Genomic DNA, 72,089 nt, shown 5'->3' with positions numbered 1-72,089 from the left:
CCGATGGTGGATCGCAATGTGACCATCTCACATTGCTTCACGTGTCTGTGCCCGACACTGTACAGGGTTTCGGACGTTGTCGTCCTTCCTCAAGGGCAAAGATTCAGTTCAGGCTCATCATGGCTCTCAGCCATGAGAGAAGCACAAAAAAACGCTGAGAGCCATGATGAGCCTGAACTGAATCTTTGCCCTTGAGGAAGGACGACAACGTCCGAAACCCTGTACAGTGTCGGGCACAGACACGTGAAGCAATGTGAGATGGTCACATTGCGATCCACCATCGGTGAGGAGAGTCTCGGGCTAACAATACGCAAAGAAAGTTATGTCATTCCAAGATAAGTATTAAAAAACTTTAATATTGAAGCAATTCTGAAGAAATGTTTTAACACACGGAGCACTTGCACAAGAAAAATTTAAAAAAACGGACTGACCAATGATTAAGCATAAGGCAGAGTGACAGAATGGTATGGATTACCACATTATGACGCCTATTATGAAGGTCATATAATCTATGCGCTATTGAATATTACTAATCGAGGTGTGGGGATTATTTGATTATATTTGAGTTCACACACTGATCCCTATCTCATTAGAAAATTCAGCGGTCGATGACAGGGGGTAATTGGTTGCTCTGAAACCAAGCCAGGGAGAGGCAGCAAGGAGAGGGAGTGGTAGCACATTAGCCGACGGAGGAGGATAGAGCAACACCTCCCACTCCCCCATCCCCAGCACTACAGGCCATGGGTTGTGGATGGGACTTTTTTCACAGCCTAAAGTTAACAGTGGCAGGGCCCTCACCGGCGCATGGGGGGGGGGAATGCTCTGGTGTTCGGGGGAGGGGGAGGATCCCGGCACCAAAGATTACGCCTAGGGGGGAAGCTTGTGACGGGGGGGGGGGGGGAGGGCATGAAGCAGGGGGGTGCTGTTAGCCTATTAATTGGCAGAGGGGGGGATGCATCTACGCAATGCATGGCACAGACTGAGATGGTGGCCGGTCTTGGGGGGGTGGCCGAATGGAGGCCTGGCATAAATAGATAGGAGTGGCCTGCAAGGGCGGCCAGGGGGTGGGTGAGGCGGCAGCGCACTGCACGGAGCGGCAGTGGCCACGGCGGCATTCATGGAGCGGGATGCCAGTGGGTAGCGCCTTCACCGAGCGGAAGGTTGGAGGGCTACCGTCTCCCTGGGACAGCGCCAGCAAGTGGGGGGAGGACGGTAACAGCACGAAGCTTTTGCCGGTGGGGGGGCCAGTCTTATAAAAGGTTAAAGTTAAGTTTGCATAAGTATCACTGTTAGTTGATGTTTAAGTTCATGCTTGTACGACTGTGGCCGTTTCATCCACTTAATAAAAGAGCGTTATGGACCTTGTATTGCATCACTGTTGGCAAGAGGGCAGGGTCGGGGTGGGGGTGAGGGGTGGATGCCAGGAAGCTGCGGCATGCCCAAGTTAAGCTCCAGGTATCGAAGACGTCGCTCCGTAGCATCATAGTTCTCATTTTCTACTTCTAATCCTAAAATAAGTAATTGGACTGCCAAAAAGACTGATTTTTCCATAATCTTTTCCAAACTAGCCTATATTCCCCTGCCAAAAAGGGCTCAGTTTCGCACCCCAAACGAACATATGCAAATAGGTACCAACATCCCATTGACATTTAGGGCTTAGATCTGTATCTAAAAATCTGAGCTTAAACTCTCTCTAGTTCTATCAAGAAAAGCCCTAAGGAGTAGCTTAAACTGCATTTCCCTGGCATAAATGTAGGAAGTTAGTTGATACAGACAAGAGAAATAACCAGATAAATCATCATCTGTTAATTCAATTCCCAAGTCCCCAGACCGCTTGTCAGCTAAATCTCTCAAGTAGGAAACTTCAACATTATCTTGCAAAAGTTTATACCAGCAGGCAGGTTATCTTATTAAATTTGATAGGCGTGCCTTTTATACAGAGAGAGAGAGAGCATGGTTAATAAAATGCCCAAAAGGTGACACACAAGGCGGGGATAGATTAAAAACACTCCATATCCACCTTCAAGCTTTAAGTAAAAAGAGAAACAAGTGGAAATCATGAACAGGATATCGATTCAACTCCTGCATTCCAAAAGAGTAGGTGATTAATGAAACAGCTTCAGTTTCGGGTTGCAGTAAAGGAGTGACAGCATATTGCAACAGATCTGTGAGTAATCCCGCCTGGCATGCCACGTTATACCAGTGCAGACCAGGTAAACGCATACCTCCCATCCGCCTGTCATTCAGCAACTTGGCATAGCTTCCCCTTGCAGGTTTCTCCCTGCCAGATAAAATGTACAACAGCAGATTTAGAAATATTAATATCACTACTTCTGACCCAGCAGGGAACCATCTGCAAGAGATAGAGCAGTTCCGGCAACGCTGCCATTTTTACCCGTGCATAGCGTCCAAATAAAGATAGCGGTAAATCTTGCCATGTAACAAAGAGCTTCTTTACATTATCAAGGGTCTCCCTAATATTCAAGTAATAAATACTCTAATATGTTCTAACTAATTGCATGCCTAGATGCATAAACTTTGTCTGCCATAAAAAAGGAAAAGTGTCAGGCCACCAGCCAGGTAAATTTTTGTCAAGTGAAAATTCAGAATAATTAATGCATAATCCCAAAAGCAGACCAAAACGTGTTCTCGTATCTCTATCACGCTAGGAATCACCATTTGAGGATTATTTATAAATAACAACATATCTGCAAACAGACTGATCTTAAATTCATGACCCTCTTGCAAAATACCTTGAACACTGTTCAACTCCCTCAATTTCATAGCCAAAGGCTCTAAAAAAAAAAAAAAAAGTAAAAACAACCAAGGTGTCCCTGCAGAGAGAAAAGGAGTCAGATGGATGTCTGTTTACCAGCATCTGTGATCTTGGGTGAATCATATAGCGCCTGAACACCATGCAAAAAAAAAAAAAAAGTCAGAAAACCCATACTCGGAAAGCAAGCAAAAAAGATACAACCAGGAGGAGGCCTCCAGTGCCAAAAGAACCCTAACCACATTTACTTTCAAGAATCTGTTGCGCACAAATCCTGCTTGATCTGAGCCCATTACGGTGGGAATTACACCTCCCATCCTGTCAGCTAAAATAGAGGCAAACGGTTTCACATCAGGATTAAGGATTTTCTAAATGACTCGAGCAGTAGCGGGTCTTTCCCTTCTTTATACAAAATATTTATCGACGCTTTATTCATGTGACTAGAAAACCGCTTGCAATCTGTGGCTTCCGTGAGCATAGCTTGTAATCTGGGCACCACCAAGTGTCCCAACGTTCTATAAAATTCATTTCTTGGACCTTCTGCTCCCGCCACCTTGGACAATTTCAATGCTTTTATTTGTGCAACAGTCTCCAACTCAGAGACTGCTCTACTTAGTAAGGATGTTGGGTCTCCTGTGAGTCGGGGAAAGATGCAAATCATGAAAAAAAGACACAAGAGACAAATGTGACCCAGGCTGCAGAGCATAGAACTTCTGAAATAATCTGACAAATATCTTCAGAATCTCAGAGAATCTAGTGGTTTTATGTCCCTCCTTTGTCCTAGGGGCAGAGATGTAGTAATCGATTGCCTCTATGCGCTACAAGCCATCCAAGCTTTTTTTTTTTTTTAATATCCTTTATTTATCATTTTCCAGGTTTTACAAGAACATCAATTGTTAATTACAAAGGAACATCAACCTTGTCCTCCCCCCCCCCCAAAACAAAATATCTGGACTAGGTTCATCTGGAGTTTTTACTCGCTGTCCAACATACAGCTTGCATCATGGTCGGGATACAGTCCTTCTCCCCTAGTTGTTTGGGGACCAGTGATTATAAAGTCCATAGTCAACGCAATGCTAACAAGTTGTTCCTGGCTTTATTATTGAGAGACATCAAGTATGGCTGCCAGACTCTCATAAACTGAGCATAGTTCTTGGATGAGGTGCGATGGGCTGTTAGGATCTCATATGTGGCCATTCTGTGAAGACGAATCCTCCAATACGTAAGGGATGGGATGTCTGCTACGGTCCAATGCTCTAGAATGGATTTCTTGGTCAACAGAAAAGATTTTCGCAGGAACATCCACTGAGCATCCGTTATTGGGTGGGAGAGTTCCTCTTGTTGGTCAAAGAGGCATAGCAATGGGTTCAGCGGGACCTTATTGTTCAACAAACAACTAATATAAGAGAGGGTATCTCCCCAATACCCTAAAAGTCGTGAACAATCCCAGAATAAATGGTATAAAGAACCCGGTACCAGATCACATTTTGTACATTTGTCGGAAGACAGCAATTTAACCCTGAAAGCCCAGGTTGTAGGTTTGTACAATCTATCGTAAAATTTGAACAGTGTTTCTTGATATAACATATGTTCAGAAACCTCTTTGAGATCTTGAAAACAGTTATGTAACACATGAGGTGTGATAGGCCGGCCTGACTCTAATGACCAGCTCTCGGCAAGCTGTGGGAATACCTGTAACATCTGCCCTTCATGCATGCAATAACAGCACAAGAGAGTGATTTCCCTACCAGAGGTTCAAAAAACGTTTTCAATCTATCTCATAGCAGGGGTGTAAGTTGGGGTACTATGTTTTTATAAAAAAAAGTGCCTAACTTGGAGGTATGCAAAGAAATCCCTATAGGGTATATTATAAACTGTGTGGAGATCCTTGAATGTCCTCATCGTTACCCCTTCGTCTTGTAGTAACTGTCTAATATATTGTATCCCTTTGATGGCCCACTCTAAGAATACTGAGTTATGCATCCCAGGAAGGAACCTCGGGTGACCTACTATGGATGTATATGGGGAGATTGCCCAGGATATCTGTAGCCTGCGGCATAGACATTTCCAGGCATATCTGCAGGCTGACACTACTGGGTTGATTTGAATAAATCAGGGGAGTTGATTATTTGAGACATGCAACAGATTCCCCACCTGAAATGCTGCACACCAGCTTTGCAGGAAATTTACAGGTGACTCTGTTATCCTTCTTAGTAGAGGGTCAATCGAAAGAATATAGAGGAGCAGGGACAGGAGGCAGCCTTGCCGCGTACCCCTTTGTAATTCAAAATCTTCTGATACACCTCCATTTGCCACTATGGCAGAGCAAGGTTGTTGATATAACAAGGAAATTCCCTGGATATAGGTCTCATCAAAGCCTAGTGGTTAGAGAAGCAGGCTATGAACCAGGAGATCAGGGTTCAAGTTCCACTGTCACTCCTCGTGACCCTGGGCAAGTCACTTTACCCTCCATTGCCTCAGGTACAAACTTAGATTGTACGCCCTCTGGGGATAGAGAAATACCTGAATGTAATCTGCTTTGAAATGCTGAAAAAAGTGTAAAAAGCAGAATATAAAAAATGTAAATTAAATAAATGTAACTAATGATGTAGGTCAGAAAACAGGTATTGCCAGGAGACCCTATCAAAGGCTTTTTCTGCATCAAATCCCACTACTAAAGCTTGTGTCTGGGTAAATTTACAGTGTGCCATGGCCGTCCACAGCCGTGGAATACATTTACTTGCTGTGCGTCCAGGTACAAAGCCTACTTAGTTATGCAAAATTAGACTAGGCAAGACTGTGTTCAACCTGGTGGCTAAGATTTTAGCATATAATTTGAGATCGTAATTTAACAATGAGATGGGGCAGTATGACGCTGGTGAGGTGGGATCTTTGCCTCCTATAGGTAGAACTGTAATAAATGCTCGCTTGGTAGCTTGGGGGAACGCACCTCGCTGTTTTGCTGCCTGATAAAAGCCCTGTAAAGGTCGAGAGAGCTTTACCTTGAGTATTTTATAAAAATTAGCATTAAATCCATCAGGCCCTGGTGTCTTATGTAGTTGACTAGATTTTATGCCTTCTAAGATTTCCGAACCAGTTATAGGCCTATTTAGCCTCTCCACCTGTTCTGGAGTCACTTTAGGTAGACTAAGATTTTGAAAGAAGGACTCTTCCGCGGCTTTGGCCCCCTCCACTCCCTCGGCAGCATACAGTTTAACATAGAAGGCACCAGAATACGGCAAATTTCCTCAGTAGAGGTCTGTCATTTCCCATCCTCAGCAGTCAAAGCTTCAATGTAATTATGCCCGCGTTTAATTCTCACTAAGTTGGCCAGCAGTTTTCCCACCTTGTTTCCAAATCTATATAATTTATGGGAAGCATTAAGTAAAGCTGTAGTGGTTTTTTGATGCAGATAACTATTTAGGGTACTCAGTGCTTCTCCGTATGTTTTCGGATTGGCTACATTCGGGGCTGCTACATAACGCACTTTCACCTTTTGAAATTCCCTCTCTAGTTCAAGTATCCTCCTATTGAGGAGCTTGTTCCTTCTTATTTGAAATGCGATAATATCACCTCGCAATACGGCTTTCCCTGCCTCCCAATAAAGCAGAGGTTTATCTTTTGCTGTCTTGTTATGTTCGTCATACTCTTTCCATTTACCCTTGAGGGATTGCTGAAATTCAATATCCCCTGTGAGATGACCGGGGAACCTCCATCGCTTAACCACCCTACCCCCGATTTTCTTTTTAATATCAATTCATATCATGGCATGCTTGGAACCACTCCACAGGACCAATCTCTGCCCCACTAATGCAAGAAAGGTTTATGGCACTTGTGAGTAGATAATCGATCCGGGACATGGAGTCATGTGCTCTAGCTATATGCATATAAGATCTGTCTTCGGGATGCAAAACCCTCCATACATCAAGGAGCCATAAATGGTTACATAAGTAAGAAATGGCCTTTTTGGGTCCCAGAGTTACATTGGGTATTTGGGGCTTTCTATCTACAGTTGGGTCCACTACACAGTTAAAGTCTCCTGCTAAGTACAGGGTTCCTATGGAATGTTCAGCCAAAACATGCATGAGAGTTTCAAAGAAAATATGAGAATAAACATTGGGTGCATATATACTGCCAATAGTGACTGTTTCTCCGAATAACTGTCCAGTGATGATGACGTAACTCCTTCGATAGGCTTTGTCAGTGTGTGTAGAGATATGCTCAAAAGCCACCCCTTTTACCTACCAAGATGGCGACCCCCCCCCCCCCCCTTTCTGCGTCGGCGGAGGAGTAGTAAACATGGTCTACCCAGTCTCTTGCTAATTTGCTATGCTCTTTGTCATTTAAATGGGTTTCCTGCAAGCATGCGATTTTAGCTTTGTGTCTTCTAAGGGATGCCAGTACTTTGGATCTCTTAATAGGTGAGCCCAAACCCGCCACATTCCATGAGAGCATGCGTGTCACCTCAGCCATACTTTACCCAAAACCTTAGATGTTGTAAACTAATGATGAATAGCCAAGGTGTTAAACTCCGGACTCCCCCCCCAGCCTAGGGAATCCGGGTATCCTTCTTTGTTGTGTCCATTCGTAAGTTCCCAAAGTCGGTATCCTACTCCCTTCTGCATTAGTCTCCAGACTTTCCCAGTATGCAAAAGCTGACTCTGCCCCCTCCCCCTCTGGCTACCCGGCTTCTCATGCCAGGTTGCTTCCCAGTATTTCCACACACCTCCAACAAAAATAGGTGGATGAGAAACCACAATGTGATCCGTTCCAGAGTCCCCCCTCATTTCTGCATAGATTGGACAACAAGTAGTAACCCTACGCACAGAACTGGGTAATCAAAGAGATAACCATATATATGCCACACACAGTACTAAAGATAGTATGCAGCAAACCATCCCTGAGTCCAGGCACTTCGTAGGTCTCACCAGCCCTACAGGCTTTTCATGAAGTCTTGGGCAGCGGACACCGTATCAAAGGTCTGCCAGGACCCCCGGTGTTCCACTCGTAGTCTGGCAGGGTATTGCGAATTGAACCCCACTTGTCTGTTGTGGAGTTCTGCGCAGATGGAGGAATAGGCCTTCCTCTTTTGAGATACTAGAGTTGAGTAGTCCTGGAATACCAAAATTCTTTTCCCGTCGTATGTGAGTGAGGATGTTTTCCTGTAGGCTTGCAGAATCGCAGCCTTGTGGGCAAAATTGAGGTATTTAGCTATGACCACTCGTGGTCTGGACATATTTGCAGCTTGGGGCCCCCAGGCGGTGCGCTCTCTCAACATAGCACTGTCCCAGTAGTTGATGTAAATCCAAATCTTTGAGGAGCCATCCTTCCAGCAGCTGCTTTAATTCTTGATCATTTTCGGCTGCAATTTGTTGGGAGAGCTCGGCGAATTTCCCTTCCAGCGCTGCAGGAACAGCTCAGGACACCTCCTCTACCAACGTGCCATGGTTGTCCGCCGTTGCACGGGGGCTCGGAGGCCCGTCCGCCATTTTGCTCTCGGCCGATTTGCTCCCCGTTTTCTTAGTGCGCTGCGGTTTGCTGGCCATACCGTCCCCGCTGCGATCGAGGAAATCCTCGATACTAGTTTGGGTAGCCACGAGTGAATTTTCCAGCGCCAGGGATAGTGGGTTTTTGCAAAGGTTTTCTGAGCGGGCCCCAGGAGCGAGTCTGACTTGCGTGTCACTCGCTCATCGGGTCACGTGGTCTCTCAATCCAAGCTTTATTACCAGATCTATGTAGTTTACTGAACTTTAGCACTCTGCTCAAGCAAACTGTACAATTGTTTCCTGAAATTCTGCAATTTTATTTTTTTATTATTCCTGCACACACGGCTGCTTTCATGAGTGAATATTGTGGGTCGATTGCGAAATCCAAGCATCACTTTTTCACCTCTTTCCCACAACAAATGCAATCATTTGACCCCTGAGTACAGCTTTACCAGCCTCCCAGAAAGTTACTCCAGAATTTATATTTTCCACATCACAATAAGCTGACCAGGCCCAGGCCAAATTTGAATTCGGTTTCAAGATAAAAATTAGGGTTCATCCTCCATGGGTGGGGTGTGCCCTTCTCCCCTCAGCACAATTTCAGAGAAATAACAGAAAGATCAGAGAACACTGTCAAGTATATTTGCAGATGCAACATTCAGGAAAAGAGCAGAAGAAGTGAGAAAAGCATGTAGACGAGAATAAACACCATGTGGTATAGAAAGAAATGTAAAGACTCTCTCATCCGGGTGAAGGACACGCCAAACATCCAGTAGCTATAGTTCAGATGATAAAAAATACACACCCAAGTGTTCCCAGTCCTTTCTGAGGGACTTAGAGAGGGTGTACAATCTATTCTGCTATCTGTTATATTAAAATCCCCTGCCACAGTTGTACAATAGTCAAAATATTGAGACAGCTTTGACAAAACAGTGGGAAAAAAATGAATGACAGTAAACATTAGGGGCTAGATTTTAGTATCTACGCCCGATTTTATAACATGCGCACATGTTATAAAATCCGGGGTCGGCGCGTGCAAGGGGGTGCACACTTGTGCACCTTGTGCACGCCTAGCCCTAGGGGAGCCCCGATGGCTTTCCCCGTTCCCTCCGAGGCTGCTCCAAAATCAAAGCGGCCTCGGAGGGAACTTTCCTTCCGCTCTCCCCCTACCTTTGTCTTATTTACGCCTGCTTTTGGCAGGCGTAACATGCATGCGCCGGCCAGCTGCCGGCGCCCGATCCCCCGGCATGGCTGCCATGCCGGAGGCCTCAGTCCCACCCCGGGACATACGCGCGTCCCAGGGCTTGTGCATGTCACCAAGCCTATGCAAAATAGGCTCGGCACGCATAACCCTCCTGTGTGGGTAAATCCAGCCAGATTTACGTGTGCAGGCCTTTAAAAATCTGCCCCTAGGTGTATATACATTGCATAGCCTATATTGCTTATCAACAATAGTAACCATTGAAATAACTTACCTATCCCGTGGGTCTTCAACACATTTTTTCAGCTTGAAAAGGAAATTTTTACGGAGTAAAATGGCAACTCCGCAATATCTAGAGGGGAAAAGACTCCGCCTAGAAATGCCCCATCCAATCTGCGCACAATCTAGAACGTTCTTTCCTATAAGAAACAACATCCGCTTTGTGCCTCTTCAAAGCATTCAAAATCCTCTTCCCCTTGGCAGGAGAAGGAATTCCATCTACATTCAGGGAAAAGACATTAAACTAACCAAATTAGCCGGAAAGCCCTGTGGGGAGAGGGAAATAGCTACAGTCCCTGAATGTAATCCACTCTGAAGTGTCAAAAAGCAGACTAGAAATAAACAAAAAACAAACCAAAGGCTGCTAATCAACAGAGCAAATGTCTGTATCTGCGATAGCTTCCAGGCAGTAGAGAATCTTCAGAGTGTCCAGGAACATGGGCCCTCGAGGAGCGAGTACCGGTTCCTATCTGAAAGTAAAGAGCGAGGCCTCCGAGGAGCGGGCACCTCTGGTTAAGTCCGAGGAGGCAGAGTAGCTTGGAGGAAACGTATCCGTATACGTCCTTCCGTCCTTGCTAACTCAATCTGATAGTGAAAATAGAGACCTTTAAGTATTGGAAGCGGATGACTTCATCTCAGGGGAACGCCCCAGAGGTTCGCGCCCTTGCTGGTACTTCAGTCAGAGCGCACGTGTGCACCCTAGGTCATCAGGCAAACATGGTGGATCTGCAACGTCGAGCCGGTCCGGGGGACGCCGGAGGGAGATGGCATGGAGCCGCCGCGGCAGCCAGTTGTCCATCAGACCCGGAGGGAGTCGCCACAGAGGTAAAGAGGGTGGAGTGAGGGCGTTGAGCAGCAACGGATGCAACACAGATAATCTACAAACTCTCTCTCTCTCTCTCCTCTTTTCCCCTCCAGGGATGATTCAATACTACTTTCCCTTCCCACTCCCTGACCCCAGAACTTTTCTCCTTCCTCCCCAATAAATCACTTATAGCCTCTTGACTTGTGCTTTTGAGTGTCTCCTTCCTCCTTCCCCCTTCCCCACGTTCACCTCAGCTGAGTCCCAGGTTCTTGAATCACAGAATGCTGCAGGCTGTGTCTGGTCCAATCCCTCCCCTCCTTTTCCTCCCCACTTGCTGCCTGCTGTGTTTGCTCCAGCCTCTTCCTGTCCCCTCCACATATTGCTTGTTGTTTTGGGGACAGAAGGGGAAGGCTAAGGCTGGAGAAGACACTGCAGATCAAAAAACAATTGTTTAAGGCTCTTGTCTTCCACGAGACCTTTGGATAATTCTTATTGGATTAGCAGTTAGGAAAAATATAATGTTCTATTTTATTTTGTCTATTTTTATTATTGCTGTTATTGTGCATTTTTATGTTTTATGGCCTGTGATTCACCTAGCACGATTACATTGATATAGGCAGATGCTAAATATGTTAATAAATAATAAATACAGAAATCGTTCTGCTTCCTTCTTTCTCCTCCCTTTCCCTGCATGCTGCCTGAACGGGAGAGGGCTGGAGCAATAAACAAGGCCTGTGCCTAGAGCTTTCCTCTTCCAGTGTTTACCTAGCAGCTTCTACAAATTCTCTGTCTCTGGATATAATCCGGAGCATTGCCAGGGTAGGCCTGTAGGGAAAGGCAGCTCCTCTGATCCCTAAACTCAGCTCCTTCCCCAGCTCAGCTGCACTTAACCTCTTGAGTTCTCCCTCTTCTCCCCTTTTTCTACGTACAGTCTGGAGGTTGCTAAGCTTCCTTCAGGGCTGTTTTCTTCCATGGTTGTATTCTGCATTTTTTTAGCAGTGCTAATGCATTCAAAGAGTAGATCCTTGTATGTCTTTAGGTCAGGACTGGAGCAAGAGTATTTGGCATACTAGGTGAAGCTTTGGTCAATCACCACCCCAGCTTACCAATTGGCGGCAGCTCCAGCACAGCACCCCCTTCTTTGAAAGTATTGCCCCCCCCCCCCCCTATGGGCGTCGTGCTGGTGTGAGTTTGCTGCCTCCAAAATGTTGGCGCGCCGGGCAGCTGCCTAATTTACTTAAAGGAAGCACCAGCTCTGCTTCAGGTGCCATGGCAATGTGGAAGCTGAAGTGGTCGGGTTGTCCATGCTGAATTTTGTCTGCCATGTGCGGTTACTGATTAGGAAGGATGTACTTGGTGTGCTTGTTTTTTTTTATCCAGACTGTGTTTCGTGATGCTTTTAGGCTTGTGTACATGGGTATTCACTGTAGATAAAAGGTTGTCCTTTGTGTGCAGCTGTAAGTGGGTGCTTCAGATGTGATGGCTGACTTTTGCATTTTTCAGACGACTGCTTGCACAACGAGTCTGGAAAGTGCAGACCCTCCATACTTGGCTGTTGCCATTGGAAGAAGCCCAGTTAGTTTCTGGTGCAACAGAGTCCAAGCCAGACAATTAGCGAGGAAGACGATGATGAATATATTGTCAAGAGAACAGGATGCTGTAGATTTCTACCACTCACAAACAAGAGCGACAAAAGAGAACCTTGCCAAGAATATAGACACATGAGGGGGGACGATCTTCTAAATGTATTTCATTGGATTTTTTGCACAATAATCCCAGCACAAACTCAGAGCAAGCTACAACAAAAATATAAAACAATATAAGTTAGGACAATAATAGAAAAATCTACAAACAATCTCAACAAAGGATTTAGGGGGTTATTTATCAAACTGCTATATGGCGTTTTCACAGCCTTTAATGCAATGCAAATGAGAAAAAGGGAGGCTCCTACAACGAGAGAGAGAGAGCACCTAATCATAATGCCCTCACACTAGATAGGTATTTATATCTCTATGGGAGGCCCACCTAGAAACTCGAGGTGAGGTTTAGGTATTAGTGTAGGGGGTTAGGGGCCACTTTGACATTCAAAGTGAGACGTACGAACAGAACAGTGCTCTCTTGTGAAGATTTGATGATCTTCGGAGTGAGGAATTTCACCCAAAGATGAGATTTGTGCAATGTTCTCTCAACCTAGATTGATGGACTCTCTACCTGGGCATTGATGTGTGCGCGCCAGGTAGCGTGCGTACATGTACGCTTGCACGTACATCTGAAAATCTACCCCTTTGTGTGTCTCGTGTCACGCGCTGCAGCTGTATCCATATGGACAGCATCTGCAGTAGAGGGCGTGAAGGAGTTTGATGCAGGTCCTGGTTGTTCTCTGCTGCCCTGGGCTGTATTGCCTCTTTACGCACTGCCAGCATCCCTGGTGTTCTGCAGCAGGGATCGGAAAATTGTCTTGCACATCCGTGTAGATTTACATACAGTTGTGCAATTTTGAAGGTGTTTAACCATGTTGGTGGTGGGGAACCCATTGAAAGTTGCCCTGGAGAGCTTCCTGCGCTATGGACAGTTTGCTTGCTCTGCCCCACCTTGTCTGAAAAAAGGGCTGGTGCCAGGGGACGTGGTTAGCACAGACCTGGTAAAGTATATGAAAGGATTTCACTTTGAAATCCCCGTGCATATCATATACCTGTGCAGTACCAGGGGTAAAGAATCCCCATACATTGGCCCACCGTGCAATCTTCAAAGCAAACGTTTCTGGGAGCTTTCCTTTGAAAATCGGCTTGCAGAGCCAGGCCTGCAAGTACTAAATTCTCAGTGAACATGCAAGACCACAGGGAGCAGGAAGATTGCCCTCAGCATGCCACAAAAAAAAGCGCTCAATTTATCAAAATTCTTTCCAGTTTTAAATGTTCCTTAAGAAATAAAATAGTTTTCAAACCTTAGTTGAGGAACACTGCATATCTTCTTAATGACGGTATAGAAAAGATTTAAATAAATAAAATAAAATAAATAATAATAAATAAATCTTCTTTGATTTTTCTCTCATTTATATCCTTCCTTTCTCTGTTCCCCCTATTTTTTTAAATGTTCATGCCTTTTATTTATTTACGGTTATTCCATGTAAAAGATCGCAACGCTTTACAAAAGTAACATTCATATCCATAAATCAACAAATAATGATGGGTTACGGAGGTAGTATTCATGAACAAGCATTAACATTTAGCGATTGAACTGTTCTAATACATTTGACTCAAGGTCTAAGACATTGTTGAAGTATAGAACATTAAAATTAGAAATAATATAACAAATTTCATGTTTTAGTCATTACGTTGAATGACTTTTCTCCCACACTGGTACTATTCTCTCCTTCTCTGTCTTTTCTCTCCTTCCTGTCTGGTCTCTCATGCTCTCCTTCAGTTCCTGTTTATTCTTCCTCCTTCATGCAGTCTCCTCTCGCTTTCCCAGGCTTCGAGTATCTTCCCTCCCACTTTCTCCTTGCTACACGGTCTTCCAATTGTGCTGATACCAGGTAACTCTGCCTTCAAGCTCTTAATGCTGGCAGCCATTTTGCATCACCTGGTAAACACGGCCAGGCAGCAGAGGAAATGGCAATAGGGAGCAGAATAACTGGGATGTCCATGAAGTTAGCAAGTAGCACATTTAAGACTAATCGGAGAAAATTCTTTTTTACTCAACGCACAATTAAGCTCTGGAATTTGTTGCCAGAGGATGTGGTTAGTGCAGTTAGTGTAGCTGGATTTAAAGGTTTGGATAAGTTCTTGGAGGAGAAGTCCATTAACGGCTATTAATCAAGCTTACTTAGGGAATAGCCCCTGCTATTAATTGCATCAGTAGCATGGGATCTTCTTACTGTTTGGGTAATTGCCAGGTTCTTGTGGCCTGGTTTGGCCTCTGTTGGAAACAGGATGCTGGGCTTGATGGACCCTTGGTCTGATCCAGCATGGCAATTTCTTATGATCTTAAGCAGGAGAGGGCGACTGCAGGCATAGTGAGGGATGGGCAGCAGGGTGTGCCTCAGTTCTATGGCAATGGGCAAATTCTACAGCTCTCACTGTGGCAGTGGAATCGCCTGCACAGTGTATGGGGGAGGGGGGGGGAACCTTTGATCAGAGTTCGATGGTCCACGCATTAGATAGTATTGCCCTCCCAGGGTAGGCAGGATGAGGGCAAACGCTTTGGAGCAAGAGGGAAGAGGGGTTATGGATGTGTTGGGTTGTGGGTGGACATTTTCTGCTCAACATTGCTGCCGCCACCACCACCACCCCACTTGCCGAAAGTCAGAGACTGGCAAGCCTGGATGCCATGAGCATGTTTTCCCCACAGTTCGCTGATATCGAGCAATCTCTGTGATGGGAGCTGTATAAATTAAGCAGATTATGAAACCCAGTGCACGAACATGTATTTCTTCTGTTTGGATTACACGCTCTCTTGAAATTAAAAAAAAAAAAAAAATCCCATTTCATTTGAATTTGCGGGGTCATTAGTTGTAATATGATTTCTCCTGACTTGCTGCCCAGCATCTGCAAGTCTTTTACCTTTTCCTAATTAGTTTGAATAGCTCATCTGCGCGCACCGGAGCCTTTCCTGTCGGGAACGGTGCTTAAAATATCAGCACACATTTCCACGAAATGAATGTCTTCCCTTTCTCACATGTCATCGGAAATTATTTAAGAACATTTTAATGAAATGCATCTGTCACTTTGAAAGATAAAACGCCAGGCTGCCAGAATGGCTATTATAGGAAATAGCGGAATTAAATTAGAAAATGACAATCCTCAGCATCTCCTGCTGTAATTTTGGTATAATGCATTACATAAGAGATGCTCACATCTGCAGAAGAGGACGAGAACGCTGCTGGGAAATCGGTTTCTTAGACTTGTCTTATTAGTTTTCGATGAGGGAGGGGTGGCGCAGCTAAAAAAAAAAAAAGTTTTGGTTTGCTTCGTTTCGAAGGGGGTTTTTTTGTCGTTTTTTTTATTGTTTTCACATGGTTTGTTTTTTTTTCTTTTAGTGCACCTATTTCACAATGCTGCATGCAGAAAAGGCACGCTACCGCCCGAGTCGAATGTGCGGTCCGGACCCTACTCTGAAAACGGAAAAAAAACCAAAACGGTGGAAGGAGAAATGCAGAAAACTGGCAGGCAACCATCGACCGGCGCGCGCACCAACCTTTTCAGGCTCAAATCAAAGCAGCGGTACAGGGCGCTGGCCTCCTGCTGCAGAAGACTGGAACCCCCCAGCTACCGGGTCCCGCTCTCTCCTGAACCTTTCCTCCGGCACGTCTGAAGGGACTGCATGAGAGCTCCCAGCTTGGCGACACAGGTGGAGGTGGACAGGGGGGGGGGGGGGGGGGCCGCCAGGCAAGTCTCACCACGGAGTCGGCGGCGTACTCCAAAATGGGCTACCTATGCCAAGCCTTCTGTCCCTCAGCTCAACCGTGACTTGAAAAGGTGCTGAACCCGAGCTGCCTAATCAGAAAATACTGACTGAGCACCTGATTTTAGGGGCTTAATTTAGTTTCCTATTTTACGGCTGATTTAATTGCCTAAATTTCAGGCTGATTGATCCACTAGGTTCCTGCGTTTTTTTAGGAGCCTAAATCTGAGACTTTTGAAAATTAGGCCACTCACCGCTTTCTGAACATGGCCGACTAATGCAGCCGGCACGCTGGCATCTCCCCCTCTACTGTGATAAACACACAACTGTGCCTGGAGGATCTGCCAGCCTGTCCCCCAGCCTTCCTGTGTTAAAAAGCCTGTGTCAAGGGGATCTGCCAGCCCTCCCTGGCATTCCACCTGTCTCAGAGGGGGTGGGGGGCTTGGAAAATGTAAACGAGGGAGCCGCTAAGCCCCCCCCCCCCCCCCTGCATCTCCATTCCTCCTGAATCTTCACTGGAGCCCTGGTCATTCCCTCCTCTTTCCTCAAGCTGAGCTGGGAGGAAGAGAAGGGGCTTACCTCCTCCTAGCTGGGCTGAATACTTTGATGGCTCCCAGCACTTAGGTATTTCTTGTATTCGCTTCACTCACAAAGGAGCCAGGCTCTGTGCAGAGCTCGGTTCTGAACGAGGATGCATCGCTGTACAGACAGGCGCTTGACCTCTTCATCCCACCCTGTCCCTAAATATCTAAGCAGGTGCTTAGATATTTAGGTGCTCAGAGCCAGCAAATGTTTAAATTCAAACGTCTAGGCACCTACTTCTTAAACTTAGGAGCCTAAGGTCTTTTGAATATCCGCCTCTTAGTGCACAGAGCAGGGGCACTCAGCCATGGCCGTCGTCACATTTAGCTTTCAGGATATCCCTCGGTGAACCTTCATCGGATGTGTTTTTATGCACGTAAACTATGAACAAGGATAGTTTGCACAGGTATCCAGAGAAACCGTACCTCTTTGTGGTCTTCAAGGACTGGAGTTGATATTTAACCCCTTTGTTTAGGAGGTCTATGTGCAAGCAACAACTACAAATACAATGGGGAATGGGCCCATGGCTTATGCATAGCTGCCTCAACAACATAAGAAATGGCACACTGGGTCAGACCAAGGGTCCATCAAGCCCAGCATCCTGTTTCCAGCAGAGGCCAATCCAGGCCATAAGAACCTGGCAAGTACTCAAACATTAGATAAATCACAAGCTACTATTGCTTATTAATTACCGTCATAGCAGTTTATGGATTTATCCCCTAGTAACTTATCCAAACCTTTTTTAAACCCAGTTACACTAACTGCTGTAACCACATCCTCAGGCAATGAATTCCAGAAAAAGAATAGCGCTTATTTCTGACCCCCAGTGATTCAGGGATGAGGGTGAACCCCTTCCCTGAACCTTTCACCACAGCCAGGGTCCATATGGAGCGGGAGTGACCTGCAGGAAAGAGTTTAAAGCTTGACTTAAATGACTGTCCAAGTACTAGAGGAAAGAGATTCAATAGCATTTTTGTTGTTGTTGAAAGGTAAAGGTCGTGAGCCTGGTCTCCCCTTCCTGTTTTGTGCTCTTATTTCTTTTGTACTTTTTCTGTTGGGTTTCACTCTTTTTCTTCTCTGCCACCACCCTCTCTGTCAGCGTCCCTGAAAGTGCCACATTCATTTCTCCTTCTCTTTTATCTACGGCCTTTGCCGCTCCCCAGGTGCATTGCCCCGTTAGGACCGGCTCTAACCTGGGTCTCTACAGCGAGACAAAAAGGAGGGTGAGAGAGCAGGCACCTCAGCCCCTGCATCCTACACTTCTCTTGTTCTGCCCTGTAGGAAGGTTTCCCTTCTCAGCCCTGGGCCGCTGCTCAGGTAGCTTCAGGCCAGGAACCGGGATCCAAAAAACCAGAAGCCTCTCTCAAGCAGCCCTGTCTCCCGGCAGAAAGCCCACAGTGCTCTTTTTTTTTCCACCGGTTCCTTTCCCCAGGTTGTGAGAAGAAAGCCAAACGCTGCTGCTCCCGGACAGCAGAATGTAAACCTCTACGCTAGGACTGCGGGGATTTACTTCTGTAGGGGCTCTTCTCAGTCCTAAAAGACCTGCAGAGTGGGACTCAGCTTGGGCTCTCAGACCAGGCCCCCCTGCAAGACCACCACAAAAATTATCTTTTTTTTTTTTTTTTTGGAAAGTGAAAAATCCGTTCTGTCACTCTTCATTCTAGGAAGTGTCTGTTTCACAGGATTCAGAGCCCTTGGCCAAGTCCCTGGCAGGAGCCCTACTTACAGGCAGAACCGACTGGTGGTGGTGAATCCCCAGACCCCCAGTGCGTTAGGAAGGCTATTGCTTTCCTCTGTCTGTATTGATCCTTTTTTTTTTTTTTTTTTCAATAAGAGAAAAACATTTCAGCCCCTGGAGTAAACTGTGAAGAAAGCAAATGGTAATTACTGCTGGCTGCGTTCCTAAGAGGTTGCATTGTCCATGGTACAGAGACCTGGCTCTCCTGCAGCTGATTCATCAGCAATTCAAGTCAGAATTTTACATTTATGAAGTGAAAAACCCCCAACAAGATGAATATATAGATCTGCAGCTTCTGAACATGTTGCATACTGCAAGGTAAATGCATTTGAACAGTTTCTCTCAAAAAACAATTATACAAATAAATGTGTAGATCTTGCACAATAGAGCCGGTTGCTCCAGGATATTCTGGAGGGCCCTAGTGTGGGGCGTAGCAATAAGGAGAGGTGTGCACAGACTTTTTTTTTTGTTTGTTTCATTTTGTTTATTTAAAATTTAAAAAAATGAAACAAAAGAATGAGATTTAAAAAACAAAGAAACTCCAAAAGGAAAGGAAAAACACCACAAAAATATTGGGCCCATCAGAGAAAAAAACCCCCTTCCTGGTCCCACTCCCCACCGAACCTCCCTCTTGTGTAACCTCTTACCATATTTTTTTTTCTCCTGATGGGATACGAGTGGCCCCCATTCGCTCCTGCCGCGCCAGTGGTTTGCTTAGAGCACGGGCAGAGCCAGGATGTCCCTATTTTTAATTTTTTTTCCACACAAAATGGCACCAAATAGGTCCTGGTCATGGGCAGTTCCATTTCGTAATCCTCAGTCTGCCTGCGCCATTTCTAAGCAAAACATCAAAGGGAAAGGAGCCACTGGGGATCGCTCCTACCTCACGATGAAAGGAAAATACGGTTAAAGGGATTATCTTTTTTTTTTTCTTTTTGTGGTGGTGGCACTGGATACATTTTTTAAATGAAACGAATGAAAACAAAATTTTGTTTGTTTTAAAAAAAAAGAATTGAAACAAAGGGGGAAAGTTTCTTAACATTTCCTGTTTCGTTTCAAATAAATGCCCAGCCTCAATAATAAGGGGTCCTGAGCACTCAGCATCTGGATGTCTGTGTGCCATCAGCCCTTACATAATATCTTGATTTAAATAAATTTCTATTTATTATTTTATAACAATACACCAAGAATAAACTTGTACTATAAAGCATTATCCTGTCATACCAAAATTATATAATTAATGCCACCCCCATCTGTTATCTTTGGGGTTGGGAGTCCACACTATAAGGACAAGAAAACTAATTCCTACGAAAGCAAATCTAGGATGCCAGAGCTAAGAAAAATACAGAATGAGAACTTCAAGGAGAAATTGGTGAAGAAACCGCGAGAGGACTTAGATCCATCTTATTACTGGGGAAGGCAGACAGGTCTGAAGGGGCAGTAGAATATATATCTAACAGATTTACATTTCACATCACACGTACATGGACAATTTAACCCCCAAAAAAGTGCCCCAATTTGCAAGGCTCTAGGTCTCAGTAAAAGAGACGTCCCACGTCTCTGCTGAATAACTTTGGAGACGACAGGAAAGCTTGCACTTTGCAATTTAGGGAAAGGGGTCCTACGGTGCACAAAAAAAAAAAGAAATGTGAAGGACCCAATCCCTACCTGGATGGAGAACAAGAGCCACAATGAGGGCCACTAACTCACGATTTCTCCTCTTTCCCCTGCAAAGTCTGAGGCAAATCAAGGGAATCAAATGAAGGCGAGGACGCCAGTTCAACAACAGCCTCACCTTTCTTTTTAATAAGATGGCAAATAATAATAAGACTTTGGACAGGGGAGGGAGAGAGTCCTCTGGACTTCTTGGAATCTCCAACGTATATTTTACAAATAGATCTCCTGATGTTGAAATGGTAATTTGAGGAACATTAATAAACCTAAGCATACAATGCCTAACAAGGTTCTCAGGTCTCTTATCTTTATCACTCCCTGAAATAGCTTCTTCCATTTTAGGTCCTAAATTTTAAAGTATTTTCTGCCAAATTTAGGGACCTAAGTTTTCAGCTAAAATTTAACTATAATTTGGAGGATAATTTAGAGGCCTGCTATTAGCAAAAGTAATTTTAAAAACTTTTTACCTGGGTAAACATCTATTTACCTGTGTAAACCCCCCCTCCCCCATGCAAAACTGCCTCCTCCCCCCAATTATGGGTAAAACTCCCTGCACCATTCACAACATGGATTCTTGTACCTGTGTCAAGAAAAGGGCAGGGAAGGAGCAGAACGAGGCCGGGGGTCGGAAAGTATGTCTGCACACCATCTGCTGGTTCCCTAGATCCACCATCCTCCTGCCCGGCCGGATCTTCACAGGGAAACTCCACTCTGGGTTTCTCTTTGACTAGGGGCTTGCAGTCCCTTGGGTACAGCCTACCTGCAAAATTGAAAGCCCTATGTTCATTTTAAAAATTGCCCCCTCTTTTTGCCTTGATTTGGGAACCTAAGGCCCGGAGGCCCTAAGCCGCAATATTTGTTCCCACTATCGCAGGGGGGTGTCGCCGCCATAGTGGGTCCCTCCCCTGAAAAAGCATAGCGGCTGCTTGGGATGCTGCTTTGTCTCATGGCCAAAACACTGCAGGACAAACACCACGGCTAGCGGCCCCCAACCTCAAGGGACCACCGTCACCTTAAAAGGGCCAACTGCTTAAACAATGCCTGCAGAAAAGAAGAACTTGACCTCCAGCTCCACCCAGGGCCACCACTCAAGGCCGCCCTGACAGCCAAAAGTGTAAAATACAGAATAAATCCCATGAGTGGCCACGGATTCCCCTCCATCCTTGCCATCAGTAAAGGTATAGTACCCCCACCCCTCCTTTCTGGCCACCCCCACCCCAACAGTAAGCTAAAATCATTGGGGGTTATAGTGCCCTCCATGTCTTCTCCCTCCCCCCATTACCTTGCCCCAGTCACATGACATGACTGGGGCGCCATTTTGAAAAATGGCGCTGACCAGACCCAGGGATAGGGCACACCCTGGGCTCCATCTTGGGAGCATCTTTGAATTTTGGGGGTGCAGGAGGGGAGTTGGGAGGGGGGGTCTCACTAACTACCAATGCTTTTTTTCAGATATTTGGGGAGGGGGAGGTCTTGGGGGTATTATAACCCCAATGATTTTGGTTTACTATTGGGGTGTGGTTGGCATTTGTCAGCCTTTATGTATTTGGAAAGGGGGTGGGGCACTATATCTTTACTGATGGCAGGGTTGGGCGATCCATCACTGTGCGGGGGCTTATCGGGGGCTGCCTTCAGTGGTGCTCTTGGGTTGAGCTGGGGGTCAGCACTGACCCCCAGCTCAACTTCTTTTATTTATCAGGTATTTAAAAAAAAATGCATGGCCCTTTAAATGTAACGAGGAAGCTTCGGGACTTGCTTTACGGTACCAGGGCTCCTCTGTTAGATTTATCATTTCCCAGGGAGGTGTGGTCAATTTATTGTGGCTAACCACTGTCTCAGTTGGCCATGAGCTGTTTGCATGGATTTACAAAATGTAAATCGCATGTAAAGCTGCTCATTATAATAGGGGGAGGGGGAATCTGGGCAGGGACTTGCAAAATATCGTGTATATCATGTGATATCGCTGCGATAGGGCTCTATCATGCAATGAACATCACGTGACATATGCTGTTTATTGCGCGTTAGGGCCGTATTGTGGCTTGATGTATTTCCCAGTAAGTTTTATTTATTTATTTATTTATTTAAGACTTTTCTATACCGTTGTTAAGTAGCTTCCGTCACAACGGTTTACAGTGGGCACATAAAGATAGGGATGCTGAGACATTAATTTACACAAGTGCCATATCGGTTCGGTACATAGTTTTTTTTATAATAAGTTAGATGATTAGTGCTCAAAATCAGTGTTAAATGGTGCCTACTGTGTTGTAGCTATCCTACCTCTCCCTCTGTAGCTGACCACTTTTTAGGTGCTTAAAGTGCAAAGAACACTACATTTTTAAAAATATTATATTAATCATGCCTATATGATTAATTGAAAGGTTATTTAAATAAATTCCTCTGAATACCACAAACCCATTCCTACACCTGTTTTGTGTTCTAGACGCTTTCCTGGTGGGAAATATCAAGCTTGCCCTTTTCCTTTAACTGTGTCTGTTTTCACGCCTTCTGCTTTTCACAGACCTTTACGTTTAAGATTTTCATCGGACCGTGGTTCTACAGATTTTTTTGCATTTTTTTTTCTATGTGATCCACTGCCCCCGTTCCCTTCTCTACATTGGGAAAGCCCACCTGCCATGATCCGTGCACGGATCTACGAACACCTGTCGTGCCTCCGACACACCCATGAAAGTGCCCCTCGACTTCTTTACTTTCGAGATTGCCCTATTATGAATCTACAATAGCATTTTTTGTGGACTTTGAATCTGGCTTCCTGACCCTTTGTGCTTCGATTTTTATACTGTAGCTCAGGCTTTCCCACCTACTCTGTGTGCCTGCTCTTCAAAAAAGGACAGATGTTAAAGGCCAAATTTTCAAATCCCTGTGTGCGCCGAAACGGGGGGCGGGGGGGATATGCGTATAGCTGGGACGAGCACTCGCTGAGCTCAAAATCAAATTGGCCCGGCCACACGCGTTATTTCCTGGTACACGCAGGAGCGCCGGGGTTTTGAAAAGGGGCGAGTCGGGGGGAGCCAGGATCTGGGTGGGGGCTGAGGCAGGGCAGGAGCCGGCCGGGACAGCGGTCATTAGGGCCCTGATCCAGGGAAGCGCGTGCCAGCCAGCCAGCGCACGGAGCTTACTCCTGCTCGGAGGAGCGGGTGAGTTCATCAGCAAGGAGAATGAGGGGAGATAGGGTTAGTTTAGAGGTCGGGGAGGAGAGGGAAAAGGGAGGAAGGGGTATAGAAAGTTCCCTCCCACTGCACTCTTTAAATTGGAGCTGACTGGAAGGGAACTGAGCAAAGGCCCCATCGCGTCACCGTGCGTGCTTAAAAAAAAAATTCCTCCCCACGCGCGGGCGAGTCGCAACCAGCCCGAACATGCGCGTGCCGATTATTAAAACCGGCGCGTGTATCGTATTTTATGACATGCGTGCAGCAACGTGTGTGCATGTTATGAAATTAGCGCGGCCATGTTTTAAAATCTACCCCTTTTTTTTCCTAACAGCTGGTTGCTCCCAGATGAAAAGTTCAGTTCACGTTCATCTCAATCAGAAACATAGAAGTGGAGGAGAAAGTGCAGTCTCTGCAAACTGCACCGAGCACTGACATTTCTACTGCACAGTTAATGGAATCTGAAAAGCAGGTGGACTCTTAGCGCATTGAAAAGAAGTAATATTAATAAGTCCTGGCGAGATGAGTCTGGCTGCGTAAAGGGGTTTGTTTATCACTGGACGGATAAAAGCAGTTATCGGAAATCCAACAAAACAGTAACCTTTGACCTCCTCCTCCTCATCTTTTAGTGATTTATCTGGTGAGGATAATTTAAGACCAGTGGACATCTTGTCAAAAGCTAGTAGTCAATTTACACAACAGCTTATTCTGCAAGAACCAAGACTGAGGGGATCAAAACAATCACAGCATTTTTTTTTGAGGGAACGATGGCAAATGAAGGCACACAACTTGTTTTTAATTTATCCTCAAGTGCACTATCAACAGTGGAGTATAGTGTGTTGGTGAGTGGCGAGAGGGTTATCTTCTGTATCCACCCTACATTATGACTCTTTTACCACTAAGGTGTCACATTTATTTAGATTTATTCATCGTTTGAGGCTTGTATTATTTTTTTCAGATGATGAGCAGAACATCTGTGGACTCCTCCAGGTCCCACAGACCCAATGAAAATGGCATTTGAGAGGTTAGTTTTGAGGGATTTGGATCAAATAGTACACATCCTTTTGAAGAATTATAGAAATTTGTCTCGGGCAGAGTCACAGGCTCATGCAAATCTAGCAGCAGATACCTCTATAGTCATTAAAACAGCAAATAAAGGGGGAGGAATAGTTTTATTTTCCCTTACTCTTCTGTTCCCTGCAATACAGGAGGAGAAGGCGAGGAACAAGAGAGGAGGGGCTGGATTAGAGAGCAGGGTGGCTGTTTTTTCTTCTCTGTGTGCCTCAGGCTCAGCCACTCTTCTTCTCTTCCCCGCAGGCTGCCTGAAGGGGAAGGGCTGGAGTAACGTATCCCTGCTGCTCTGCCTTTTCAACCTGGAGAGAAGTGATGGAAAAGCATTCCACCCCTCCCCCTACAAATTAAGCTCTCAGCAGCATAGAGCCGTCCTCCCAACCTCAACCTTTAATTCGGCAATATTTGTATTTATCGTTTCAAATTTTGGGCTCGAGCGCTACAACCGCCGCCTGTAGTCAATATGGCAATAGCCGTTTCATCCATTGCCAACCTGCTGAGAGATTCACGGCTCTCCGCCATTTTGTATGCTGCCTTTCCTGTTTCTGTTCCTCCTTTTTGTATCTTAGAAGCCATAGCACTTCATTTCCTGGTGACAGATTGGTCCATATAAGACTATCAAGAAGGCATCCCATTTTTTCAATATTCCTCAGACGTAAATGAATCAGCAAAAAAGCTACTTTAAATAGGGGTGGCACCCGGAGCTCCAGTGACCTCAGCTCACCCGCAGCTCACTGCATCACATGATCGCTCCAGGACTGCTGCTTTTTAACATCTTCATAAATGACCTAGAGATGGGATCAATGAGGCAAGTGATCAAATTTGCTGATGATACAAAATTATTCAGAGTTGTTAAAATACAAGAGGATTGTGAGACATTGCAAGAGGAACTTGAGAGGTTGGGAGACTGGGCATGCAAATGGTAGGTGACATTTAATGTGGACAAGTGCAAAGTGATGTACATAGGGAAGTGCCCCCTAAATTATAGCTACACAATGCAAGGTTCCACATTGGGAGACATCACCCAGGAAAAGGATCTAAGCGTCATTGTGTAAATATGTTGAATTCCTTTCCTCAGTGTGCAGCGGTGGCCAAGAAAACAAACAGAATGCTAGGAATTATTAGGAAGGAATGGAGAATATAACAGGGGGTGTCATAATGCTTCTGTATCGTTGCATGGGAAGATCGCACCTTGAGTATTGTGTGCACTTCTGGTCACTGCACCTAACAAAAAGATATTGCAGAATTAGAGAAGGTACAGAGAAGGGCGACCAAAATGTTAACGAGGATGGAACAATTTCCCAATGAGGAAAGGCCAAAGAGGTTAGGACTCTTCAGCTTGGAGAAGAGATGGCTGAGGGAAGATATGATAGAGGTCTTTAAATTGAGTGGAGTGGAATTGGTATATGTGAATCAGTTGTTTGCTCTTTTAAAATGTACAAAAACTATGGGACACAATTAAATTACTAGATAATATATTTAAGGCAAATAGGAGACATTTCTTTTTTAACCAATGCATAGTTAAACTCTGGAATTCATTGCTGGAGGATATGGTAAAAGCTGTTAATGTAGCTGGGCTTAAAAAAAGATTTGGACAAGTTCCTAGAAAAAAATCCATAAGCCATTATTAAAGTGGAGTTGCAGAAATCCACTGCTTATCCCTGGGATAAGCATCATGGAATCTATTAAACTTTGAGGATTTGTGACCAGGATTGACCACTGCTGGAAACAAGATACTGGATTTGATGGACCTTTGGTCTAATCCAGTATGGTAAAATTTTATGTTCTTATGGCTGTTGGGACCTGGAGTGTGGACCCTTGTTCTGAGGTAGAGTCTGCACTGCCGCGAAGGAGAAAGACCCTCGTCGGTCTCTACCGTCAGATGGCGAGGTCTGTTGAAGATGTAGAGTGGACTTCACCCTGGAAGCACGTGATCCCCCCCAGGAGGAGCCCGTAGGGACACGGCCGCTGGGACTTAGGCGACTCCCTGAAGACTGAAGATGGTCTGGATGCAGGCGCCTCCTGCAGGTCATGGGTTCGAGATGGCTGGCACCTCCAGCAGGTCGTAGGTAGTCTCTGTAGCGAAGTAGGAGAAAATCCACAAGCCGGTCCAGGAGTCAGAGTCCCAAGAGCGGTCCGCAGCCAGTCCAGTGGTCGGAGTCCAGAGAGCGGTCCAAAGCCAGTCCAAGGGTCGGAGTCCAGAGAGCGGTCCAAAGCTAGTCCAGAGGTCGGGGTCCAGAAGAATCAATCCAGCAAGGAGGGCAGAGCAGGAGCGGGACGAAGAAGCCGAATACCAGGAACACAGGAACCAAGCGAAGACCTCAATACCAAGGCAAGGTCTGAGGAGCTCGTCTTTGAAGAAGAAACGCATTATGGTTCGGTATGGTTCCGTTCCTGGAGGGATTTCCCCCTCCTTCAGGGAGTCTTGATCTTCTTCCAAGGTGTCCATGTCCTTTAAGGTGAGGCTTTTGTCCGGGGGAGGCACATCTCTGGGAGGCCGAGAGGGGCCTGGCAGGTTTGGGTCCTCTGGTGAAGGCTGTGGCTGTGTCACTGGTGGTGCCGATTGCTCCTGGACGAAGGTTTGCAGACCTTTAAAGAATTCCACCCAGGAGAAGGTTCCTGGGTCCATATTGAACCTAGCAGCATTCCCTGAGGGCCCAGTCTGAGGAGGAGCCGAGCTGGGGATAGAGAAGTCTGGAGTACTATCAGTGGAGCCAGATCCCTGTACTGGCGGGGGGCCTTGTCCCGGTTACCCCAGGGACGCCTCGCACTGTAGGCACAGGGCAGTATCCTCTTCATGTTGCGCAGCTCTTAGGTGGCAGGCTGGGCAGAGGGCTTGTGCCTTGGCTTTCTTGGCCGGTGGTGTCATGGTTTGGGCCCGTAGGGTTGTTCAAAACTGGTCTGTGCGTTTATATGTGTGCACCGGGTGGCTTAGATATGCGCTCCAGGTGCGTCGAAGATGTGCGTGCAAGCTGCGAGATATGCGTGCAGGCTGCTATGTGCGCTTACAGAGATGCACGTGCTGCTGTGCGCACAGGCTTTACTTGTGCGCCCGGCGCCGTTGAGCGTGTGGCTATATGCCCGGCACCCTCGTGCGCATCTCTGTGCGCACAGCACAGATGCATGCGCCGCTGTGCGTACAAGTTGGTTATGTGCACGACTCGCCTCTGTGCACACGGCTCAGTTAAGCAGACAGTACAGCAATCAAAGGGGGGAAATGGTGCCGACGATCACGCTGGCAAGATGGCGACCCCCCCCCTCCGGAGGGTCTCCACATGGGAGGACCCTCGTGCTGGATCGGGGTCTGGCCCGGACGGGGCTGATGAACCCGATAGGACAGACACCGGCAGGCGATCTGAGCAGCTATCCGAGCCTCGGAGACCGGAGACTTTAAGAAGAAAAGTTTTCTGCCTTACCTTGTCTCGGCGTTTCCCGGTCTCGTGCCGGGCAGTCTCCGGCTGCAGGGGGAGAGGGAAAGTTACCTTCGCCGCCATGTTCGATGTGAATGGCTTTTGTTACCACAGTGCCGATCAGGAACCACACCTCCGGTGTGTGTGATACTGTTTTCGCCAAGGTTTACATGATTAGACGGAGTGTGTTGAAACACTGGCACGTCTTGGAGGATTGTCTGTTCTTTCAGACTAAACTCTGATTTGCTTTTTTTGTCAGGGTAGGAATCTGAGGGACAGACTTGTGTCATCGGCTTTGCCTGTGGATCACAGCATGGATATGAATGGGGCGTAAGAAATGTGGAAATTGTACAGTTTGCAAGCTCCCTTTAGAAATCAGTTTGAGCACCCCACTTTCCATCTGAAACGTTTCTTGAAGGGCTCCACCACATGTGATACTGCATAAGTGATCCATGTTATAGATCTTTATGTGTATAGGTTCATACTAAAAGGAAGGTAAAAACGCGCATATGTGAGCGCTCGAGCTGCACCTGCAGTTCTCATGGAGAAGCTCCTCTAGTGGAAGATTAGGCGGCTTTGAATCTTGGTATCTGTGAGCTCTGCTTTGCTGTTTTGGAAGAGGTCATATTAAAATGAAGGGGGTCATACCTTTCCAGCCCTCCGATGGTATGGACAACGATGGAACTCTGAGCGGTTTAAATCAGGAGTAGAATGGCAGGACATTTTGTAAATGCACTGTACCTCGTAACATATACAGCTTGGTACACACTTGGGACATGGGTTGAAGCTTTCCTTTGGACTGGAGGAGCCGTCGCTTTCAACTTCCCTTTAATCCTGGGAGTTAGTGAGGCAGATGCCCAACTAGAAATCCCACACGATCAGAAATGCGGTTTGCATGGTAACGGACGTAAGGTGGAATGCAAGCACCATCAGACTTGTATGTGAAGTTCGGCTGACCGCAGCACATGCGCCATGGCCGGCCTTCACTCACCCTTTGGACTGCAGATGCACTGCCCAGCTGTGGGATGCTGATGTCAGCACTCCCAGTAGTAGTGCTTCTCAACCAGTGTGCCACGGGAAAGCTCTTCCTGTGGCGTGGCGCCATCAGCCTCAGCATGCTCCTCCTCCCTGAGCTCATGCTCTGACTCTACTGCACAGTGCCCCCAACGTCTGGCTTTCTGCTCCAGCCCCTCCCTCCTGTCCCTATGACAACCAGACAGCACTGAGAAAGACTGGAGGGGAGGGGTAGGAGCAGGGTGCCCACACAGCAGCAGTGAATGCTCCCTGCTCCAGCCCCTCCCCACCTGTTGCCTGGAGTACAGGGCTCTTCTCTACTGCGTTCTGCTTGCTTGGAGAGTCACTGCCCCCGGCCTTCGATGTCTGTGCTACAGGGGGCTTGGGACTCAGCAAGCAGTTGTTGTTTTTAACCTACAAATGCATATTTATGTTAGATTTGAACCGCTTAACAATTTCCTAACCTACATATAGGCTTAACTTAAACATAGTTTATCGTACTAAAATATGTTACCATTCTATGATGGCACACGTTTAATTTGTAATCTATACCACTTATAATTTTCTTTATCGTGACTTTCTGTAAACCGTTGTGATGGTTATCTAACTTAACGATGATATAGAAGAATTTTTAAATAAATAAATAAAAACCAGGAGGAGGCAAGAAAAGGAAAGAGAGAGAGGACATGAGTTTGAGGGAGTTGATAAAGGGCAGAGTGATGGAAAGGACCCAGATAGAGAGGAGCAGGTAGCGGGAAGGGAAATAGAGAAATGACTCAAGAATAGGAAGAGAAAGGGGATAGGGGGAATGATCTGAGGATGTGTGTGTGTGTGGGGGGGGGGGGGGGGCGGGGCAGGGCAGGGAGAACGAGAAATAACACTGGTGGGAAGAAGGAAAACCCAGGATAAGGGAGAGAACCAGGTATTGGATAGACAGAGAGGGAGAAAGCACCAGTGATGGGGGGAGAGATAGAAAGAAGAATGGAAAAGGAGAGAGTTGGGGATGGGTGGTGAGAAAGAAGACCTTGGACTTGTGGGTGGGGAAACCCTGGGAGATAATGGAGGAGAAAGAGGACGAGAAATGAGAAAAGGAGAGCAACAAGGAAAGAGCAGAAAGATTGAAGGAAAAGAAAGAATTAAAATATCTGCTCTGAAGGAAAGAGACAGAGCAGAGAGAAAGAAGACCCCAGAGAGAGAAGGAAGAGCAAAAAAAGGAATATAGAGAAAGCCGGTGAATGAGAGAAAAAGACACAACGAGCCAGAAAATCAAGCCAGAGACACCGACGGTTGGAAACTTAGTGCTGTATAGAGAATTTTAATAATGCATCAATGTGAAATATCCAAAGCTCCTAACTTGGACATGTCTTTCCCACATGAGAATAGTTGGATCTTGTTGGCTAATTTTGAATTTTTTCTTGTAAATAATGAATTCTCTTTCATGTAGGACATACCCATAACATGGAGGCCTTTGTATTGGGCTCAGAAATATGTGGTGGTAACAGATCTTGAAGAATGTGCTTTTAGTTACATCTTGAGCGTGACTTTCCATGGGGACAGTCCACTGGATTTCCCCCTTCCCATCAAAATGAACTGCTCATTCACTACTAGCAGTATAGGAAACACGTGCCCCAGATTCATCCACCAGAACTCGACTAGCCTGCCCCTCCCTCCTTCCTATTGAGAGGAGAAGAAGGCCACTTCTTACCTGTGTCTGCTGCCTCTGCCAAATTCAATCCGATCTTTGAATGTAATCGGCTGCATCCCCACATCCAGATATCAGACTAGCAGAAGGAGGCACGCACAGGTGAAAAGTGCTGCTTTTCCTCCTGCTGGGTGAAGGGGAGAAAGGGTGGAAATCATGTAAACGTTGGTTTGGTATGCCACAAGGACTGAGCAGCCTCGAAAGTGTGCCACAAAATAAAAAAGTTTGAGAGGCACTGCCCTAGGCACTTGCGCTTGCTTCTGGAACTTGAAGGCCCTGCGGTGGGAATTCACTTGGCGGCTCCTGCTGATGACATTGGGCCATTGAGCCATATAAGCTGCATGCCCACTATCAGCCTTAGGAACAAGTCCCCTGCCGTGCTCTCTGCCTGCAGCGCTGATTGCTTCATATCCAACTTTAGCCTTGCCTGTTCCGGTCCTTGTTTTGCCTGTCCTTGCCTTGTCTCTTCCAATCCTTGACTTGCCTGCCTGTGCCTTTTCTGTTCTTCTCCTTGTCTTGCCTTGTCCCAAATCCTTCGGCTCCTCCTTTCTTTCTTGTCCTCCCTGCCCCTTGTCTCTTGGACTACCTTCTTGTTACCTGGCCCCCGCCTGGATTCTGACCTTGCCCGATTGCTGCCTGCCTTGACCTCTTTCCGGATTCTGACTTTGCCTATTCACCGCCTACCTCAACCTCTGTCTGGACATTCGCTTTCTCTGTGTGCCACCTGCCCGGAGATCCCTGCTGTGCTCCGACTGCTCCTTGCTGGACAATCGCCTAAGTTCTGCCGGGCTCAGAACCCAAGGGCTCAACCTGTGGGGGAAGAGGTTGGTAAAGGTGAAGCCTAGATCTAGTGCCAGCTTGAGCATGTCCATCTGCTATCGGCGTAGGTGCACCTGCAGGGCTGCACTGATCATGCTACGGAATTTACGGCATGTGCTTAATTGCACCATTGATAGCAAGTCCCACATTAATGTTAGTATGGATTATCGTGCTTTAGTAAATAGCCCTCTAAATCTCAGGGACCTGAATGAAGTGCTGAGTCTTTGATTTGTGTTTTTGTACAGCACTTCTGCACTAAACAATTGATGTTACTTAATTACAGGTAGGACTCATGGGTCTGATTTATTAAAAGGTTTGTCTCATGATAGGGCTTATGCAATAAACTTTTGCATGCATGTTGATTCTCTGGTGTATGTAAAAAATAGTGCACTCTGCTGGAAGACCTTACTGTACATGTTAAATGGGTCCTAGATGTACTTAGCCTGAGCACGCAAAAAATTAAGAAAGAATGTATTATGCAAATGAAGGTTTAGCGTGTGTTTGGTAATAACGTAGTATGTTCACCCTCCATGCGATTTACTATGTCACAGGGGCTACCGGTGCCATTGGTCGGCCCCTGTCACATGGTAGGAGCAATGGATGTCCGACCAATGGCAGCGGTAGCCCCTGTGACATAGTAAGGGCAAAGGCTATCGGCGCCATTTTGAATACCGGCAGCCAACACCCCGAGTGCAGGAGATCGCTCCAGGACCCCCGCTGGACCACCAGGGACTTTTGGCAAGTCTTGGGGGGGGGGGGGGGGGGGTCAGGAGGGTGGGGATTTATTCGCTAGTGATACGTTGTATTCGTGGGGGTTCGCCATACGATTCGTGACCCCCACGAATACAACAAATATGGCATATACGTTGTGGATTGCCAATACATTGCAACCAAATGCACATCCCTAGGATCTATAGCAGCCTGACTTGTTCTGTTTTCCTAATAGGAGGTGTATTGGTGTTTTAGGACCTGGTATAATATTTATATTGTTGTCTTTTCATAGGAGGGTTGTTACTGTTTGAGTGCTGAAAATTAGTGCTGTTTTGGTATGGGAAGTTTATTATATTGTAATTGTAATTCAGTTTATTCATGGCTTTCTGGGAGCCAAGTCTACACCCAACATTTGTTCCCATAAGCCTAATACCATATAGGTTCTAAGTGTCCTTTTTTTTTTTTTTTTACTTTTTTTGCAGTGCTTTCTGGTTTTGCAGCACAGCAATGCATGTTATTTGATATTTTTACCTCAGAATGTCCTTGTTCATGTAAAGTCTGGTATTATAAATGCATAATTTTTAATTGTGTGTGGGTAAGGCATAACCAGAAGGGGGCTGACACCTAGTGGTTGGAGTGGGGGCTCATGATGGCAGGGTTCTGAAGAGAGTCCTGGTGCATGCCCCCCCCCCCCCCCCCCCAGCCCAGGACTGACACTGCAATGCCTGGAGTCAATAAAGCTGGGAGGTGATATAAAAGAAGAGGAAAGAAGGTCCCTGGTAGCTCTGCGTGAAGGTTCCTGGTGCCACGATCTCTTTACTGGTTCTGATTGAATTGGAAGTCCAAAGGAGCAGGAGAAAACAGCTGGGTCAAACCCCCTCCATTTAACAGAGCCTCCCAGATCATGGTGTTGTATGTTATGTTCTGCACGAGGGCACATTTTTTCCACTTGGCCCTAGGTGTCAAGTTGCTAGCTATGGCTCTGGCTCAAAGAGTCATAGGGAGGAGTTTTTGGAGTCCAGTCTTGGAGTTTGATGAAAGGAGCTCTGAGCCTGCTTCTGAGGCGGTCAGGGCTGGTTCTGGAAATAAATAGTATTCTCTTTGATCCACTGGTTTGAGCAAAAGATGCTCACTCTGGCAAAGGGCTAAGGGGCCAGCTGGGAAGATTAGGAACCCCCCCCCCCCCCATATCTAATGGGGACATCATCAGCCCAGGAAACCCTGCAGCCAGTTGTGTGTGTGATGGTGAAGATGAGGGTTCCCTCCCTCCCCATTTTCCTATGAGAATTGAAGAGAAAGAGATGTTTTAATGGGAACCTGAGAAGGAACATCTTCATGTGAAGTCTTAAGGATAAGTCCGTTTTGGGAACTATCTGAAACGCCAACATTTTATTTTTGGGACGGTGGGCTGTTTGCTGACTTTTTCTCGCTCTGCTGATGGACTTTAAAATTCTTGACTACATTATTTTTCTTCTTTGGAATACCAATGTTTTGTATGGACTAAGTTTTTTGGGATCCCTTGGGCCCCACAGATAATCCTGCTTTCCTGCAGCATGAATCCATGCCTGGTTTTCCAGGAGCTTCACCACAGTCTCTGAAGGTAACCGCCATTGACCGGTGTTGGGGGGGGGGGAGGTTAGAAGAAGGGTTCAACACTTTTCATTTAAAAAAACTTTGTTTCTTGGGTATTAACACCTTCCAGGTATATAAATGTCAATTTTCTTTCTAGTTCACTCTTCCACTGTTTTTTCTAACTCTTTTCCAACAATTTGCATTTCTTTTTTTTTTTTTTTTTTTTACCAAGTAATGATTGTGTTTTTGAGTTGTAACCAAACTATGAATTACTCAGCCAGCTTTCACCTCTAACAACCATCACAAAATAATTTTACAATGCTTTATTTTTCCACAAAGGAATCAATTTAAATTTTATTTGTTACGGGACCGGGCCGTGCCCCGGTCCCTCCTCTTACCTCTGGGCCAGCCCGGCCCGCACGTATGCTCCCTAGGCCACGTAGGCCTGATTCGCGGCCTGCCGCGGCTCTCCCTGTGTGAGGGAGACGCCATCGGCTTGATGTGCTTGGCCCCGCCCCCTAGGCGCGCGCGCCCAGGGGCTGGAGTCTTAAAGGGGCCAGCGCGGGAAAACCAGAGGTTACGCCCCGGATGACGTCAGACGCTGCAGGGTATTTAAACCCTGCAGCTCCATCAGGACGGGGCCTTGCAACGAGGTTCCTCAGTTTGCTGAGTGTCTAGTTGCTGCTGTAGTCCCTGGATTGCCTCTTCTGTCTTCTGGATTCCGACCCGGCTTTGACTCCTGACTTGTCTTCAGCTTCCGCTCCTGGTTTTGGTAATTGACGTCTGGCATCTGGCTTCCGACCTGGCTCCGTCCCATGACTTCGTCTTCAGCTTCCGTTCCTGGCTTGGTATTGTCTTCTCACCTCTGGCTTCTGATCCGGCTCCATCCCTCGACTCCGTCTTCAGCTTCCGCCCCTGGCTCTGGTTTGGATCTCTGACTTCTGGCTTCTGACCCTGCTTCGTCCCAGGACTACTACTTCGGCCTCATCCTTCACCTCAGGTATCCGGTACTTGCAGGCCCAGAGTATTCTCCTAAGTCCCAGCAGCTCGAGCTCTCATGGGCTCCTCCCGGGGGAGCCGTGGGCTTCCGAGGGTGAAGACTCCTCCAGCCTCCTGGGTCCTGCCATCCTCACCATCCACCTCTTCGGCCACTGTCCGGATCCTTGGTCGCATAGGGTCCCGCCTAAGTCCAAGAGGCCCGGGTCCCTACGGGCTCCTCCTGGGGGGACTTCGGGCTTCCAGTGGTGAAGTCTTCTTCAGAGGTTCTGCAGCGCCGCCTCCCGGCTGTGACGCTTCCTGTGGGCTCCCACAGTATAACATCTACCGTCTCAGCCGGCCCAAGGGTCCACAACCGTAACATTATTCATGCAAACTTTATTCAACCCAAAAGGTATAAAAACCGGAGAAGTAATATTCAAAAATCAAGTCCCAAGACTAATTTTTAAAAATTCAGTATCTATATGAAAGTAAACAATAGCCATGATAAAAATACCCAACACGATGTGTTTCAGCTCACTGCCTCTTAATACCTCAAGAATCACACAATGGGCATTTTTGGACGAGACACTGCTAGCTTGGGGAAAGAACAGGAGGCGTCTGATTCTTAATATAAACAGAACAAATAAGTGGAGAAACTGTTGATCACAATGAAAAGTTGTTTTATGTTCAGATAAGTATTGAGTGATTGTTCTTGAACAACTAAAAAGAATTAAGAAAACTGCCCTTGAGACAGACAGTATGTCATAAAACGAATGTGTTGAGCAGTTTTTCAAGATTGTTTTTTAACTTTTATATAGACATTGATCTCTGAAAAGAATTTCTCTTGATACTTGACTTTTGATGATTACTTGTCTGGTTTTTATATTCTACGGGATGAATAAAGCTAGCATGAATGAAATTTAAATCAGTTCCTTTCAAGACACAATAAGGTATTTTAAAATTATTTTGTGATGGCTGTAGGAGATGTATGAATGGAACTCTTGCTTGTTCCTTTAGTGATTGATTATAATTCAAGGACCAAGGCCAGTGCCACCCTGTTTGCTACCCTGTGCTGTCAACTCCAGTGGTACTGATAGTGGTAGTGGCATAAGTCATGGTGCACCAGCACAAGCTCAGTTGCTCATGTGTTCTGCAATGGTCTCACCTCCTTCATGGGTTTCTTAATTGAACAGGAAGCCTGTACATGAGGAGAGGTTAAGGCCAGTGAGGGACCTGTAAGCATATTGGTTCACTAGTCCTGTGCGCCAAGACTGCCTTTGGCACTGGGAGAAGCTGCTGGTGGAAAAAAGGCTGCTCTACAAGGTACAGCTCTGACTGAGAATTCAGCCAAGGCAGCTCAAGCTGAGCAGGTGTTCACATCCACTTCCTCCTGAGGCAGAATCACTTTAACCCAGCACATTCAGTATTACTAAATCTACCATCTCAAACATCAAGAGATAAACCCTTAAAAACAGATTTGGGGGTAGATATTCAAATGCTATTTAGCCGGATAAATCAGATATATCCAGCTAAGTGGCTGCCGCTGAATATTTGGCTATACCACTTAGCTGGATAAGTCAATTATCCAGCTAAATAGTTAGGCATATAGTGAGTGGACAGGAATCGGGCGTAACTGGGTAGTGCTACCTATCTAGCTAATTTAGGCCTGGATTCATCATTCTTCGCAGAATGATGAATCCTGTGAAAACGGGGGGGGGGGGGGGGGGGCCTATGAAGGCCTGCAGCCTTCTCACTATGGCGGTGGTGCAATTTCGGTGGCTGCAGTGCACCGGCTGCCAGCTTTCGCACCGAATAGCGCCACCGTGAAAGGTGGTGCTATTTGGCGCACTACTGCCGACGATAATGTTAGTAACATTATCGCTGGCAGCAAAGCCACCGCTGACTCCGCCCCTCCCCATCATGACTCCGCCCCTCCCTGTCCGGACTCTGCCCCCAATCTAATTTACATGCTATTGCACGCGAAAAGGGCCTTTTCAAGTGCGATAGAGCCGTTATCGCGTTCGATTAGCCTTTGATAAATAACCCCCTTAGCTGGATAAGTAACGATATTGAGCCTTCCCCGGTTAAGTAACCAAATAAATAAGATGTGGCCCATAGCAGGTCTAAACTTAGAAGGGTAAAACTTATCCAGCTAAGTAATGATTTAGCTGGGGATATTCAGCTGTATAACTTTTGTAACTGAAAAACCCATCTAAGTTAGTTTTCCTTTCTTTTAATATGTATCTTTTGGTATTTAAATTGAGTTGCTCTTTTTTCAAACATAACAAACATTGATATTGTGGGAGCAATAATCAAAGTGACTTATGTTATTTATATTCAAATGATGAGTGAAGGGGTTGATTCACTGCTCCCTCAGCCCAGCCCCTGTTCCATTCCTCCCCTCTACCGTACCTGTTCTTCCAGTCCCCGGCTCCTTTCTTTGGCTCAGCCCTCCTCGGGTGCATTTATTTATTTAAAATGATTTAGAATCTGTCTTTTCCTTCATTCATGGCAAAGAACATAACAATTTCACAAAAAAGGGGATCAATAGGACAGAATTCCAAAAACGTTGCTCACATGTAAGCTAGCAAATATCTAAATCATATTTTGTCTTTATGAGAGAATATTTTTGAGAAACAATGTGTTATACATCATACAGGTTGTGTGTAATTATATAAACCGCATCATCAAGCCAGGCAGCGTATCTCCTACACTGAATGAGATCGCTCGGTCTTCTCAATCATTTGCGGTATCTTACTGAAAAAAAGGATTATCAAAAAGTATAAAGGACAGTATTAACTCCAAATTGTCCAATAAATGTGCTAAAGTTTTTGTAACAATGGGCTCACTGTGCAGATGTATTTCAGTGTTTCAAAACATAGTCGGACTACAAAACGGAACTCCAGAAAGGCTCAACAATGGCCGAGGTTTCGCTGTAAAACTTCATCATCTTTTCAGTCTTCTACCAGGGACAGAATTGTCTCCATTAGGTTTGAAATAAAAGCCAACCTTATATAAAGAGAGGAAACATATATAATTAGAAATGTGTTATGATACTTAGCTTTCTTGGTGAACACGAGTGCTGAATCCTTACTTGGGATCGCAATGTCTCCTGCTTGTTTTCAACGCCGAACAGAGACCGATACAAAGAACAACCTCTGGTTAAATCAGGCGGACTGATGTATAACACATTTTTTCTCAAAAGTTTTTTCTCATAAAGACAAAATATGATTTAGATATTTGCTAGCTTACATGTGAGCAACGTTTTTGGAATTCTGTCCTATTGATCCCCTTTTTTGTGATAAAGAACATAATAAAACATACATAACAAATCACTGAACGAAAAACTCAACAGTGACATAAAATCGTGGAGGTAAGTCTGCAGGGAAAATGAAAAAGCTAATTGGAAAACCTGCTGGAACAAGAGAGCTTTCGGATGCTTCTGAAATATTTTGTTACAGGATTGTAAACCCAGATCCTTTGGTATGGCATTCCAAAGGTTAGGGCTATGCACTGGGAATGACTTCTTGCGAGTTTCTGTCAAGTCTGAAAGCTGAGGGGGAAGGAGCTTCCAAGAAACCACAATGTGTGGAACGTAACACGAATCCAAAACACTCTGAGGTCCATCATTCAGACATAGCCAGCTAACCTAGCCGGGGTATTCAAGGGTGTCTCGCTGTCTCTCTACTCCCATCTTTCTCATCCTTTGTGTCTTTCCTCATTTGTCAGTGTCTCTTTCTTTTCTTCATCAAGAAACAAAACATAGAAAGTGAAGGAAAAGAAATTACAAAACACAATGGGGTAGATTTACAAACAGCGCGAATTGGCGTACTTTTGCTGGCGCATCAGGCGCCAGCAAAAGTATGCGGGATTTTAGTAGATACGCGCGTAGCTGCGCGTATCCGCTAAAATCCTGGATCGGCGCACGCAAGGCTATCGATTCTGTATAGCCGGCGCGCGCCGAGTCGCGCAGCCTACCCCTGTTCTCTCCGAGGTCGCTCCGAAATCGGAGCGGCCTCGGAGGGAACTTTCTTTTGCCCTCCCCTTACCTTTGTCGGGGGATTTACGCCTCCCGGAGGGAGACGTAAATCCCCGCGCGCCAGCGGGCCGCTAGCGCGCCGGGACGCGACCTGGGGGCGGGTACGGAGGGCGCGGCCACGCCCCCGGACCGCCCCGGGCCGTAACCATGCCCCCGGGCCCGCCCCCAAAACGCTGCCGACACACCCCCAAAACGCCGCGCCGACCGGGCCTGCCCCCGACACGCCCCCCTCACCAAACCCCGGGACTTACGCGAGTCCCGGGGTCTGCGCGCGCCAGTAGGCCTATTGAACATAGGCGCACCACGCGCGCAGGGCCCTGCTCGCCTAAATCCGCCTGGATTTGGGTGGATTTAGGCGAGCAGGGCTCTTAAAATCCGCCCCAATATCTTGATGCAACGACCCTTCCTCGTGAACTCTTTTCATTGAGCAAGCCACTCTTGTCTGTGCCCTCCTCCTCCTCCTCCACTGTCAACTCCCAGCTCAGCACTTTCCACCTTATATTTTTGCATTATTGTATTATGTATGCTTGATTATTGTATTTTGTAATTTTTTGTGAAGATATTGAGTTTGTGTGTCATGCTCCCTCTCTGGCTATATTCAAATCCAGTTTTCTTTTCTGGACTGTCTGCCCATGTCTCAGCTTTCTGTTTCTTTACTTTGCCTTGTATTCTTTTTTTGCTCTCTCTTTCTTGTCCATTTTCTCTCCTTAAGGTGTTACTCTGTGTCTCTTTTTTTCTCTACATCTTTCCTCGCTTTTTCCTCTGTTTTCTCCGTAATCTATAAAATCCATTTGTATGCCTCAGATTTCTTTTATTTTTTAGTGTGATAATGATTGATTTTGGATAGGGATGTTCAGAAGAAAATAATAATTGTTTTGTTTTGTCCATTCATTTTGTGGGGACCCCAATTCATTTCTTTCATTCAAAACAAAAATCCATAACTTTGAAACAGCCATATGGGCGCCCATGTATGCATATATGCCGGCTCGTGCCAATGCATCAGGCCATTTTATAACATACATGCGTATATATGCGTGTGATATAAAATCTGTTGCATGTGCTCACATATGTGCACAAATTTTATATGGACGCGTGCACGTGCATGCAAATGCTGGCTCTACCGCAGAAGTGGGAGTATTTTATTAGATATGTGCACTGATGCAATTACTAGTTTCTCCAGTTCATTCCCAGTTCATCCAGGTAAAGGATAGGACTTCCTAAACCCCTAGTTAATATGTCTCCCTTTTATTCCTTTAGTACCAACCCTTAAAAGCCCCCTAACTAGCCTTGGGTTTTTTGTTTCATTACTTACACGTCATCCATAGAAGAAGTAAAGTTATGGGGTAGGGGACCATGGCATGTGCTTGTGTGCATAAATATGTGCACATTTCATGTTACGGACCTGGACCATCCTGGTCCTGCCCATGACCTGCCCAGACCCCACCCAAGTCCTGATCTTTAATGCCTTTGTGTGTGTACCGGTGATACACATATACTTGGCGCTTCTTAAAATCCGTGTGGTATGTGCCAGCCCGAGATACTTGCGTATCTCCCAGTTTTAGCACACATAGGGCTTTAAAAATTCACCTATATTTATTTATTTGTTTGATTCATTTTTTTGTTTGTTATTAAATTCATTAGTGGAAACATTGCAGCCTATTTTAGCCTCCAGAATTGGGGTTTTCTCGTCGGTTTTCTTGGAACTTGTGGGAAGAAATCATCACAAGGGGAAAGAGCTCCAAGGTACCTAGATTGTGGCAAAGTGGCACCAAAAGCGCCATGAATAGCCTAAGGCTCTGTAAAGGGGCAAAGGGGTAACAGTATTGGCAGGAGTTCTCTAAGGCATCATCATATAAATAAAGAAGAAAGCTAGTGTGGGGAGAACACCCCCAAGACTGCAAAATAGGGCACCAGCAACAGTGGTATGACCCCCTTGATGGCAGCATGACAGGCAAACTGACACCCAAAGTGGCATCAGCATCCTAAGGCACCATGAAAGGGGAGTGAAACAGAAAAGAAGGCAATAAAAACACCAGGAAACCAATAAAGGGACAAAGTAGCACAAAGAGTGGTATCAAGACACCAAGGGACCACAAGAGGTGTAAAGCAGCCCCCCAGAGTCGCAGGAACACCTCAAAGTGTAGGGTAAGGGTTTTTGTAGCAAGGCACAGTGGCAGAAAGAACTCAGCGGTATAAAGTCTGGCAGCAAGGTTGAGTATCACAAAGACCCCCAAGGTATAGCATTAGAGCAACAAGGAAGAGTGGCATGGGAGATGCCAGTCGTTCTGTTGAAGCACACTTGCCAATTGAGAGATTCAGTAGAAGAAAATGAATTGTGATAAGTCTCATTTTCTTGACATAAGCTTTTCCCTGTTTGAACTTGATCTAGTTGCTGGGTGTAATTCTGATTTTCTTGTGAAATGGGCTTTCCAAAAGAAACTGTTATCACATTTAGAAATTGTAAATGGTTTCTAATGAGTGTGGTTTGACCTTCTTGGTATGCTGTGAGGTTGCTTTCTTTAGAAACTGTGGTTTTCCTAATTCCAAAAAGAAAATCCTCCATCATAAAAACTGATGGCAAGGACCCTGGTCTATCTCCAAAGAGCAAATTTAATTCTTTGATTATCCATTTCCTAGCATCATATCCTTATGCCAGTTGCTATGCTCCAGTACCAATCACAGATCATGTCAACTAACCCCAACCCATTCTAATAATATTATGTACATTTACATTACAATGCAAAAGTATGCCTTCTTATATGCCATCTTAGGCCATGTACCCTTTGGAGCAGATTTTAAAAGCCCTACGCGCCGAGCCTATTTTGCAGAGGCCCAGTGATGTATGCAAGCCTCAGGACGCATGTATGTCCCGGGGCTTGAAAAAAGGGGCAGGGCGGGGGTGGTCCGGGGCATGGTGGGGCGTGGACAGAGGCCTCCATAGGGCCTCTAGGCTGGGGGATCACACGCCGACACTCGGCCGGTGCACGTAACCTACACCTGCCCAGAGGCAGGCGCAACTTGCATAACAAAAGTATGGGGTTTTTTTTAGGTAGGGCTGGGGGCCAGGTCAGGTAGGGGAAGGGAGGGGAAGGTGGGGGGGCGGAGGGAATAGGGAATAGGGAAAGCCATCGGGGCTTCTCTAGGGCTCGGCACGCGCAAGGTGCACAAATGTGCACCCCCTTGCGCGCGCCGACCCCGGATTTTAAAACATGCGTGCGGCTGCGCGTGCATGTTATAAAATCGGCTGCACACACAAATCTACGCCCGCGCTTAGGTACTAAAATCTGGCCCTTTATGTGTTCATTTTAGATAAATAATAGAAAAGGAAATATCAGTCTATTATTCCTTTTCTATTATTGATTTGGTTGTGGTGGAAATTATTTTTGTTCTTTTTTGAGTCGTTTCATTTTAGATAAAACATCATATGATGTTTTCCATCTTAATCTCAACAGATAAACATGTTTTTTTCTCCAGAGGAGGAAGCATTGTGGTTTTGCTATGTCTCAATTTTCAAATGTACATCTAAAATAACCCTTGATTTCAGACAGTATTTCCCAATCTAAATTCTGAAACTATTAGAGACATGCAGTAAACAAAAAAAAAAAAAAGAGCAAAGCTAAGCTACAATATATTCCACTGTATCACACTCTATAAGCTAGCCAAACATGAAGACCCAGAAGAGAAGATCTTTTCTACTCTAATTCCATAAAACTTTCCCCATATTCTGTAACTGAACTCTGGATATTCCATTTCCTGATTTTCTGGTTTTGCATGAGTTCTCCGCCACTATTGTAACTTTTATCACATTCAGGAAATCAAAATGTGTGAATATTTCTTCCTTCTAACTGAGGGCTTTTGCAGACAAATGACCCTAGTATAATCAACCATCAAACATGGTGGGAGAACCAGGCTGGAACTGTGGAAGGGTAGGAGAAAAAGAAGAACTATATAACAGGTGCCATGATGGTAGAAACCTGTATACATGTGGCAGCAAGTTCTCTTTAGTAGTATTAAGGATATGGCAGTTAGGCATGAAACAGAAAGTCCCCCATGGTGGAATAAAGAGCATGACAGACAGGCATGTGGCAGCAAGTCTCTTATGATGCTATTAGGGGTATTGCAGGTAACAGCACCCTCCCAAGGCTGGATCACAGCGATATATTGTCTCTATACTGTGGTCTCCTTGACATCAGCTCATAGCCTCACACATGACTCACTGGAAAGGGCTGGCTGCTAACTTGTTATATAGTTAGAATTACTAATTGGCACTTACTCTTCATTGATTTTTATGGCCCATAGACTTCAATGATTCATAGAAAAGAATGGGAAACTTAATGAATAGGATGAGTAGGATTTGTTTAATTAGTGGGACCCCCCCTCCATTCATTTCAGGGACCCATAAAAGAAACAAATATGGTTCCATTTGTTTTGTAATGTCCATTTGTTTTAAACAAATGCACATCCTCAATGATGGGCTGTTTTTCCCACTGTTGCACTGTGGGCCCTGTGTGGAGTATCACTTACCCTCTACATTCATAACCTTTTCATTTCCAGACCTGTTTAAGGCCTAAAAATATGTGACATGAGAATTATTACAAAAAACCCAACATATCTTTGGATGGAAAGGGTTTTCTTTACATACAGAATTTCTCCTAAAATATATTACATTTGCATGCACAATTCTTCACAGTGTATATAAGTGACCAGTGTTGTCTGACATTTCAAATTCAGTGAATGAAAATGTGACAGCATAGAATAAAAACTCAGCTGAAAAGCCCCTCTGGCAATAAGAGTTTCTGTATAAAAATGAGACCTTCAGGTTGTTTGCAAGTGGATGCTCTTTACCTAAAATCCTCCCAGTGGGACACTTTAAAGGCCATACCCTGCAGTCATATTTTATACCCTGCGGTCATATTTTTTAATTCCAGATTTGTCCGTTCTTGAAGAAAAGTTTCAGAAAAAGCAGGCTTTTGCCAGCAATTAAAATACATTTCTAATAAGTTCTGCATGGTGTATTTTCAATTCACTTGTGCAGGTTGAAAGATTTATAATGGCCCTACTGAATGAGGCACCAAAGGCACCCGATTGTCATGCCTGCTCCTAATTAGAATGTGAGAGAGGTTTATCACTGCGTTAAGCAGATGTAATTGCTGTACAGTAAGAAATACTAATTAGAATCATATTACTACTCATTAGTTCTGTTCAAATGCCAATATACAGTAATTAATTCTTGAAATAAGATTTTAGCCCCAGCAGGTTGACATGTGACATAATGGCCAGAATGGCTTCATGTGACGTAGAGCTAGCACAGCACATGGCACTAGGTGCTAATTCATGCAAAGCCATGACTTAATCACATATATTGAAAGCATCTGGATGACGGTACATAAGAAGAGGCAGCATTGGAGGCAATCTAAGGATGCAATGAAACTTTAGCTGGAAAGCACTGAGATTCAACACTGTTCAGCCAAAGATACCTGAACAAGTCTGATTGGGATGAAGGGCAGGTCTAACAATAATTGGATAACTTTATCCAGTTAAATGTTTCTGTTTATATTCAGTGGTACTCATACCTGGATAAAGAACAACTGGCCCATTCAGTCTGTCCAATTATTCTGTTCTGCGCTTCTAAGAATGCATCCCAGCTGTCATCCAGAGAGATGCTTGTAGGATACTGGCTCCTTCTACAAGTCAGATTCTGTTGTTTCCTTCATTGGTCGTTATCTTCCGGGGTTGATGAGCATACAAGTTCCCACATTTAATCCAACATATGTTCTGTCTCCCCTCCCTGTGACTTACCTCCAAGCTTTGCAATAATCTAAACAGCTACCAAAACTAGTGAGGATGTTCTCCGAACATCTGGCTGCCTAAATCCCTCTGGTCTTCCTGGACAATATCCAGCTGCTACCAGCCTGCCAGCATCAATTCAGTTGGTTTCTAGGGAGTTAGAGTCTGCTAGATCCAACTTGGCTATGCTGTGGCCTGTAGTGTTCACTAAATCAAACTTTCATTATCTGCTCCTTATTTTTCTCCACAACATCTTAGTTCTCTCTTTTTTTTTTTATCATTGCAGTCACAGCAATATTAAGGGGACATGCAAACATTTCTCCCAATTAAAATCCAAAGGCTCAAATCACCCAAAATAAACTTGGCCCGGGAAGAGCAAATATAAAGAACCCCTGCTCCAAAATTTTAATAGTAATTCTTGTAAAAGCAAAGACCAAATACATGCATGCCTCTTATTTGACTCTGGTAGATCTCAGATCTAAATATATTCATTTCTGCTTGAAGTAGGAATAACTTTAGGTCAGAATGCTGCTGCAGCTGAATAGTACCCATTCATTTCTTTAGGTGTTGACAGTTTAAAAAACACATTTTTATAGTTTGAAAAACATAAGAAATATAACAGTAACAAATTGTCTTCTTTAACTCCATCCAATAACCCCAAACAGAAACGCAAAGGAAATCACAAATCTTTTTTCTTAAGTTTTCCTTTTGTGGTACATCTAGGGGAGGTTGTGTCTTGGTGTCTGTCCGTTCTTCAGTCCCGCTGAGCTTACACCTGTAGGTGTTGGCAGTGATGGAACTGTTGTATGTTATTTAGTCTGCCTGCACATAAGACACACATATGTAAAGGACTTATGCACCATTCGCTGTGTGCTGACTTACTTATGTGTGCTCTTTGAAATAAGGAAAGTGGCAATCCAGGGCTCAGCTTAGAGACCAAGCAGTAGGTCAGAAGTCAACGTTCAATAGATTGGTCCAGGTAACTTTGAGAGTTATTCTGTCAAAGCTTTGTTTTTAATAATGACCTCCCACTCAGCAGATACATTTTGTTTGGGCAAATTGTTCCGTGGACAAAATGTACGTACATAAGAAGAATCAGCATTGGAGGCAATCTAAGGATGCAATGAAAGTTTAGCTGGAAAGCACTGAAATTCAACACTGTTCAGCTAAGGATACCTGAACAAGTCTGATTGGGATGAAGGGCAGGTCTAACAATACATGGATAACTTTATCCAGTTAAATTTATCTAGTTATATTCAGTGGTACTCATACCTGGATAATTGCAGCTGAATATTTGGGTAAAGTTAACTGGATAAATGAAATGTGTAGCCTTTTTTTGGTTCATTTTGGTTCTTTTGTTTTTGGAGCATTTTCTGGCTGAATTTAATTTTTTTTTTGTTTGGATTTTTCAGGTCAAATTGTATTCAAAAGTTGCAAACTGTGCACACAAATTGCAAAAACAAATTGCAGTTTGTATACACAATTTGCCAAATTGAATGACCCAAAAAATATTCTGAATTTTTACAATGAGTTGAGTTTCAGTTTGGTGGCAATAAACGGAACCAGAAATTGGCTAATTCAGGTCAATTTTCATTTTCAGATCATCTGAATGCAAGTCCTTACCTGATAAAGTTATCAGATTATCTTTGCTGCTTTGCATGCAGAGCTGAATATCTATCTTTCAGTGTACTCACATACACCTTTCTAAACTTGTTTTTAAGGATTGCTTAAAGATTCCCATTAAAAAGCTACTATGTGTGTGTGGAGACCATTCCCATATTGTGTAGGGAAAGATGGTGTTGCAGGAGAGCCTTGGGCCGATGGGGGTGGAACCACCAGTGGGGAGGAGTTGGCAGGCGAGGCTGGAGAGACCTGAGACCCCGTTGGGGCTTCACCAATACCAGCCCTCCTTCCCCTCAGGTTGAGCCCTTGGGTACCGGGACCGGTTGGACTTACATGAGGGCTCAGGCAGATGGTGAAACTCGTAGTCAGGCAGGCAATGGTCTTGGTCTGAAGCAGGCAGAAAACAGGAACTGGAAAACAGGCATACGGAGAGTCCAAGGACTAACAGGAGCCAGGAGTAGCCAAGGCCTGGGAGGAGGAGTCCTCGCCCCTCCTTCGGTGACCCCTGAAAAGGGGTCACTTGGCGTGTGCGTGCACCTGGGAGACCGGGGGTCAGGAGGAAGGCCTAAACAGGGCCCAACAGTGTGCCGTCCTGCATGCGGCGTCTCTGTGGTGGCACGGGAGGGAGGCCATGGCAAAGCACATCAGCCGTGGCTCCCGGCTGCGGCGAGACTTCCAGGGCCGAGGAGGTGGAGCAGGTAGGAGTAGGAGAGGGTAGGAGAGGGAGACTGGTCACGGGTCTCCACAGCCAGCTCTTGCAGCAGTATCCCCTCCTCTAAGCCCCCTCCCAGGGGGTCTGGGTTTCTTGGGGTGATCCTTGTGGAATTGACTGATCAAGTTCTTGTCGAGGATGTTGGTGGAGGGCTCCCAGGAGTTCTCCTCTAGGCCAAAACCCTCCCAAGAGAGCAGATACTCTCACTTTCGGCCACTTTTTCGCACATCGAGGATCTCCCGGACTTGATAGGTGGTCTCCTCTTTGGCTGAGACTTGCGGAGCCTCGGGTGTCTTCCTGGAGGGCCAAGTCAGTACCAGGGGCTTCTACAGGGAGGTGTGGAAGGCATTGTGGATTTTCAGGGAAGATGGTAAACGGAGTTGGTAGGTCACTGCTCCCAATTGCTGGAGAATGGGAAATGGCCCGATTTAGTGGGGCGCAAGGCACATAGATGGAACCCTCAGCCGGATAAATCGAGTGCTGAGCCAGACCCTCTGTCCTGGTTGGAATTGGGGGGCAGGTTGATGGTGGCGATCAGCAAACTTTTTGGCCAAGTTGCCTGCCTTTAGAAGCATCTTGCATACTTGAGACCAAAGGCACCTCAAACTCTCAGCTGTCATCTGGGTGGCGGGAGAAGGAACAGAGAGAGGCAGAGGTAACGGGGCAAGTGGTTGTTTGCCATAGACAATTTGGAATGGGAAGGCCCCCGTGGCCGTGCAGGGGTGAGAGTTGTGAGAGAACTTGGCCCACAGGAGCAAATCAGCCCAGTCATCCTGCCAAGCATTGATATACATCCGAGGGAATTGTTTGAGGGACCGGTTGATACGTTCTGCTTGGCCATTAGCTTGCGGGTGGTATGCTGAGGTAAAGTCCAAGGTAACATGGAAGTTTTTACAAAGTCTCTGCCAGTATTTGGCAGTAAATTGAGGACCACGATCCAAAGTGATGTGCCGCGGAAGTCCGTGGAGTCAGAAGACGTGCTGCATGAAAAGCTGTGCTTGTCGGGGAGCCGAAGGAAGGCTGGGCAGTGCGACAAAGTGGGCCATTTTTGAAAAGCGATTGACAGTGACCCAAATGACGGTATTTCCTCCTGAGGGTGGTAAGTCCATAAAGAAGTCCATCGAGAGATGTGTCCAGGGTAAAGGTTGCTCTTCAGATGAAAATGAACGAGAGAGGGCATCTGCGCGCTGGTTTTTGGATGCTGGTTGGTAGCATAGCTCAAAATCGAAGCGTGTGAAAAAGAGGGCCCAGCAGGCCTGGCAGGGATGGAGGCGTTGAGCTTGCTGCAGATGCTCCAAGTTCTTGTGGTCTGTGTAGACCGTTATGCGGTGCTGAGCACCCTCCAGCCACTGGTGCCATTCTTCAAATATCAGTTTTACAGCCAGGAGTTCTTGGTCGCCAATGGTGTAGTTCCCCTGGGCTGGAATGAATTTCCCGGATAGGAATGCACATGGATGCAAGGACCAAGCCGAGTGAAACTGGCTCAGGACCGCTCCGATTCCTTCAGAGGAGGTGTCCACTTTTACAATGAAGGGGAGCCGAGGGTCTGGGTGGCGAAGGCAGGAAAGGTGTAGGAAGGCGCGTTTCAGGGCCTGGAAGGCATCATCAGCCTCAGCTGTCCAATCCTTCACGGGAGGCCCTTTACGTGTCAAGGCAAAGGGGCAGCCAGTCGGGAGTAATTTCTGATGAAGCTCCGATAGTAATTGGCAAACCCCAAGAACAGTTGGAGGCCACAAAAGCCCGTCAGTCATGGCCAGTTCAGGATACAGTTACGTTTGGTGGGGTCCATACTAAACCACGATTGGACACTATGTATCCCAGAAAGGGCAGAGAAGACTTCTCGAAAAGGCATTTTTCCAGTTTTGCATACAGGTAGTTCTCTCTTAAGAGTTGCAATACTTGGCAGACGTCTTGGCGATGAGTTTGCAGGTTCTTAGAGTAGATCAGGATATCGTCTAGGTATACAACCTCGCAAACGTATAGGAGGTCACAAAGGATCTCGTTCATTAGTCTCTGGAAGACGACGGGTGCGTTACAGAGGCCAATCGGCATGACTAGATATTCATAATGGTCGTCCCTGGTGTTGAACACCATTTTCCATTCGTCGTCTTCCTTGATTCTGATGAGGTTATATGCTCCTTGAAGGTCCAACTTAGAGAAGACCTGGGACCCCTGCAATCGGTCGAATAGCTTAGTTATTAGAGGCAGTGGGTACTTATAATTGACTGTAATGGCGTTTAGGCCTGGTAGTCAATACATGGCTGGAGAGAGCTGTCCTTCTTCCCCACGAAAAAGAAGTCGGCCCCTGCTGGAGAGTTGGAACAGTGGATGAAGCCCTTCTGTAGGTTCTCCAGGATATAGTCAGACATAGCTTGAGTTTCAGGTGCATACAGAGGGTACACCCTCCCACGCAGAGGGGTAGAGCCCAGAATCAAGATAATCATGCAGACTGCCGGTGGGGAGGCAAGGTATTGGTCGCCTTCTTAGAAAATACATCAGAGCATTGGGCATATTTATTTATTTATTTAACACTTTTTTTATACCGACCTTCATAGTAATAACCATATCGGATCGGTTTACATTGAACAAGGGTATAAACTGAAGCGACAACTAAAGTAATTAAACAATAGAGGTGAAAAAGGCAAAGTTACATTCAACAAGGAGTAAAGAACTTGGAAGCTTAAATAGCTGGAAAGAAGGTAAGGCAAGTAGTAATTAAAAAATAATACAATAGAGAATACGGGTTAAAGCTTAATGTGCTTTAACCTGGATATTGCGGAGGAAGTCCCTCAGGAGCCTCAGAGTTGTTGCTGGTGGAGGTAGTTGTGGTGGCTAGAATGCATTTCTGGTGACAGGAGGGGACCCAGTGGTCGAGTCACAAGAATGTCCAGTTAAAGTGTGGGTTATGTTGCTGCAGCCAGGACCACTGAGTGAATAGCCTTTCAAATGATGTAGAAGGAGATTCGTTCTTGATGGCCAGGTTCAATGTGACATTCCAGGGGAACGGTCATGTATGTGATCTTCTCTAGCAGAGGATCCCCATGGATTGAGGAAAGTACAAGCGGGATTGGACAAGGCTGAGTAGGAACTGACAGCTGGTCCGCGATCTCCTGCATGAGGAAATTCCCGCTGGCCCCTGAATCTACTAGTGTCAATGTCGGGAAGTCATGGCCTCGTATCACTGGCAAGGTCAGTGGAGGGATGGATGAAGTCAGGCCTAGGGTCACTCCCCCGGTGAACCCTAGGCCCTGGAGTTTGACAGCCATGCCATGCACTGGGCCAGGAGGTGCCCGGAAGTTTCACAATACAGGCAGAGACTGGCCTGCCGACGTCTTTGGCATTCTTTGGGAGATAGTGGCACTCAGCCCAACTGCATGGGCTCCTCAGTCAGAGCTTCCACTAGAGTCTGCGGGCGAGAGCCGGGCGAGGAAGGGCGCGGCTGACTAGGCCCGCTGGAGTGTCGTCTGGCACCAGCTATTTCGAGGGAACTTTCCCAGAGGCAGCGGTCGATCCTGCCTGTTAAATCAATCAGTGCATCCAGGGATGCTGGAAGGTCGCGGGCTGCCAGCTCGTCCTTAATTTTGGGCGAGAAACCATCCAAAAAGATGTCACGAAGGCATGGCTCCTCCCAATGGAGCTCTGTGGACAGTGTGTGGAACTCCAGGGTGTAGTCCATTAAAGAGCTTCCATCCTGCTGGATGTGTAGAAGCTCCGTACTGACTTGAGTCTGCCGACCGGGGGTCTCGAAGACAGCCCGGAAGCGTTCCAGGAACCCTGGGAGGTCCAGTAGAAGTGGGTCTGATCACTCCCATAGAGGTGATGCCCAGGCCAGGGCCTTTCCCTTGAGTAATGACAGGATATAGGTCATCTTGGTCAGGTCATCAGGGAAGAGGGCAGATTGCAGGCAGAAGTGAATGTTACGTTGGTTGAGAAACCCACAACTCTGCTGCGAGTCACCCGCATAGTGAGGTAGAGCCGGTAGGGGAATTACCGGGTGAGGAACCGGGTGAGGAACCGGGGCCACTGCCACAGAGCCAGGCGCAGGGGGAGAGTGGGCAGAGGTGGCCACCGAGTCCAACTGGGCATTGAGGTGCTCCATCGATGCTGCTAGGGATTCCAGGACCTTCTGCCGTTCAAGGATTTTTTGTGCGAGTCCTGGAATTACCTGTAGTGCGGAAGCCTCTGCCGGATCCATGGCCTTAGCTAGCTGTTGCAGGAGTGGATCCTTGGACCGATGGGGGTGGAATCTCCAGTGGGGAGGAGCCCCACAGGTGCCCGCCATTGGCAGGCAAGGCTGGAGAGACCTGAGACCCCACTGGGGCTTCACCAATATCAGCCCTCATTCCCCTCAGGTTGAGCCCTTGGGTACTGGGACCGGCTGGACTTACGGGAGGTCTCAGGCAGGTGGTGAAATTCGTAGTCAGGCAAGCAAGGGTCTTGGCAGGTGACATAACTCGTAGTCAGGCAGGCAAGGGTCTTGGCAGGCAGTGAATTTCGTAGTCAGGCAGGCAAGTATCTTGGCAGGTGGCAAATCTCGTAGTCAGGCAGGCAAAGGTCTTGGCAGGTGGCATATCTCATAGTCAGGCAGGCAAGTTTCTTGGCAGGTGGTATATCTCGTAGTCAGGCAGGCAAGGGTCTGGGTCCGAAGCAGGCAGAAAACAGGAACTGGAAAACAGGCGTACGGAGAGTCCAAGGGCTAACAGGAGCCAGGAGTAGCCAAGGCAAGGCCTGAGGAGCAGGCCTAGCCTTAAATAGCTGGAGGCCTGGACCCCTGAAAAGGGGTCATGTGGCGCGCATGTGTGCCTGGGAGACCAGGGATCAAGAGGAAGACCTGAGCAGGGCCTGACAGTGTGCCATTCTGCATGCGGCGTTGGCATGGAGGCCCGGGAGGGAGGCCACTGTGGAGCGCATCGGCCGTGGCTCCCGGCCGCAGTGAGACTTCTGGGGCCGAGGAGGCAGAGCTGGCTGCAAGGGTAGGAGAGGAAGACCAGTCACGAGTCTCCGCAGCCGTCTCTCGCAACAGATGGGATATTCAAGCTTTATATTTTCTTTATCTCTGTTTGGAAAGAGTAATTGCTGTTAAATTAAATAACATAAGAGGGTATTGTGTGCATATATAGTAATAAAAGGGATTCATATGTAACACTGTGAGACTTAGTGATTTCTGATTATATTCTGTTATATATTTTATGAGCGGTTTGCACTCATTTTCTACAAAGCTAACTTTTAATTATTCTAAATAAAAGATGTTTTAAATGGTAGAAAAAAAAGAAAAAGCGTTTTGAAAGGACTGGTGTTGCTTTGCCAAGTTCGGATCACAATGGTTACCTTAGAGAATTGCTTTGGATTTCCCTAACACCATGTTATCCTAGACAATAGGGATGTGCATTCATTTGAAATGAATGTGTAAAGCACAACAAATAAGTCCATATTTGTTTCATTTGTAGTCCCAGATAATGAATGGAGGGATCCCACAAATGAAACAAAAAATATGTCTCATTCATTTATGTTTCCTCTTCAAGTCTATGGCCCATTGAAGTACAGCTGTGTACTGCTGAACAACAAAAAAAAACAAACAAAAAAACCCAACAACTGGTAACTATAGCAACCAACTCTTGCCTGTTTGACCTCACAGCCTTGTCAAACCCAAGGCAGGAAAAGGTAGCAAGGAAACCACACAGAGACAAATCAAAGTGAAACATCCTTCTAAGCTAGCCGATAGCTGCTACCTGGATCAAGTGATGCTCACATCCTCTCATTGTAAAGTCTAAGCATGAGCAAGAAGCAGTCTGTATTTTTTCTGTAGCTCTTTGCAGAAAAGGATATGCTAGCAGAAGAAACTGTCACAGAGTTCTAAAAAAGCTTAGAAATATTTTACGTTGGCGCTGGTAAAGGGCTACTTCTGATCTTCTGTGTGCCATGGAGGTCTCATTCACTGTGCCAGAAAATGAGGCATTGCACTGCTGTTGATTTTGATTGTTCTCTTCAATGGGGAAAGTCAGGATGGGAGACAGTGTGGAGACTGCAATTGCAGCAGTGCTAGTGGGGTTTTTTTTGTCTGTCTGCGCACCAGTGAAATGAGCAATGCATACTCAGAGACTGAAAAGAAGGGTTTTACCAGGCTGCCAATCTTTTTTGTTCTGTTAATATTTAACATTTTGTTTGTGTGTGGAGTCATTCAGTATTAGTGCACATAGCACAGCACACATAAACTGTGTATATGTCTGTGAATGTGAATTGTGACACATACACAGACATACAATGAATGGTACTATGAGCAGAGATACAGTTACAGTATCAATAAATGTGTTTACAATATCCAAATCTCCGGTAGGCAATGCACTTTAACAAATTCCATCCTGACAGAGTTGGCAGGGGTAGAGGAATTGGTGCAGAGGCAGTCCAGCATAGTAGCAGTAATAAAAAGGCAGTTCTGCTGCAAAATTAAAGAGAGACATATTTTTAGCTTCAGAATGGCAGAAGAAATTGAAATTGGCAGAGCATGTATCACTGCTACCTGTTCCTCTCCCTGTTGTTTTTAGATCAGTGGGAAAAGGTGGAAGAATCATCTAAGACTGGCAATAACAGGGCAGGGGCATTGAGAGAGGCACCAAAAGTACAAAAGCAAAAGCCAGCAGCATGTGCCTCTATAGTTCCTACTTCTGTTGCAGTGAAGGCACTATTTTTACCAACTGATTCAGAGGAAGAAACTTATCTTGGGTTTTTGAATCAGAAGATATTGATAAGCTGACAAGAATTTGGGAATTTTAGTCAATAGTTTCTTAGCCTTCGGTGAGGTGATGGGGGACAGAGAAGATAGTGATGATGTTGAGATCAACTTCCAGAAAAAGCAGGCAGCATAGGTAGAGAGTGTGAGTGATGCCCCTGGCTTTTTTTTCCCTCAGGTTCCACCCTTGATCTCATCTCCAATGCCAGCATTAGCCCTCAAGGATGTATAGAAGAGATTGTGAAAGACATCCCTAATCTGGAGGCACTTTAAAGTAAGTAAGGACCTGCATTTTGCTTAATGTATTCACTGCAGTATGGATATCAGTTGAGGGAAGCAAGTGTGACATCTGACAAACAGTGGGTTCATCTGCAGAAGTAGCACCCTTTAGCATTAGCATCAGGGGAGGGTGGAAGTAGTAGCCTGGGGACCCCTTCTGTAATTAAAAGTAAAATCCAGAGGAAAGGCATTGAAACAGGGAAGACTTTTCTCCAAGCTGATCTCATGGCCTCTTTCACCAGTCAGGTGGCAGATCAGCAGTCCCTAGCCATGCATGTGAAGCAGCAACCCACCATAGAGGAAATGGGGTGATGTTCCATAGCACTGCCCTGGGGCAAGAGAGAGGCAGTATCTGAGGTAGTAATGAGGAACATCAGGGGAAATTATTACCCTTGATGACTAGCCTCTGCTGGTATTGGAGAATGTGGGCTTTAAGCATCTGCTGTATAGGCTAGCCCCCAATTACAAAGTCTCCTCCAGGACTACATTAGTAGGAAGGACATCCCATTGTTCAACCAGTGCTGTAGCCACATGCAGGCATAGCTAGCTAAGTCAGAAGGGAATAGCAGGCATTTCACCAGTGATATCTGGGCCAACATGAACGCTAGGCATATTTATGTCTCCCTGATGGCAAACTGGTGTGACCTGGCTGAGGCAGGGGCAAGCAAAACCTGTAGCAGGGACAAGCATCAGGGACCAGAGGGACTTTGCTGCACACTCAGTTGATGCACAGCCCCCATATTCTATGCTGGAGGGTTGGCAGCTAGATGAGAGGCAAGAGTATTCATGCAGGTTTTTTTGTGACAGACAGTGGTGCAGATATGGTAAAGGCATTACATGATAGATGCTTTCAGGGTATCTATCCTTTGCTTTGTGTACCTGCTGCACCTGGCACACAGAAATCTATTCCTGAAGGACCCTGATAGAGAGGTGCATGAAATTAGTAGGGCGCTTCCATCGAAGCGTGAAGGCAAGGCAGCTTCTCCGTGAGAAGCAGGACGAATTTGGGATCCCTCACAAGCATCTGCTTCAAGACGTTGGCACTCACTGGGATTCTGCCTATACGATGCTGCAGAGATTAGTGGAGCAGCAGGCACTCTTTAATGATTTGGGTCTGGAAACAGATTATGGGTGTACATTGTGCCCTGGGGCATCACGATTGGGTAGTGATGAAGCAGCTGGTACAAATCCTGTAGCCCCTCAAGGATGCCACAGAGGATCTGAGTTTTAGAAGTACCACCCTGCCTACGGTAAATATATTCTGGAGGAAACGTTAGAGGGAACAGAAGCAGAGGTGTTACAGTTTGTGGTCTCCTTACAGCAACAGATGCAAGAGACACTGAATCCTCTCAGAAAACAATACACACGTGCTTGCTACACTTTGTGATCCGCAGGTGAAAGTTAGTTTCGCCCTCCTGTCCCAGGGTATCACATTTATGAAGGGGATGCTGGTAGTTACGGTGTGTGAACTGGAGTGCCAGAACAGAGGCACAGTGGGGATGTAGTACAGTAAACAGAGCGTAGTGCAAGCAGGAGCAGTACCCTGTCAGCTACCATTTCCTCTCCCTTCTCAATATATCAAAGCCACATTTTTCCCCAGAAAGATCCATTTTTTCTGACACAGCCCACCCCAGCAAAGAAGATTGCATCAGAAATTTCTGAGACAGGCTATAGTATCTCCCCGAGCCCATCGAGGACATGGACACAGATGCACTGGCATATTGGGCACACAAGTCCGCAGTTTAGCCAAGGGGGAGGCTCAGCAATATCTTTCCTGTACATCAATAAGCATGCTCAGTGAACGACCGTGTCTTCTCAGTTGCAGGGAACATTGTGAGCACTCATTGCTGAAGACTGGTGCCAGAGTTGATGGAAAAGCTGGTCTTTTTGACAATCAATCTGCCTTCTCTTGTGTTTCTAGAATTTCCATATGAATGGCAAGATGACTCAAAGCACTTTGAAGGCCTTGCTACAATTCTGCCTACCTTCCATGACACTTATATACCACCTTATGGGTCTTGATGCTGCTATGCTTACCTGCCATGCCTCTGATATACCAGCTTAGAGGTTTTTCAGATACTGCTTTGCCTACCTGGCATGCCAATGATGCACTACCTTAGGGGTCTTGTTGCTGTTATTGTTTGTAAAAAGAGTTTGGGTGAACCCTTGGACACTGTGGCAGCTGGCCACGCCCATGGAAGTCCCATGAGGGGCCACAGGTCAGGCTCAGCTTTAGGACACACAACACAGAGTTATATCTTTTATTAGACAGAGTTGAGAAGCCACCAGAGGTGGCAGTAGTGAGTAGAGATGAAGCCCGGCTGGGCTTCGGGTTCCTCAGGACACTGGAACAGCGATTCCCTCTATGGCTGTGCTGTAGTGGAGAGAAACTGAGATAGTGAGTACAGTGGAGCATACACAGGGTTCTGGTATAGAGCCTCGTTGGTAAAGTTACTCACACAGCGGTTTCTCCCAGAAGGTAACACAGAAGCTGGAATAGAGGCAGGCCTTCGAGGAGCGAGTACTTGGTTACAGGGAACAGCTCTGAGGAAATAAAGTTGGTAACTCACTGATGATGTAGGCAGCGGTTTCTTCCAAGCAGAAGTGATAAGTTCAGGTAGCGAGTCAGGGAACATGGGCCCTCGAGGAGCGAGTTCCTGATAGCGACCTGAGAGGACGGCAGGCAGATGCTGCGGCAGCCAGACGTCCATCAACCGCGGGAGGAGTCGCAAAAAAGGTAAGGTGGGCAGAGTGGAGACGTCGGGCAGCGACAGTCGAAACAGTTGCCTCTGCTCTGCCTACCTGCCTTGCCCTGATATACCATTTTTGGGGTCATGCTGTTAATATGCCTATCTTTCAAGCCTATTATGTGCTAGCATGAACGTTTTGGTACCTCTGTGTTAAGATTGTGGTAGGTGTTGGAGACAAAAACAGTATATGAATTAAAGAAAGCATGGGATAAATACAGGGGATCTCTAAGAAGTGATAAGAATATAATGTTAAAATAATTGGATGGATGAGCAGACTAGATGGGCGATACAGTCTTTTTCTGCCGTCATGTTTCTATGTTTCTATGTTTGTTGTTTCAAGTTCAGCCTAATTTTCCTATTCTGTTTGTCTGTTGGTTTTACTGAGGTGTTTTGTCCATAGAAAAAAAATGTGAAAAAATACAAGTTTCTCCTCTCACCCCACCTATTTTATGGTTCTTCATTTTGTTCTACCCTTCTATAATCCTAGCCTAATTCTCTCACCATATTTGTTTATTAATTATATCGGGATGTTTTGTCCCCAGAAAAAAAATGGTGAAAAAAGAAAGTTTCTCCTCCCACCCCACCTCTTTTATTGTTTTACATTTTGCTGTCAAGGCCTGTCTAGGCATTTGTGCTGTTTGTGATTCCCGGCATAGTATGCCTTGGTGATTTAGATACTTTTGTGCTGTTTGTGATGCTCCACATTGTACAACTTGATAGTTTGGACACCTTTGTGCTGTTTTCAATTCACCGCACTCCATGCTTTGGGTATTTAGACACATTTGTGCTGTTTGTTATTCTCCGCACTGTACACTTTTGGGGCTTTAGTCACCTCTTTGCTGTTTGTGATTTCTAGCATTGTATTCCTTGGGAGTTTTCACACCTCTGCACTGTTGTGACCCCCTGCACTATACACCTTGGGAGCATAGACACTTTTGTGCTGTTTGTAATTCCCCATACTTTATGCCATGGGATTTTGATGCCTTTATTATCTTTGCAATTCTTTGCATTGTATGCTATGGGGGTTTTGACAACTCTATATGGTTTGGGATTCCCTCACAATGTATGCCTTTTGAGGTATGACACCTCTGTGATGTTTAATATTCCTTGCACTGTATACCTTGGGGATCATAGACACCTCTGTGCTGTTTGTGATTCCCTGCATGGTACATCTTCGGGGTGTAGACACCACTATGCTGTTTTCTATTACCTACACTGTACATTACCGGGGGTTTGGTGCATAAGATGTTTGAAATTCCCAGTACTGTATGACATGGGGTTTTGACACCTTTGTACTGTTTGTGATTCCTTGCACTGCCTCCCTTGGAGGTTTCACATCTCTGTGCTGTTTATAATTCCCTGCACTGTACATCTTTGGATTTTGATTCCTTTGTGCTGTTTGTAATTCTGCACACTGTACACCTTAGGGGGTTTGATGCCTTTGTGCTGTTTGCAGTTTCTCACACTCTATGACTTTGTGTTCTTTGTGATTCCCTATACCATGGGGATTTTGATGCCTTTGTGCTGTTTGTGATTCCCTGCAGTCTACCATTTAGGGGCTGTGCTGCCAGTTTGCCTAGCTGCCATGCCCCTGATGAACCACCTTGGAAAACTTGCTGCAAATCAGCATGGCTGACATACCACAGACTCTACAACCTGGGGGGGGGGGGGTGTCTTTCTGCCACTCTACCTTGCTACCATACCCAGATCTCACATCTTGGAGGTCTTGCTCCCACTCTGCCTTGCTGCTATGTCTCAGGCACTTCACCTTGGGGTGTTCCTACTATTATGAAAAGCTGCTTTGCACCTCTCATGGTATCTTGGAGTCTTCATGCCATTCCTAGAATCTGATATATCCATCAGTGCCTGGGTTTTATTTCTGCCACTTTTCTTGCTTTGTTCTCCCTTCTTGGTGGCTTAGGATGCTTATGCCACTCTTGGTGCCACTTTGCTCCTCTTCTGCTGCCTGTGGGAGTTCATTCCCTGTGACGGGGTCACTATGCTAGACTAGATAGGAAGAATAAAGCTAGGAGCCAAAGATTCAAGGGAAAGGGGGGAAGGAAAATACAGCAACACCAGGCAAGAGACGTCCCTTGGTTCCTTCCCCCGGATGTTACAAGGACAGAAGAACCACAGGTGTGGGAGGTTAAGGGTGGGACTTCCCTGGAGCCAATCAGCTGGCAGAGGAGGAGGAGTTTCCACAGGATAAAAAGGACTCCCTAGTAGAGCAGTCTCAGTCTCCGGCGGGGGACTGAGGAAGAAGGATCGGATTTCCTGTCTGCTCTGGGAGACTTCGAGGCTGGACATTCCCCGACCGCGTGAAGGACTGCCGCAACTATCACAGAGAAGGTGAGCGCGGGGACTTCTGTTGCTGGATGTACGACAAGGATACTTTGCCTGGAGGACTGCCGGTGGGTGGCTGTACCTCTGGGGAAGGGTTGAGGTCCCAGAGGTACGGAGGGAGGTGGCAGTTAGGCCCAGTGGGGCCGGACTTTTGAACTATGGACTTTGAGAGGGACTTCTGTAGCCAGTGGCTGGAAAGTGAGTTGCTGGCTCAGTGGGGAAGGCATCTGCCTTCTATCTAGGTGGTGAAGGTTCAAATCCCACCTGGGGACTTTTAAGATAAATACATTTAAACTGCTATTTGAGTTTCCAAGGGACCAGGGAAGCTCAGTCAAGGTTTGGACCCGGGAGACCTGGTACACGGAAGACCTGGTACACGGAAAACCATGACTGTTATATAGTACGGACCAGGGAAAGCGTCACATTCCCCTCTTATTGATGCCCTGATTTTGGTGTGTTCCTGACATTCTTGCAGCTGCTTTGCTTCTCTGACAGTGCCTTGGAGAACTCCTGCTACTGCTGGTATCCCTTTGTCCCATTATGGTTTCTTAAGCTATTCATGCCACTTTTGGTGCCATTTTGCCACATTCCTGGTGGCTTGGAGTTCTCTTCTCCATTCTGATGTTGTCTACCCACAAGTTTCATTAAGGTTGATTAGAAAACCCTCACTTTGAAGTTCAAAATAGGCTTCATTGCTTCTCCCTTTTACTTTAATGTTAAGACAAACAAATGAAACAAGGAAACAAAACTGTTTTCATTTGAAATTAATGAAACAAATAGAGATGACCTATGAAATGAATAAAAGAACCAAAAACAAATGTCTTGCCTCTGCACAACCCTACTAGACAAGATATACACCCTCTCTTCTACCAAATTATATTGCATTCATAAGTTTTTTAACTTAATAAATATAAAATGTCAAATATAATTACAATAATTCAATCTTGATTCAGAAACTCAGCATTTCCAATTAAGTTAAACAAATAAAAAAGAAGGAAAATACAAAATTATGTTTTGACTTCAGTCCACAAAAGGAGGGAAATTCAATACACCAATTCCCCAAGGGAAAGAAATAAAACAAACAATAATGAAAAAGTAAAAACAAGGACACCAATATAACATTCAGGCTAAATTACATAAACATCGTATTGTCAGGTAACCTTGGGGCTAGGAGCTGGTATCTTATCGCAGAGAAACATAGTGAGTTGAGAAGACTCATACCCTAATGCTCATAATATGGGAAATAAAGTCCCTGAACTAAAGGCAGTCATGGTATAACCTGATTTAGATGTAGTGGCTGCCATGGAGACCTGGTACACGGAAAACCATGACTGGTATATAGTTATATCAGGCTACAAATTATCCAGGAATAGGGTAGGAAGGAAAGGATGAGGCGTGGCATTATACATATATATATATGTGTATAATATATATATATATATATAAACATAGAAACATAGAAATGACGGTAGAAGAAGACCAAACAGCCCATCCAGTCTGCCCAGCAAGCTTTCACACTGTTTTTTTCTCATACTTATCTGTTACTCTTGGCCTTTATTAGTACCTTTTTGGTTCTAGTTACCTTCCACCCCCGCCATTGATGTAGAGAGCAGTGCTGGAGCTGCATCTAAGCTGGAGCTGCATCTAACTGAAGTATCTAGCTTAACTGGTTAGGGGTAGTAACTGCCACAATAAGCAAGCTACTCCCACGCTTATTTGTTTACCCAGCCTGTGCAATTCAGTCCTTGTTGGTTGTTGTCTGGATATAAATCCTCTTTTCTTCATCCCCCTGCCATTGAAGCAGTGAGCTACGCTGGATATGTATTCCAAGTGAAGTATCAGGCTTAATTGATTTGGGGTAGTAACCACCGTAACAAGCAAGCTACATCCATGCTTATTTGTTTACCCAGACTATGTAATTCAGTCCTTGTTGGTTGTTCTCTGAATATACATCCTCTTTTCTTCATTCTCCCCTGCTGTTGAAGCAGAGAGCTATGCTGGATATGCATTGAAAGTGAAGTATCAGGTTTATTTGGTTTGGGGTAGTAACCGCCGCAACAAGCAAGCTACTCCCCTGCTTTTTTGTGAATGCAAATCCTTTTTTCCACATTTCCTCTTGCCGTTGAAGCATAGAGTAATGGTGGAGTCGCATTAACCATGTGCATGTTTATTGAATAAGGGTATTAATCTCCAGGTAGTAGCTGTCATTCCTGCAAGCCACCCCCATGTCTCTTCTCTTCATTCACATCCTCTAGACTTTATGGATCCACAGTGTTTATCCCACACCCCTTTGAAATCCTTCACAGTTTTGGTCTTCACCACTTCCTCCGGAAGGGCGTTCTAGGCATCCACCACCCTCTCCATGAAGAAATACTTCCTGACATTGGTTCTGAGTCTTCCTCCCTGGAGCTTCAAATCGTGACCACTTGTTCTGCTGATTTTTTTCCAACTAAAAAGGTTTATCGTTGTCTTTGGATCATTAAAACCTTTCAATGTAGACCTTTCAATATAAACAATATTAAAGCAACAGCATTTCTGAAGGAAGAACTGGAGGAAGAAATGTGGGTTAATCTGGAAAGAGGGAATGGAACATCTATTTATATTGATGTAATATATACAATGGAAGCACTGAGAGGAGAGGATCTCTTTGCTGGTGGCTGAAAAGAATCGGTAAGTACTGCTTGGTAGGGGTGTGCATTCGTTTGCAACATATTGGCAATCCGCAACATATAGGGCCATATTCGTTGTATTCGTGGGGAAGCGAAACGTATAGCGATTCCCACGAATACATCAAATCTTCACCGAATTATTCGGCCGTCTAAAGGAGCGAATTTAAACAAAACCCCCACCCTCCTGACCCCCCCAAGACTTGCCAAAACTCCCTGGTGGTCCAGCGGGGGTCTGAGAGCCATCTATTGCACTCAAGCCGTCGGCTGCCAGTATTCAAAATGGCGCCGATAGCCCCTGTGACATAGTAAGGGCAAAGGCTATCGGCGCCATTTTGATTACTGGCAGTTGACGGCCCGAGTGCAGAAGATCGCTCCCGGACCCCCGCTGGACCACCAAGGACTTTTGGCAAGTCTTGGGGAACCCTCCTGACCCCCACAAGACTTGCTAAAAGTCCCTGGTGGTCCAGCAGGGGTCCTGGAGCCATCTGCATTCGGGCCGTCGGCTGCCAGTATTCAAAATGGCGCCGATAGCCTTTGCCCTTACTATGTCACAGGGGCTACCGGTGCCATTGGTCAGCCCCTGTCACATGGTAGGAACACAAGATGGCGCCGGCCATCCATTGCTCCTACCATGTGACAGGGGCCAACCAATGGCACTGGTAGTCCCTGTGACATAGTAAGGTCAATGGCTATAGGCGCCATTTTGAATACTGGCAGCCAAAGGCATGAGTTCAGTAGATGGCTCCTGGACCCCCGCTGGACCACCAGGGAGTTTTGGTAAGTCTTGGGGGGGTCAGGAGGGTGGGGGGTTGTAGTTAATTAAATTTTAGCTGGGAAACGAATAAGAATGGAACGCATGAACGGATCGGGGCCCCACCTTGCCGAATGCAACGTATCTGGCCCCCCACGAATACGAATACCGAATGTAACATATGCGGTCCCTCTGCACATCCCTACTGCTTGGGGAAATTTTTTAAACTTAAAAGTATTGGGGAGAAGTAAACTATTGGGGTATTTAGTGTGTTTGTATGTCTGTATTGAAAAGCTAGTCAGAGGGCAGGTAAAAAAAAGAAGTTTGTGGTGTTTTGTATTAAACAGGTAGTCAGAAAGGCAGGCAAAAATCAGAAGTTTGTGTGTTTGTATTTCTCAATACTCCCACCACTCTCCCACCCACCCCTAGCTCATCCTTTAATTTATAGACAGGATATACTTTCACACAAAATAAAAATAAAATTAATCAGCCATTTAACTAAACTTTCAAAAGTGAAATTTTTATAAAATGAGAAAAAAAGTTAGAAAAAACTGAAAGGTGCAGATACAAAGGTTAAGAGTGTGCAACAGGCATGGATATTGTTAAAAATACCATCTTAGAAGTGCAGTCCAGATGTATTGCACACTTTAAGAAAGGTGGAAGGAAGGTCAAATGATTGCCAGCATGGCTGAAAGTGAGGTGAAAGAGGCTATTTTAGCCAAAAAAAACATCCTTCAAAAATTGGAAGAAGGATCCATCTGAAGAAAGTAGGAAAAAGCATAAGCATTGGCAAGTTAAATGAAAGACATTGATAAGACAGGCTAAGAGAGAATTTGAAAAGAAGTTGGCTGTAGAGGCAAAACTCATAATAAAAACTTTTTAAAATATATCCAAAGCAGAAAGCTGTGAGGTTGTTGGTTGGACCATTAGATGATTAAGGATTAAAGGGGAACTTAGGGAAGATAAGGCCAACATGGAAAGATTAAACAATTTTTTTGCTTCGGTGTTTACTGAAGAGAATTTTGGGGATATACCTGATCTGGAGTTGGTTTTCAAGAGTGATGATTCAGATGAACTGAACCAAATAACGGTGAACCTGGAAGATGTGGTAGACCAGATTGACAAACTAAAGAGTAGTAAATCACCTGGACAAGATGGTATATACCCCAGGCTTCTGAAAGAACTAAAAATGAAATTTCAGACCTATTTCAATTAATTTGTAACCTATCATTAAAATTATCCATTTTACCTGAAGATTGGAAGAAGGCCAATGTAACCCCGATATTTAAAAAGGCCCCAGGGGTGATCCGGGAAACTTTAAACTAGTGAGCCTGACCTCAGTGCCTGGAGCAATCATGGAAACTGTTATAAAGAATAAAATCACAAAACATTTAGCTGGACATGGTTTAATGAGACACCGCCAGAATGGATTTACCCAAGGGAAGTCTTGCCTCACAAATCTCCTACATTTTTATGAAGGGGTGAATAAACATGTGGACAAATGTGAACCACTAGATGTGGTGTATTTGGATTTTCAGAAGGTGTCCGACAAAGTCCCACATGAGAGGCTTCTGAGAAAACTAAAAGTCATGGGATAGGAGGTGATGTCCTTTTGTGGATTGCAAGCTGGTTAAAAGACAGGAAACAAAGAGTAGGATTAAATTTTCTGTTTTCACAGTGGAAAAAGGTAAACAGTGAAGTGCCTCAGGGATCTGTACTTGAACTGTGCTTTCTAATATATTTATAAATGATCTGGAAAGGGGTACAACAAGTAAGATGATCAAATTTGCAGGTGACACTAAATTATTCAGAGTAGTTAAATCTCGAATAGATTTTGATAAATTGCAGGAGGACCTTGTGAGACTGGAAGAATGGGCTTCCAAATGTCAGATAAAATTAAATGTGGAAAAGTGCAAAGTTATGCATATAGGGAAAAATAAGCCTGGACTGTAGTTACACAATGTTAGGTTCTATCTTAGGGGTTACCACCCAGGAAAGAGATCTAGGCGTCATAGTGGATAATACATTAAAATTGTTGGCTCCGTGTGCTGTGGCAATCAAAAAAGTAAACAGAATGTTAGAAATTATTAAGAAAGGAATGGCAAATAAAATGATGGATGTCATAATGCCTCTGTATTGCTCCATGGTGAGACATCATCTTGAATACTGTGTGCAATTCTGGTCCCCACATCTTAAAAAATATATAGTTGTACTGGAGAAAGTGCAGAGAAAGGCGACCAAAATGATAAGAGGCATGGAATGGCTGCCCTATGAGGAAAAGCTAAGGAAGTTAGGGCTATTCATTTTGGAGAAGAGAAGACTCAAGGGGGATACGATAGAGTTCTACAAAATCATGAAAGGACTTGAACAAGTTAATGTAAATCACTTATTTACTCTCTCAGATAATAGAAGGATCAGGGGCCACTCCATGAAGTTAGCAAGAACCTCATTTACAAAAAAATGTAAGAAAATTATTTTTCACTCAGCGCATAGTTAAGTTCTGGAATTCATTGCCAGAGGATGTGGTTACAGAAGTTAGTGTAACTGGGTTTAAAATGTTTGGATAAGTTCCTAGAGGAAAAATCCATAAACTGCTATTAATTAATAAGCAATAGTAGCTTGAGATTTAGTTAATGTTTGGGTACTTGCCAGGTACTTGTGACTTGGATTGGCCACTGTTGGAAACAAATTTAGCTTGATGGACCCTCGGTCTTATCCAGTATTGCATAACCTAGAGTCTTATGTTCTTATACAGACCTCCATCTCAGACAGAAGAAATGGAGAGAGATTCAATAGAGGATATTCACAAATTTGCTATGAAAGGGAAGGTGCTATTGCTAGGGGGATTTCAATCTGCTGGGTGTTAATTGGGACTTTGGTATGGAACCTAGAGAGACTGGGTGGGTGGGATATGCGCATACACCTGCCAACTTTAATAAAAACCCTGCCTCCATGCATAAACTGAGGATTATTAATGTGTAAAATATACTGTATATGCATATTTTTCTAAAATAGGTATGTAAGCTATGTGGATCCCTGCATGGGTACTTTCAGGGTGGTGGTAAGAACATAAGAACGTGCCATATTGGGTCAGACCAAGGGTCCATCAAGCCCAGCATCCTGTTTCCAACAGTGGCCAATCCAGGCCATAAGAACCTGGCAAGTACCCGAAAACTAAGTCTATTCCATGTTACCGTTGCTAATGGCAGTGGCTGTTCTCTAAGTGAACTTAATTAATAGCAGGTAATGGACTTCTCCTCCAAGAACTTCTCCAATCCTTTTTTAAACACAGCTATACTAACTGCACCTACCATATCCTCTGGCAACAAATTCCAGAGTTTAATTGTGCGTTGAGTAAAAAAGAACTTTCTCCGATTAGTTTTAAATGTGCCACATGCTAACTTCATGGAGTGCCCCCTAGTCTTTCTATTATCTGAAAGAGTAAATAACCGATTCACATCTACCCGTTTTAGACCTCTCATGATTTTAAACATCTCTATCATATCCCCCCTCAGTCGTCTCTTCTCCAAGCTGAAAAGTCCTAACCTCTTTAGTCTTTCCTCATAGGGGAGCTGTTCCATTCCCCTTATCATTTTGGTCGCCCGTCTCTGTACCTTCTCCATCACAACTATATCTTTTTTGAGATGCGGCGACCAGAATTGTACACAGTATTCAAGGTGCGGTCTCACCATGGAGCGATACAGAGGCATTATGACATTTTCCGTTTTATTCACCATTCCCTTTCTAATAATTCCCAACAAGGGGGTACGGTTCCCACTGCACAGTTTACAAAATGCAGGCATAACTTCAGGAGCACCTATTTATGTCTCTAGGTGCTGAGTTTTGCACACTGTTGTGAACATACCCTCTGTATGTACACGGTTTCTAGATGGTTGCATACTCATGCTCACATATTTATTACTCCTTCTCTTAAGTACACAGTCCACATCTACCAGCATTAGGGTGTTTACACTAGGTACATCCTTTGGGAAAGGGGATACTGTGAAGGGTAGCAGGTATATGAGCTCTTTGTGCTGCAGCATAGTTGATGCAGCCTCGAGGGTGAACTCCCAAGGCCTACACCAGCAGCTGGAAAATGCACCCTGTAGCAGGGCAATCTGGAGCTTCACCTTTACCAGTCACCCTCCCTGCAGGTTGAGCCCTTGGGTTCTAGCAGCCATCGGGTCTTAGGCAGGACCCTAGAGTGGTGACAATAACTAAAGTCCAAAAGCACCCTGGGATCAGGGCAGGCAGCAGACTAAATGATTCAGAGAGAAGCCAAGTTTGGGGCAGGCAGCTAAGAAGAATGGTCAGCTCCAGGCAAGGGGGTCAGATCCAGGAAGCAGGCAATTATGGGCAGGCCAAGGCAGGAGGTAAAGATCCGGAGAGTCAGGCCAAGGGTGGACGAAGACACACTGAAGACACTGGACAAGATGGAGAAGATAAGATGAGGCTGGACAAGGTGGGCTACATGAGAAATGCTGGAGAAGGCAAGGCTAGAAGGCAAGGCAAGGAACACGGGAATCAGGAATACTTGTTAACGTGCACCACAAGGCAGAAGACGCATTGCTGCGGCGAGATACTGCTGCGAGGTCCTAGCTTAAATAGGCCTGACTTCATCAGAGGGCGCAGCTCAGCGTTTCCTACCGCGGTGGCCCGTATAATGTTTTTCATATGTGTGCACACGCACCTAAGGAGGATCCGGGACAGGAGCAGCATGGGGGGCATGTGGAGCCATGCTGGGCAGTGCCGAGAAGATGGTGGTTCCCAGCTGTGGGCGCATGCCGACAGCCTCCTGGACTGCTCTCTGTGGCATCGGGGTGAATGCAGCGGCTCGCAAGACCATCCTGCAAGCCATGCTCCTAACAGATACATGTTTTGTTTTTTTTTAAGAATGTGCTTCTCATCCAAGCAAAACAATCTGTCTGAGAGTGCCCCATCCCCTGACCAGCACCCCCCCCCCCCTAGTTTTTACAATTGTCTTCCTTCTCATACAATCCTTGGGAAGGGAGCTTGAGGGAAAGAGATCAGCAGTGCCATGAAAACCATCAGCCCTCAGCAGAAAAGGAGTTCTAAGGCAGCAAGAACTTGATTTATACATTTTTTTTTTCTAGCTGTCAAAGTTACTTTTGATTCTTTCTGTGATCTTGCATAATGGAGTACCTTGCAAGATAACTCCTATAATCTGGCTTTCACACATGTATGGTACAAGTTTATGCAAATTGTAATTATTTTTTTCATGACTCCAAAGACTTTTCATTATTTTTAAGTAGTTTCTACATGATAAAGTCTTTAGATTTCCCCACCTATGCTTGATTTTTAATCTGTTCATACATCCCTTCTCCTAACAGTTTGAGGAAGACAGTATTACTATTCCTACTTCAGGGTTCCCAGGAGATACTTCTTCTAATTTCCTGTTTAAGCAGAGTGTAATCAGGTGAGAGTTAGGAAAAGAGGATTGGACAAAACCCCAAGGCTAAGATTTGTAGTCTCTCTAGCCAAACTATTAACTTCAAGGCCATCATAATGGAAGAAGGTCTGGATGTAGTTGCAGTCACTGAACCATGGTTAGTGAGGATCACGACTGAACAGATGAGAAAAAAAGGGGGAGGATTAGCTCTGTATGTCAGGATAAAATAAAAGCATTAGAGGTACAAAGTAAGGAAGGGACAGCTGATTGCTGTGGGCTGTCTTGAAAAGACTTAAGGGGGTTACTATTGATTTAGATGTAATCTGTAGGCAGTCACTAAAGAGAAGAGATAGACAGGGGTATGATAGATATGTGTTAAGAAGAGGTACTGTAAGGGGGTTGACTTAAAACTACCAAATATAGATTATGATGTATCAGCTGCTGGATCAGCTAGGATACCACTCTGAATCTTTTTGGGGTAGGACAGTGTTATTGTTTGTAAGGTTTTGGGTGGATCCTTGGACGCTGTGGCAGATGACCACGCCCATGGGGGGAAGTCCCGTGAGGGGCCACAGGTCAGGGTCAGCTTTAGGACACACAACACAGAATTATCTTTTTTTAAACAGAGTTGAAAAGCCACCAGAGGTGGCAGTAGTGAGTAGAGATGAAGCCCGGCTGGGCTTAGGGTTCCTCAGGACACTGGAACAGTGATTCTCTCAATAGCTGTGCTGTAGTGGAGAGAAACTGAGATAGTGAGTACAGTGGAGCATACACAGGGTTCTAGGATAGATCCTTATTGGTAGATTACTCACACAGCGGTTTCTCCCGGAAGGTAACACAGAAGCTGTAGTAGAGGCAGGCCCTCAAGGAACAGCTCTGAGAGAGTATAGATGGTAACTCACTGATGGTGTAGGCAGCGGTTTCTTCCAAGCAGAAGTGAGCTCAGGCAGCGAGTCCGGGAACATGGGCCCTCGAGGAGCAAGTACCTGTTTCAGACAGCAACCTGAAAGAAAAGAGAGAGGCCCCCGAGGAGCAGGTACCCTGATAGTAAGTCCAATTAAGGAGAGGCAGAGTAGCTAGGTACGGAGAGCGAATCCCATCCGTAAGGAGCCCCTTCACCTTGCTAACTTGATTAGCTAGCAAACAGAGTAGGCTTTTGTATCCGGGATGCATGACGTCATCACAGGGGGGCGCCCCTGAGGTTTGCGCCAAAGAAGGAATAAGAAGCAGTGCTATGCGGTGCGCGCGCCCTATGGCAGCTGAACAACATGGTGGGATGCAGCACCCAAGCTGGACCGGGGACGCCAGAGAGGATGGCAGGCAGACGCCGCAGCAGCCAGATGTCCATCAACCGCGAGAGGAGTCGCCAAAGAGGTAAGGAGGGCGGAGTGGAGACGTTGGGCAGCAACAGTCGTAACAGACAGTATAGAAATGTGAAAATGAAATGAAATATAGAAATAAGAAATGTGAAATTGGTACTTGGATTCTTGAAAGAAACATTTCTCAAGGAACTAGTTGAAGATGCTAATCATAGGGGAGACAATATTGGACCTGGTATTGGGAATGACCAACAGTGTCATTGAGTTTATTGTAGGAGACAACCTGAGTTCCAATTATCACAGTGTGGTTTAATGTGAAAACGATTTCAGAAAGGACTCTAAATTTAAGACGTCAAGAAAATAAATCCCCATGAAGAGTAGGCAATTTATGAGATGTAGAAGAACTATGGAGAGCAATAACAAAGTACCTGTGTAACATGGATTCACAAGGGGAAGGTCTAGCAAAACTGGACTGAGTTATTGATGAGAGACTAGATTTGTAGATTGGGGTGATATATATTTCCGTAAGAAGTTTGATATTGTTCCTCAGAAAACACAGAACAAGCTAGCAGGTCTGGAAATTATTAAATGGCTCAGAAGTTGATCAAGAGGTGGAACTTAGAGACTGATGGTCAATGGGGTCCACATTTATGATGGGCAGGTGACTTCCCTTCCAGAGTATCAAAAGGATCCGTGCCAGGTCAAATCCTCTTCAATACATTTTGTAGATGTGAAAGGCAAGAAGAGACAATGTGCCTGTTTGTGAATGAAATGAAAATTTGTAATTCAGTAGACATAACAGAATACATGTAAAATGAAATATGATTTTAGAAAATTGAAAGAATAGTCAAGGTTTTGGCAAATGCACTTTCATTCAAATACAGATTGAAAATCATGAATTTGTGGTGCAGAAATCCAAGAGCCACATACTGTTTGGAAGGGGAGGAACTATCAGTAACCACACAAGAAAAGGTACCTGGTGGCTCATCATCTCTGATGACCTAATGTATCCAATCACTGTGAGAAAGCAGGCAATTGGGGAAGCCGGGTGGCATCACTGAGAAAGAGAGAAATAACATTAACTGGCTAATTTTAAAAGGAATGTGCATGTGCCCATAAATGCATGTATCGGCGTGCGAGTGGAGGTATGCTCCTATTTTATATTGTGCACACAAGTACTCGTGTATCATGTAATCTTAAGAGGCGGCTCCAGTAAATGTCCCTTGCATATTTCCGCTTGGGCTTTAGCATTTTTTATGCGCGTATGCAGGCGGATTTTAAAACATGCTCACGTGAGGGAAAATCCAGTTTTTCCAATTAGTCTACCAGACTGTCCAGTTGATATTGAGGTCTTCAAGAACCCTCTGGTTCTTCATCCTGTAAGCCCCCCACTTAACCATGAATCCTCACGCTGTGCTGAAAGCCCTAAAACCCAAGATCTCCAGACTTGCTCCTCATTAGGTCAGCAGTAAAGTTACACGGATAACACATGGATGCGTGCCATGGTCGTCTTTTACAAAATTAGTCTTGTCCCAGAACACCTATACCCTGCCAATTTTCTGCTCCCTTCTTCTTGATGCGTGCACAGGTATGTGTATGTGTACTTCGCGGCCTCTTTAAATTCATGTTGCTCACGCATAGCCCACATACATGCATATGTGGCCATTTTTGCATGAGCAACGCTTTTAAAATCTACTTTTAACTCTGTAGAGATCTCTGGTGAGACTGCCACCTTGAGTAGTGTGTCTACTTCTGGAAATCACATCCACAAAAGGACATTAAGAAGGTGGAGACATTTCAAAAGAGAGTCATAAAATTAGGTATGACCTGTACAATAGCCGTTATATGGAGAGTCACAAATATACTGTCTAGAAGAAAGAAGGAAAAGATGAGATATAAATATGATCATTTGAATATGTGCCAGAAGGCAATATTTTCCATAGAATGAGATTACTAAAGGAGAAGGAGTCATCATATGAAGCTGAAGGAAGGTTAAAAGGGATGTCACTAACTGGGTAGAAAAGACTTGTAACAGAGGTAGAAGAAGCCAAAACAGTGATAGAATTCAAGTATGCTTGTAATAGATATCAAGGGAAACAGTGGCTTGACAAGGGTGGAAGGGGACCAGAAATCAGTTAGGATCTATGGCTGTATTTTAGGCAGGTACAAATTAATAGGCTAGATAACAATCAATGTGTGGATAACACATTGAAATCGTCGGCTCAGTGTGCTACGACAGTCAAAAAAGCAAACAGAATGTTGGGAATTATTAGAAAGGGAATGGTGAATAAAACGGAAAATGTCATAATGCCTCTGTATCGCTTCATGGTGAGACTGCACCTTGAATACTGTGTACAATTCTGATCACTGCATCTCATAAAAGATATATTGGTAGTTGTGATGGAGAAGGTACAGAGAAGGGTGACCAAAATGATAAGGGGAATGGAACAGCTCCCCTATGAGGAAAGACTAAAGAGGTTAGGACTTTTCAGCTTGGAGAAGAGACGGATGAGGTCTTTAAGATCAAGAGAGGTCTTGAACAAGTAGATGCTTATGCTTATGCTTTTTCCTACTTTCTTCAGATGGATCCTTCTTTCAATTTTTGAAGGATTTTTTTTGGCTAAAATAGCCTCTTTGCCTCTCCTTTTAACCATGCCAAATTCATTTTGCCTTCCTGCCACCTTTCTTAATGCATGGAATATATCTAGATTGTGCGTCTAAGATTGTATTTTTAAACAATATCCATGTCTGTTGAACACTTTTAACTTTAGCAGCTGCACCTTTCAATTTTTGTTCTAACTATTTTCCTTATTTTATCAAAGTTTCCCTTTTGAAAATTTAGTGTTAGAGCTGTAGATTTACTAATTGTCCCCATTCCAGTTATTAGTTCAAATATGATCATGTTATGATCACTATTGCCAAGTGGCCCCACCACTGTTATCTCTGTCACCAAATCCTGCGTTCCACTAAGAATTAAATCTAAAATAGCTCCCTTTCTTGTTGGTTCCTGTACCAATTGTTCCATGAAGCAGCCATTTATTACATCCAGGAACTTTGTCTCTAGCAATGTTAGAAGTGTGGACCCTTGGGTCGGCTGAGACGGATGGTGATGCACTGTGGGAATCCACAGTGGGAATCCACAGGGAATTCACAGTGGATGTCGCAGCTGGGAGACGGTGCTGGGAGACGGTGCTGAGGAGAAGGTCTTGGAAGACTTCACCCTTGGAAGCTCGTGATCCCCCCGGGAGGAGCCCATGAGAACTTGAGCCGCTGGGACTTAGGCGAGATCCTCTGC

Source organism: Rhinatrema bivittatum, chromosome 3 (assembly GCF_901001135.1).
Source record: "Rhinatrema bivittatum chromosome 3, aRhiBiv1.1, whole genome shotgun sequence".
NCBI classification, from domain to species: domain Eukaryota; kingdom Metazoa; phylum Chordata; class Amphibia; order Gymnophiona; family Rhinatrematidae; genus Rhinatrema; species Rhinatrema bivittatum.
The sequence above is the reverse complement of the archived record's forward strand: the minus strand, read 5'-3'. Positions refer to the sequence as shown.